General features: G+C 41.0%; 1 protein-coding gene across 1 annotated transcript; it reads left to right on the forward strand.

The window, feature by feature from the left end:
* The first annotated feature begins 9,164 nt into the window (after positions 1-9,164).
* On the forward strand, positions 9,165-39,072 carry ctns (cystinosin, lysosomal cystine transporter). The gene is made up of 11 exons (XM_071903500.2): positions 9,165-9,235; positions 19,171-19,286; positions 20,157-20,235; positions 23,999-24,089; positions 26,996-27,099; positions 28,479-28,616; positions 30,713-30,812; positions 31,686-31,805; positions 35,192-35,362; positions 35,745-35,862; positions 38,777-39,072. The coding sequence occupies exons 2-11, from the start codon at positions 19,223-19,225 to the stop codon at positions 38,920-38,922; spliced, it is 1,131 nt and encodes a 376-aa protein (XP_071759601.1). The 5' UTR covers positions 9,165-9,235; positions 19,171-19,222; the 3' UTR covers positions 38,923-39,072.
* The last annotated feature ends 33,017 nt before the right edge of the window (positions 39,073-72,089 follow it).

The following is a 72,089-nucleotide window of genomic DNA, read 5'->3' on the forward strand; positions in this document are numbered from 1 at the left end:
CATTTCCTTTTTTTTAACTTGCTGTTTGATGTTGTGTATGTCTTTAAAGTCCCTGTAAAGCAAATTCAGAGATTTGTTTCTAAACACATTATACATGTTAGAAAATAATTGCTGAAAACATGTGAAAAGACTGTGAACTATGTAGTACTGAATTGTGGAGTTAGACCGTTAAACTGTTTTGTGTTCAGGATTTTTTGGGCGGGCCTTACTGGTGGCTCGATGACGCACTGGAGCCATACTTAGCATGGCCCCGCCCCTAACACTATATAAAAACTAGAGCGCATTAGCATCAGTGGTTCTCCCGCTCAATCGCGAGTTACTACTTTTACTACAGCCTACTGTTTGCTAGCTAGCTATGCCTTCGTCCCGCAAATGCATCTTCCCTGGATGCCAGAATTTACAAAACAGCTCAGTCTCCTTATTTAAATTTCCGAAGAATGATGAGATGAAGAAGAAGTGGATTGATTTTGTGAAGTGCCACAATGTACTTTGACTTGTATTTCATTGCAGACAGTATGAACACAAGATATTTCATGTTTTGTCTGGTCAACTTCATTTCATTTGTAAATATACATCCATTCCTGACATTCAGGCCTGCAACACATTCCAAAAAAAGTTGGGACGGGGGCAATTTAGGGCTAGTAATGAGGTAAAATAATTAAATAATGATGTGATTTGAAGCAGGTGATGTCAACAGGTGATTGTAATCATGATTTGGTACAAAAGCAGCATCCAGGAAAGGCCTAGTCCTTTAGGAGCAAAGATGGGCCGAGGATCGCCAGTTTGCCAACAAATGCGTGAGAAAATTATTGAAATGTTTAAAAACAATGGGCCTCATGCAGGAAGCGATATACGAACAAATTTTCTCTTATTTTTGTTCGTATCCACGATTTGTTCTTATTTTGTTAGTACCCATTGATTTCTGGGATTCACCAATGTTTTCTTATTTTTGCTCTTCTCTTAGGTAAGAGAACATTTTACGAGTGGTCGAGAGCACTCTTACCAAGATAAGAAAAAAACATCTCATTTTCACAGTCCACAAATTGTTTGTCCAACGCAAGGAAACATAAGTTTTAAATTTGAGGAACATAAAAAAAAACGCATGAATATCATATAATCAAATTTAGATTATTATGTTTTAGAGTAATTATAATGATTGGATTATTAAATTCGTGGGCTAAAGAAATACTATTGGTCCATTGATCCCAATTAAGACTATAAAAACCTTTGGATGATATTGCGTGCATTCAGCTTCTGAATGGCTTACATACTGCTCTTAGATGCTTTGGCCATCAGGCCTTACGCAGAGAACGCGTTTTTAGAAATCGATTTGATGAGACGGATGAATGGCTGCTGAGTCGTTTCAGATTGCCAAGAGCACCTCTCCAATTCTTGGCCATGTGCCAGAGTATTTGCACACGGCACAACACCTGCCCTTATATGGTGTTTAGGGGGCGTTACCTATGCTAATAAACAATCGGCCACGCGCCTCCAATTTATGTTCAAGTGGGATTCATCATTCAGCACACCTGGGTAAGAGCAGATTTGGATAGTTAAGAACGTTTGGTGCATCTGGAGTTGACTTCTCTTATTTTTTCTCTTAACAGAAAATTAAGAGAAAATATAAGAGAAATTTAAGAGAATGTTGCTGCATGAGGCCCAATGTTCCTCAAAGAAATATATTTCACCCTCTACGGTGCATAACATAAGTAAAAAATTCAAGGAATCTGGAGGAATTTCAGTGTGTAAAGGGCAAGGGCGCAGCCTAAGCTGGATAACTGTGCTCTCCGATCCCTCAGACGGCACTGCATCAAGAACCATCATTCATCTATAAGCGATATAACCACATGGGCTCAGGATTACTTTGGCAAACCTTTGTCAAGCACTGCAATACGTAGTTACATCCACAAATGCCAGTTAAAACTTTACTGTGCTAAAAGGAAGCCTTATGTTAACCATGTCCAGAAGCGCCGTCGACTTCTCTGGGCTCGGAGGCATCTGGGATGGACCATCACACAGTGGAAACGTGTATTGTGGTCAGACGAATCAGTATTTCAGGTCTTTTTTTGGAAGAAATGGACTCCGTGTGCTCTGGACCAAAGAAGAAAAGGACCATCCAGACTGTTACCAGCAACAAGTCTAAAAGCCAGGGTCTGTCATGGTATGGGGTTGTGTCAGTGCCCTTGGCAAAGGTAACTTACACTTCTGTGATGGCACCATTAATGCCGAAAAGTACATAGAGATTTTGGAGCAACATATGCTGCCTTCAAGACGACATCTTTTCCAGGGACACCCATGCATATTTCAACAAGACAATGCAAAACCACATTCTGCACACATTACAAAGGCATGGCTGCGGAAGAAGAGGGTGCGGGTGCTGGACTGGCCTGCCTGCAGTCCCGACCTGTCCCCAATAGAGAATGTGTGGCGCATTTTGAAACGCAAAATGCGACAACGAAGACCCCGTACTGTTGCACACCTTAAGACTTGTTTGCAGGAAGAATGGGACAAAATTACACCTGAAACGTTTCATCACTTGGTGTCTTCAGTCCCCAAACGTCTTTTAAGTGTTGTGAAAAGGAATGGCAACATTACAAAGTGGTAAATGCTTTACTGTCCCAACTTTTTTTGAAATAAGTGTTTATTTTGAAAAAACAATAAAATTCATGAGGTAAAACATCAAATAATCTGCTGTTGTATTGTTTTCAATGTAATACAGGTCAAAGATAATTTACAAATCACTGTTTTCAGTTTTAATTTTAATTTAACATACCGTCCCAACTTTTTCTGATTTGGGGTTGTATATGGTGCTTTATTACATTTCAATGAGTGAAATGTAATAAAGCACCATGCAAGTGTATGCCCCTGTCACTAAAAGACTTTTAGGTGTGCTGAAGTTTTTTCTACATGGATGTGTAATAAAGTATAACAACACAGTTATTTTACTCAAATTTATTGTCATGTAAAGTATTATCCAAAGTCACATCTTCAAATCAATTCATGCACAGAATGCATAAAAGAAACTTACTGCTCTATACCTCTAAGCTGTAAGGGCCCATAATCTGCTTTATTAAATGTTCATTGCGTTCTGTAGTGAGAACACATTCAAACATACAGGCTGCAGACCAGGATGATTAACATATATGTAGGTGGATCCTGAAGCTGATTCATTCTTCTGATAACCTAGGGAATGAGAAAGGGTAACTTATTGAATTTTGCTAGCTTCATAAGAACATTACACTGACAATGACGTTTATCTATATTATATGTTATACATTATTTAGCACAGACAATTTAGAGTATATGTGAGTACTGTACAAACTAATGTACAGGACAAACAAAGGTGTCAACTCTAAAAGAGGTAAGATGTTATGTACAGGGGGAATGACCAGCAGGCCTCCATGAGATGCAATTTTTGAATATTTCAGCTATAGTTCTAAAACTGTTGAGCTAGCGTTACAGCTGAATAACACTGGTGTAGAAGTGGCAGGAATGCAGAGACGGACAACTTCTCTCGTTGACTACATCAACTCGTGTGTCATTTATTTTTTAACCCACAGAGCAAGACAATTTACCTCGCGCTCAAAAACACAACATTACGTTGAGCTGACGTCAGACTCAGAAAACCAGACTTGTGGCGGACTCTATAGACATTATTCACCATAATCTGTGGTTTGGGTATGTTTAACACACACAGTTATATTGTGTGCGTTTGTGTGTGTTTCTCCGTCTTCTCGCCGAGTTCCCGGACCTCACGCAGCCCACCTTCTCGTCATCACAGGGCTGCAGCTGGAGGACGTGGTTTTCAGGGATTTCATCCCTAACACCACGGCTCCCTGGTCTGCAGCCCGCCAACGGGCCACACTCGGGACAACGCCAGTGTTTTCGCACCGGTCCCCACTTCGCATCACGGCCTCCCACGGTCTCACGTCCCCGCAAGTCTGCAGTCGGCAGGGTACGAGTTGGAGGTTATGCCTCCAACTCTATTCAGAAAGCCATACAACGTGCCAATACCATCTCTCGCTCTGATCTCCTGTCTAATACGTAAAAAACAAAGAATCCAAGCCGGGCTTGTTTCTCTACTGAATATAATCATTGTGCTTCACAAATAAAAGAGACACTCAAGAGACACTGGCATGTGCTTCAAACAGAAGAATCTTTGAAGGACTTCTGCAAATCCCCACCCCTTTTCTCGTTCAGGAGAGCACCCACAATTAAAAACATTGCCATGTACAAAAATATGACTCAAAACAAGACCACATGGCTGACAACAACAGGCATGTATAGGTGTGGTAACTGTGCCTGCTGCAACAATACAACAAATACGAAATCGTTCAATCATCCTCACACTGGGAGGAAAATTCCTATTCGGGAATTTATAAACTGTAAGTCTACTCATGTGGTTTACATGTTATTATGTCCCTGTGGTCTAGCATACGTTGGACAAACCAAACGGCCCCGTAAACAATGAATATCGGAGCACAAAACTGCAATCCGTACAGGCAATATGGATTATGCAATTGCAAAACATTATGCTGAAGCAAATCATGGTTCACCCTCTTCATTAAAATTCTGTGGGATTGAGAAAGTCATGATGCCTACAAGAGGAGGTGATGTTCTGAAGAAATTGGCCCAGAGAGAAATGTTCTGGATATACACACTCAATACTATGACACCAAATGGACTTAATGAATTATCAGACACTTATAATAACAATCTGAGCCTGTCAGTGGCAAAAACAAGCACTTTTAGTGGACGTACATTGACGGTTCACATTTGCCCCGTTTTGTGGCTGCCGGCTGACGTGATCTCGCTCAATACTGGACCAATTTCAAAAATTGTTGTCCCCATTAGTTACTTAGACACAAAAAGTTGGGAAAATAGGGTCCAGGTTGAAAAATACCGAAGTTACCCTTTAATAGTGATGGCCAGAAACAGTGTTTTGTGAAGCTTCATATTGAGATTGGTCCTTGTATCTAGAACCATGGGATAAGAGAAGTGATTGGTTCCTAAATAATTGGGTCCAACTCCCAGCTGTGTATTAACTCTACCCTTGTGTATATTACCAAATTGAACCTGTATAGCTCAAACGGTCTGAAGAAGGCTCTGTGCTGAAACGCGTAAGCATTTTTCTATTGTGATGTGAACCAAATAAATAAGTGAAATGTTAGTATTTTGTCCTCCTTGACTTGGAAATTTGAGATGTGCTACCTTTTCATATTTTTTAAGAAATTAACATTCTTCACTGCTTGGCTGGAAGCGAATGGGAAGCTGAAAGGGAGACCATGATAATGATGTATCAAGCCATTATTCGATGGCTTATGGATTATGAATGTATATGGGTCAGCAGCTACATCTACCTTAGAGAAACTAGACAAGATTCAGTTAAACCTGCAATAAGCGATATCCAGTGCTGGAAATGGCCAGATTTTACTGGGGGACCCGACCCAGAGGTCCACAGTATCATCATCCACACAACCAATATGAGCAATGTAATATATGCACCTGTGATGTATAGCCTACTAGATTAGTCAACTGCTTTTTCCTCACTCTAATTCTGCCAAGGTGATACAATTTAAAATAAATCATATGATTTCTGCTTGTTGAATATTGTGTTTAGAACACTGGGCCTGTTTTCATAGAGAATCTCTAAGTGAGATATCTGATCTATTCTTAAATCTACTGCTTGGTGATCTTCCTTATTCTGTATCAAAAAGAAAACATTTCACAGACCTATCCTACTACTTTAAGAGGCATTATGAATATTTCCCTTTTTTACTTTTTATGCCACATCACTATGAATTTCACAAGTAGACAGATAAGATGAAGCTCACCCTATTGACCTCTGTTTCTGAAAATTCACTATTTCTCTGAATACTGAATACATTTTGTGCAGTGAATCTGCCAGTTCAATGATACATTAAATCACTAGAACTTTTTGGGCTATGCACTGATGTGCATGGACATGCACACACACACACACACACACACACCCCTACCTGTTCATCTACTTTCTATCTGCTCACTTCCTAATGGAAATACAAGGCTAGCCAGTTATTGGCTTATGCAAGTTATGAGAAAGAGAAGGAGACAGGTCATGTGTGATATTACATTGCAGAGGGAGATTTAGACTTCTATTTCCTTACATTTCCAAGTTGTGTATGTTGGTATCGTCAGGCTGAGGGAAGCTGCTGACTGGCGGCTGCCAGCAGCCAAATTGGGTTACGGCCCTGCTCCACTACAGCCGCCGGGCGTCAGGCATTGCCATTGGCCATCAGCCATCGAAGGAATGATTCCTTTACCAGCACTGAAAGATTATTGTACTTTGATTTTCACCAGCATTTGCGGCCATTGAAAAATAATTTCCTGACTTTTGATGTCTGGTTTGAATTTAGAATTGCTGTATAAATTCAATAATAAGACAAACAAAGTTCGGATTATTCTGAGGTGGAACATCGCCCCTTGCATTTTACTCCTAACCCTTCCGCCCCATTTCCAGCACTGGCGATATCAGACCTTACAACCAAAAACATAACTTAAAACATAACCTCCTTGGCGTAGGTAATAAAGCACAGTAAAGCTACTGCACTACTGGGGGGCCCTCATGACAAACCTAGTAAAGCACCGTGGATATTGGTTTATATCACTATGTCTCAATGAAATCTCCACATAGCACACATTAGTTTCAGGATTTGTTATAAATCTGATACCACTTATTGCAGGTTTAAAAAGATGAGTAAGGTTATGTGGGTATACAAATACATTTTCTGTTAAGAGTGTGATAAATGAAATGTGTGTGTTCTCCGAGAAAGACAGGAGGGGAATTTAGTTATTCAAAGTAAAGGAATGGGCTCCGAAAGTGGGTATCGAAGAATCAAATGTTGTGCCTTATCCACCTTTGCCAGCTATACCATTTTGGGTTATTCCTTATCCAGAAATAGATCTCACATTATTACTTAAATGTAGGGAGGGAGGAATTAGTAATTGGAGTGAGGCAGGTGAAGACCATATAAAACAGACGTCTGGGTCTCATTTACAGATTTTTACGGATGGCTCAAGGAATCCTTAAAGTGGGATGTCAGGATTTGGCATTTATATACCCATGCTTCAAATTGGAAAAGGAATGGATTTCAAACATGATTTCAGTCTTCTCCACTGAATTAATGGCCATAGCCTGGGCTCTGTGGTGGACAGAAGAAGTGAGACCAGAATATGTGGTCATATGTACAGACTCAGCAGCTGCCTTGATGGCTTTGAAGTATGGGTCACCAAATGTACATCCTGATTTACTGAATGAGATACCATTGTGCCTGTATAGGATAGAGACACTTGGGTGTGAGGTGGGACTGCTGTGGGTTCCGGCACATGTGGGGGTAAAGGTCAATGAAATAAAATTGCAAAATCTACACTAAAAAGAGAAAAGGTGGAGCTGAATTTATTATATGGCAGATTAGAGTGCTGTAGTATTATCAGAGAGAAACCTGAGAAGGAATGGCAGCATGAATGGAACAAGGAAAGAGGAAGACAGTATCTTGCAATCCAAAAGTCTGCTTAGAGGGGAAGTATTTATATGAGTGGTGATAGGAAGCACACTGTTAAACTGACTAAATTGCGATTCGGTCATTGTGGTTTGAATAGTGGATTAAAGATAATAGGGATACATCAGGATGGGTTATGTGAATGTGGTAAACTTCAAACTGTCCAACGTGTTAGACTGTACGTAATATAGAAAAGAGAGGGCGATACTGGTTGGGGAAGTGGCTAAATGTTTCTTCTCTTTCTCTTGAAACTCTGCTAAGCTGAAATAAGAACCATCAGTTAATTGAAAAAAGAGTCTTGTCCTTTTATGCTACCAGTATAGATCCGCGGATCTAGAGAGAACCTACAGCTAAATGCTTTATTTTTGACCAGTGGATGGCAGTAATACACCTGGAAGTGTCTAAGCTACTGAAAATCTAGAAGAAGAAGAAGAAGAAGAAGAAGAAGAAGAAGAAGGAAAAAGAAGAGGAACAGGCAGAGCATATCAGCAAGGTTCTGGAGAAGTAATATGAGGTGTCTAAGTGGGGTGGAGTGGGGTGCAAACTTCTCTCTAAAAACTGTAAATATAGCATTAATTCGGTCTGTATTTGACTATGGTAGTGTGCCTTATGGTTCAGCATCAAACACTTTGATTGAAAAGCTCAATAAAAGTTCAGGCTCAAGCTCTTAGACTGTGTTGTGGAGCAGTGAAAACAAACCCTATACCAGCCCTGGAAGTCATAGCAGGAGCGATGCCACTAGTGATTAGAAAGAAACCGCTAATGACTAACTACTGGGGCAATTTTCAGGGACATGGAGAACATCATCCTACAAAAGGAGTTTTACAGGAGTGTTGGGAATGAGCAAGAGGGCAAAAATCAAGTTTTGGGTGGGTTGGAAACCGATATGCTGAGGAGATGGGTGTATTGAATTTGAGATTGACCCCAGCAGTAATCATCCCAGATGTTGAGCATCTCCACTGACCGACATGCACTTGGTAGAATACATAAGAGGACTGAGAGAGGTCAAGTAGACTTGGTATTAGCTTTCGCAAATCATGTTAAAGAACACTACTCTCAGAACAGACAAGCACTGCAAAGAGAAGCAATTGAGTTTGATATAACCCTGAATTCAAAGGAATGATCTGGAGTGCAGTGGATAAATGGCAAGAACAGTGGGACAGTGAGTTAAGGGGAAGATTTTTGTATAATTTTCAAAACAATGAAACATTTAGAAATGCAGGTAGGTGCAGAAGAGAGGAAGTCATAATCAATCAAATAAGGCTGGGTCATTGCAACTTAAATAAAACACTCAAGATAATAGGAAACCATCCAACTGGTCTATGTGAGGCTGAAGAGTCAGTCCATGTGATTATGCAGTGTGGAGAATATGAGGAGGAAAGAGAACATATGAAAGAAGGATCCAGAAAGCCGGGAAATTAGGATTTCACAATGAAGACAATAATGAATTTATCAAGTGGCACATGTTGCAGAATTTTCTTTGATTTTATTAGTCAAACAGAATTAAAAGGTAGAATTTAGTCTCCCACTCCCAAGCAGAAGGTGGCGGTAATGCACTTATGACGCTGGTTGCCAGCGGCCGTTAAAAGACAAGAAGAAGAAGACGAAGAAGAGGAACAGGAACAAGAAGACAGCTGATCTGCAGCTGATTTGATGCAGTTTATCATGCGGAAGCAGTGAAAACAAACCCAACTGCGGTAAGGAGACAGTTTTAATAATTTTCTTACCATTTCATATCAAGGCATTTGTCGACACTGTAATGTATGTTTACAAAGTGATTTTAATGCTTCTGAGCGCGAGTTTAGGATGGTTTGCCAGCTAGTCAGTATAAATTTGGTTGTCATGATATGCTGTCGAGTGAGCCACCTCTTGTGAAGCATATGGGGCACGTTCAAAGTTTGTACCGTTTTGCTACGGTGCAAAATATTTGCACATAAAACCCTAAAACCTCCTCGAGTTCAACTCACTAACGTTACCGTTTCCCTTTAAACTTCCTGACTTTCCACGAATGTACAATAGCCCTCAAATAATTTCACTTAAGCATTTTAGAAAGTTTCATTAGTCCCCGCATGGCTGCATAATACTTGGTAAAATTTCCCAATTTTGCCCGGTTGATGAGAAAAATATTTTCAATAATAGTTCAGAAATCCAATGGAATACTTTTGAATAGGCTACAGCCATTTCTGCGTGCTGCCCACATGACGCATGAAGGATGACGAATGAAGACCTTTTTCTGTGGCTTTTATAAGAAATTGCAAGTTAAAATCACTTCGCATATTCACCGAATCTGAAAAAGAACTGCTATAACAGCCTGCCTTCCAGTAGGTAGTCCAGAAATTCAACTGAGTCTTCTTTGAATAATCTCAAACTATGGCCACAACAAACTTGAAATGATTTCACTGCAGCATTTTGGAGAATTTCACTAGTAAATCCGCTGCATTGCTCTGAATTATTTGGTAAGTTAACATTAATAAACATATTTGATTTAATAAAAAGCATACTTTAAATATTTAGTTGCCAAATCCAATGGAATCATTTTACAATTTCCCATTTGGCAGACGCTTTTATCCAAAGCGACATACATATGAGATTTTAATACAACACAAGCAAGGATCTAGTCAGGAGAGAACAACGAGAGTAAGTGCCATAAAGCTAAATTCTGGTCCAACAGGACATAGGTGCTACGAGGCAGTGCATAGAGGCAATGCATAGAGTACATAGAGGCAGATACAGAGTTTTTTTTTTTTGTTTTTTTTTGATTAGGCTACACAGTCCATCAGGTGAGAAGGTGTTCACTAAAGAGCTGGGTCTTTAGCCTTTTCTTAAAGATTGAGAGGGACTCTGCGGATCGAATGGGGTTTGGTAACTCGTTCCACCACCGAGGAACCACAGAAGAGAAGAGCCTGGCTAGAGACTTAGGGCCTTGTTGTGGTGGCAGCACCAGGCGCCATTCCTTGGCAGAGCGTAGTGAGCGGGAGGGAGCGTAGACCTGAATGAGGGAGTTCAGGTAGGTGGGAGCCGTTTTGGTTGCTGCTTTGTAGGCGAGCATCAAGGACTTAAACTTGATGCGGGCAGCAACTGGGAGCCAGTGGAGGGATATGAACAGCGGAGTGACATGTGCTCTTTTGGGCTGGTTGAAGACCAGACGCGCCGGCGCGTTCTGGATCATCTGCAGAGGTTTGAGCGTACATGCCGGGAGCCCTGCCAGTAAGGAGTTGCAGTAGTCAAGGCGTGATATTACAAGCGCCTGTACTAGGAGTTGTGCTGCATGTTCAGACATGTAGGGTCTGATGTTGTACAGGGCAAATCGGCATGACCGAGCAACAGAAGCCACATGCTCCTTTTCTTTACATCCTACTACTTCCTAATTACTGTGCTCAAATGTCATATGAACAAACCCCGCCAAGTGCAAGCACATTTCGATCAAAAAAAGATCCTCCTTAGGTGAACAGCCAAAAACTGACATTTGTAGAAAAAAAAGCCAGCACTCATAATGTCCTTTTCGTCTTTTTAAAAAAAAATATATATATTTTTATTCACAATTTCTAATAATTACATACATACAGACCACCAACATATACACATAGGAGGAAAGAAAGAAAGAAAAAAAAAAGGGTGAACACCACAGTACAATTAGAATATAATGTAAGAATTAAGCAATTGAATGCAGTTAATTCCAATATGAAATGAAATGGCAACAAAGACAGTCCATGCAAATGCCAATGTCAATTAAGAACAACAAGAATCCCAACAGAAAGGGTACTCAACCATCCACAATACAATACAAAATTTGAATCAAAATTACAGATACAAAAATCCTTTCGTCTTTTTAATAAATGGGCAGGTAGTGAGCACAAACGATGGACGCGTTTCAACTATAAGCCATCATCAGCGTTATGTTGCTCAAGGCAGAAGTGACACTTAAATAAACAGATGCATACAGTTCAATTAATTATTCAATCAATTTGAGAAGTACATGATCAAGAAGTCACTGCCAAAGAGAAATCAAACAAATTCAGAGAAAACACCCTAATAATAATTCTTCATTCAAGCCTTTTGGGTGTTCAGTTTGTAAAGTATGTTCCCAAAACACCTCTCTCTCTGCAGAAGTGTCTTATCTCTATCAACCCCTCTTTTCAAAGGTCTGACTTCTTCTATACCTTGGAACCTCAAGGAACACACGTCATGGCCTGCTGAATTAAAGTAACTCGCTACTGAGGACTTCTCATCCCTATTCCTAATGCTACTTTTATGTTCAGATATCTGGGTTTTTAGTTATTTTTTAGAGTGTGGATGTAGAAAAGACTCTCCTGTAATCATAACATTACACTGAACACAATTAGAACATGGGAAATTACCAGTGGGTAAATGAAAAGAAATGTTGAGGACGTGTGTAACAGTCAGCTCTAACTAGTGTATCCCTTATGTTCCTAGCTCGTTTGTTGGCAAAGATAGGAACATTCTTAAAAACATGACCTATATGGGGATCACTAGATAGGATGTGCCAAACCCAAACCATGTACATAACTCAGCAGCTTGTTCCTCAAATGCGTTGTCAGTACTACAAATTCTCTTAATTCTCAACAACTGACTATAGGGCAATCCCTTAAGAACAGGGGGGTGATAGCTATCTTAATCCAAAAAAACTGTTGCCATCAGTTTTCTTTCTGTATATCCTGGTCTTTAACTGTTCTGCTTTGTTTACAACTACATCTAGAAAAGCCACAGATTCCTGACTATACTCGAATGAAAATTTTATAGAAGGCATTCTAGAGTTAATATACATTCTGAACTCCTCCAGTTGATCAAGTGTACCCGTAAAAATAAAGAACATCATCAATAAAGCGGAACCAGCATCTCAACAAAGAGAAGAAAGGATTATTATGGTACACAAACTCTTCTTCAAATTTGCCCATAAATAAGTTGGCATAGTTAGGAGAACATGGACTTCCCATACTTACACCCTGGCACTGTAAATAATATGAGTCTTCAAACTGAAAATAGTTTCTGTTGAGAATCAATTTAGCCATAGCCACCAAAGATGTGGTAGGGGGAGTAGGGTTTTGTCTCTTATTTAACTAGTAGGTCATAGCCTCTAGACCCTCTGTATGGGGTACATTGGTGTATAAACTGGTGACGTCCATAGTACAAACAGAGTCACTATCCTGAATGTTCTGGAAGAATCTATTTAATACAGGAAGTCAGTAGTATCTTTCAAGTATGATGGGAGCTGAGACACTAATGTTTTGATGTGTAAGTCAATATACTGAGATATAGGCTCAGTCAGAGACTGTGTACCTGCCACTACAGGGCGCCCAGGCACAGGCTCCACACAGCTCTTGTGAATCTTCGGAAGTGTGTAAAAAATAGGGCGTACCGGGTGTTCTTGAATCATAAAAGCATATTCATCTTGGCAGATCAATAGATCATTCACAGCTGTACTCAAAAAAGACTTAACCTCTTGGAGAAACCTCACTGGAGGGTCACAACTTAAAGGGGTTGTAGCAGCCAATAATGTAATACAGTAACTGCCAATAACGTAATAATTTTTCCGCATTTTGCGCATAATGTAATAAGTTATTACATTATTGGCTGGTTATTACATTATTAGCTGGGTTAAAAAAAAAATCATGAAAATGTAATAACTGGAGCCGATAATGTAATATATGCTATAAAGTGTCACACTTCCATGACACTTACCCTTACTGTTGCCTCTTTCAAATAGCTGCTAAAAAACCTGACCCCACACACACACACACACACACACACACACACACACTAGGAATTATGACTATTTATTTGTTTGTGGTACTTGATGGTTAGACTTATCTCCAGCCCTGCCTTCTACTCCTTAACCATTTGAATACCAAATGAAGTGCGAGCACACATGTTTGCAAACACAGACAATTACTCTTATGTTGTATAATATGAAATCTATACCTCTTTGAAGATGCTTTGTCCTCGAATACAAAGACCACCATTTCTTTTCATGAAAAATGTCATCTTTAATTAAACGTATTTAAATCACTTTTTCAAGTAAACTGTTTCAACCACACTATTATAGCTATTCAGCACTCTCTCTCTCTCTCTCTCTGTATATATACCAAACCAGACTCCTGAAAGGTTACATGAAAATGTATTACCAAATCAGAATCCTTGCCCTATTTACATCCCTGGCTATTTGAATACAGTCATGACAAGCTCGACAAAGAGTCTAAAACCGAAGCAAATGATATCTATAGTTCATTCTTGAAGACATTTATTTTATTTGGCAGTCCCCATAATTGACCATTAGATGGCCGTTGATTGACAAGTTATCCAGTCATGTGACTCTGACATTAGGCTTTCTTCCTTTGTCTGCAAACTTATGTCTTCCTTATCACACGTTGAAAGCTAATTAGTGATTTTATTTAATTTAGTAAATACAGTTTATTTAGTTGAGATTCATGCACATAGATTAACATTTCTTATATATTTAGTGCAAGAGGATATACAAATTTGTGAGATCATTCTAATTAACCCTCAGAGACCCGTGGGGGTGTCTGCGCCCTCGGCCGACATTACTGCCCTCTGGCTCACCCTGAACCTGGGCCTCTGGCTAACCCTGAAGTTCAGTCTATGGCTAACCCTTTGGTTGACATGGTAGTGGATCCTGGCAATGAGCCTGGAGCTCAATACCTACCATCAGAAATCTTATCAAAAATGATTGAGTTATCTCTCAATCTAGATATGTCAATGCTGGGGACATTCAATAGTCTCACTCTTATTCCGTGAACTATCTAGACCATATCATCCCAACCTGTACATAAGAGAGGCACTTGTAGAAAGTTTGGAACTGGACAAACAGAATGAGTGTTCCATTAGTGTTATGAAGCTATACAAGGCTGCTGGACGCAGCAGTGGTCTCAGCACACATATAAAAGAGTTATTTAGTAAGGACAAACGATGGATGAAAGCCTGGATTCTGCTCAGTCACATAGCCTTCGGACAGTACAAAGTTATCTACTGGAAGAATTAATGACCATTTTTTTGTTGGTGTTTTGTTTTTGTTTTTTTCGGTCAGCAGATAATTTCATTTTGATTCTCTTGAGTTCTTTTTTATATTTGGAAATGAGTGGAAGTTACTTTTCATTTGAGATTGAACTTTACCTCCAGCACCTTACCTCCATTTTGTCAAATGTACAGTACAGTATCAAGAGAAGGTTTAGTTCTTTAAAAAAGCTACAGCTGCTACAGTTGTATATTTATTTATTTATTTATTTACCAGGGACAGTGCACATTAATCAGCATCTTAATCTTAATTCAATAGGAAGACTATTCCAGTAGTGGGAGGCTATGACTGAGAACACTGTTTGCCCAAACTTGCTACGTCTGTATTGTACGACACAGTCCCCTCTAGTAGTTGCCCTTGTTGCCCTGCCGCTATTATCCTTCTGCATTATAAACGGACTCATCGGGGGAGGTGCAAGCCCATGTAAGACCTTAAAGATGAGGCAAGCATCTGCAAAATGTTTAAAACTATCAAAATTAAATAAATTGTACAAGTGTTTTTAGTGTCTGTTTGTAAAGGGACTCAATTAGAAATTAGAATTATAGAACTCGCTGTTACTCAGTTGTCTTAATATTTCTGTTCTATATGCTTCTTTTTTTGCACAACCACTGAGCCCCCCTTATCTGCATTACGTATCATTATTGTTATATCCTTAGATAATTCAATCATAGCCTTGCTTTCTTGTAAGTCAATATTGGAATGGAGTCTTTTTTTTACTGTTAATATGAACGAGAGAAGCAACCTCTTGCTCAACCAGCCTACAAAATGTTGCAACAGAATAATTCAGAACAGGCGGGACAAAAACACTTTAGCTTTCAGTCTCTTCAAGCTCCCCATATGGAGATACAAGCTCAGGCATCCCGGTGTCAGTTTGTTGTAAATGAGATGGCGGTTAGGAGCCCCCTTATCAAAGAATGCTCTCAGTTTAACCGACCTGAAGAATTTGAATATCTCTAGTCTAGTTTTAAATGAGTCAGTTTTCCTGAAAGGAACAAAGGATATGAACACATTGTATTATTCCATTTTTATGAAATTGCAACTTAAAATCATCAGGAAGCTTGTGTCACCTCATAGGTAGTCCAGAAATCTAACAAGTTTTCTTCAGGAAGTCTTACACTTTGTGCATGTTAAACCTGAAGTGACTTCACTTCGGTATTTTCAAGCATTGCACTACTGAATCCCCTGCATGGCTCTTAAAGCTAGGGTAGGCAATTTATTTTAGAGGCATTTTGGTTATATTTGTTGCAATTCTCAATCCTGACAGCTATCAATAAATCAAATTATCTGAGAAAAAAAAGAAAACATCCAGTCTGTGTGGCCGTCCCACATCCTGTAATCGGTCAAAAAAATCTCAGGGGGGCATTGACAACCAATCAGGACCACTCTTCCACAAGGAAGCCCTGCCTGTCAATCACATGTGCAAAGTCTAGTCATGCCTGTCCTGCAAACTGCAGCGTTTTCCCCACTGCACAAGACCTGTTCATCAGGAAGGAGCCACATTCAGGTCAGTCAACTGGTGTTAGGTAGCTACTGTAGCTATGGCTTTGACACTGTGGTAGCTAATCTATGTGTAAAAAAATATGTTTTTTGCTGGCCAATATTTCAGTAACAACTAGACTGAGCTAGCAGGCCTGTATTTTGTGTAAAAGGTTTGGAATTTATCAAGTTTGCCCAGATGTCGCGCTCTCTCTCAGAGTGAATCTAGTTCGACCTAGGTGTTTCTAACCGTACAGACTAATCTATGCTGACAAAAATGATTTTTTCCGGTGAATGTTTTATTTACAACTAGATTGAGCTGGCGGAACTCTGTTTCGTATAAAAGATGAAACAGTGAAATCACTTCATGTTTATGGTGTACATAGCTTAAAGGAATATGCCACCTACAAAGACTATTAGTTTTTTCTCCTTAAGGGTGTTGCTGTTGGGCAGCAATATCCTCCACCTCTTCACTGCAAGTGTTAGCTAATTTTCCCCTGTTGCCACATACTAACATTTCTAACAATTGAATACTAACAATTGAAATTTGATTTACAATGTCCCTCAGCTAACATTATGAAAAATGATTGCATTAAATACACTCAAGGGAAGTTGCTTGCTTGTATCTCTGTGGTACACATGAGAGGTAGGCTACGTGTAATTTCACAAAGCACAATGCGGCAATTGTTGAAATTAAAACTTTTAGCATTTGTTTTGATATTTAGCTTCACTGTTTCAAAAGTTATGTTACTCCACGCCCCTTTCTAAGAGGTAAACCTGCAAGACGGTTATACCATCCACATCACTGCTCTCCAGTATCGCCACCAACTCTTCTGCTGTTGTTTAGGGGCCGGCCAGCAGCTCTGCTGTCGGTCCCTCTTGTATTTGCCAATTTCTTCTTCTTCTTCCTCAGAGGAAAACTGCCTTCCCATGAAATTGCATGAAAATGCACAAAACTTTGCACGCCAAACTTCCTCAACATTTGGAGTCAATAGTCCTGATAGTGGCACTATATTAACCGTCTAAATTTCAAAACTTTGAAATTCATTAAAAATTAGCTGTACATGCTATGGCTTTGCAACTTCCATCAAAATGTAGGCCCAAGTGAGAAGAAACAGTCACACACTTTAAGCTAGAAAAATTGAGAAAATGGAGCATCTCTAAACATCAGTTTGTCACTCATGGAGTATTCAACCCTTGTAAAAATAAATTACAGACATCTCTTTGTTGTCTAGATAAAGTACACAAAGTCTCAGAATTGTATCTTGAAAACTGAATATTTGACACTTTGAAATCTGCCTTTGTATGGATGGACAGATCTTATCATGCACTCTGGTGGTTGCCTGAGTCATAGTGTGACGCCTTCTCTCTTCAAACCACTTCTCAGATTGCTCAACAAGTTCATGACTTGTTGTTGGTGTGAGAAGAAACAGTCACACACTTCAAGCTAGCAGAAATTATGAAGTCCAACACTGTTTTTCTCAAAAACTGTAAAACCAGTTAAACCTATCTCCTCCCACATTTTTTGCTCTATTAACACCAAACTTGCTACACGACATCTTCAGACTGTCCCTGACAAACGATCCACACAGATTTTTGAAATATCAAAAATTGAGCCCATACTGCATCAAAATGTTTTACTGTAAATAGTACTGTAAACAGCTACTGCAAATTCTCAATAAATAAATCTCCAATGTTCATGAAAATAAATCACAAAATTGTGCAGTCATGGTAGAAGTGTGTAAAATTTCATAATTGTATCTCAAAAATGTAATTTTTTTTTTTTAATTATTGGAATTTTGTCATCTAAACTATTTCAGTCAATGGAAAATGGAGCATCTCTAAACATCAGTTTGTCACTCATGGAGTATTCAACCCTTGTAAAAATAAATTACAGACATCTCTTTGTCTAGATAAAGTACACAAAGTTTGACAATTTGATACTTTGAAATCTGCCTTTGTATGGATGGACAGATCTTATCATGCACTCTGGTGTTTGCCTGAGTCATAGTGTGATGCCTCCTCTCTTCAAACCACTTCTCAGATTGCTCAACAAGTTCATGACTTGCTATGGGTGTCAAATGTCATGAGTTTGAGTCCTGGGTGCTGCAGAATAAACATGCTTTCTTTGTTGTTACTTTCTTTTTCATCTTACGCTACATCTGGCTGGCCTCGTCAATGACTGCTTGCAGTCCTAGTATTTGTTTGAGTTTCCTCAACATTTTACTTGTCTAGAGTAGTGATCATATGAATTTCTTAAAAATGGAACAGTAAAATGTCTTCATATGACAAGCGAGCACAGAAATGGAGGTAAAGAAAAGGATTCCATTGGATTTGTCAACTAATTATTGTAAATATTTTTTATATGAACCGTTTTAAAATTTTACCAAATAATTCAGAGCAATGCAGCTGCTTTTTAGTGAAATTTTCCAAAATGCTGCTGTGAAATCACTTCAGATTTATGACACACATAGTTTAAGACTTCCCTAATAATAATCTGTTGGTACCCAGCTATATAACAGAGCTTTTAAACCCTTATGAGCCTGAAGAGATCAGGCTAGCCAGCTGTGTCCTCTTAAGTCTCTCTTAAAAACTCTCTTTTTAGACTTGCTTTTACTTTGATTTTCTGACTTTTTATCTTCCTCTGTAATGTTACTCCCATACTATGTTCATTATTTATTTGTATATGTTGATTATCTTATTTTATGCGTAATGTGCCTCATTGTTTTGTATTTTATCTTTTTGTTTTACCTCTGTCTTTTATTTCTGTGAAGCACTTTGTAACTATGTTTTGATAAGTGCTATACAAATAAATGTATTATTGTTATTATTATTAGGGGCCGGGTTCTTCTTCTTCTTTTTCTTCTCCTCCTCCTCCTTCTCCTCATGTCCGGCCCCGACTCACTGCTGCGGCAACTATAATTATTATTATTATTACCTATGGATGGACAGGCTCTTTATAGCAGTTCTCTTATTGTAGTTCTGTGTTCAGCTCTCCTCTTTCCAGAAGCAGCTGTGCCATCAATATGGTAATTACACAATGTTAATTTGAATGGAATTGCTCTGTCTATATGTTCAGATGCTATGTGTGCCTATGTCCTCCAGGTCAGCAGTATCCATCATTCTGTTGTCCTCTTTGGAGCTGGCAGGACTGGGCATGGCGGAGAAACGGATACTGGCCAGGCTGCTGCTGCTTCTCTGGATGCTGAGCAACACCTCTGGTGACTGACTGACACTGACACTGGACATTTCAGTTGAACTGAATACCTGACTGTAGAGAGCGGGCTACTAGCAGGCCTTCTGATGCTTCTCTGACCGAGTCTTTACCATCAGAGCTTCTAGACTTTAGATTGACCTGCCCGAGTCTGGTTGAAAATTGAAGTTGTCCCAGTCTTTTCCTCAATTGTCCTTTTGCATATTTTACATTTGGCACTACTTTTCATGCCAATTGATGTCAAATCTGTGTGACTGTGTGATAATACGTGGTGGAGGCATCTTCATCTAACACCTGACTAGTAACGTTCCCACTCCCAGGCAGCATGCACTCACCAATATGTTACGTCCTCCCATCAGTTGTACTGTTGTAAGATACATAAATACGTAAGTCTACATGTAAATAGATAAGTCTACATGTAGGCTTATATTGTTAACCAACCAGATGATCAGGTACAACTTCAGGATAACGCTGAAACGATTTGTAGCCTCTGTCTAAAGTAATCAAGTCCTAAGTTTGAGTTCAAGTCCTCGGTGTGCAAGTGTGAGTCCAAGTTTGAGTCATCAATATACAAGTCCAAGCAGATGAAAATTTTCAGGATCAGGATTCGAGTACTACAAAACTGGCCTGAGGTTGCCAAATCTGTAGCATCTTGAATCACTTCTAGAAGGAAAAATCCACCCTTGCACACATGGAACACTGTTAAAAAAAACAGTTATTGGTGAGGTAGCGGGTGTCAACTATTAGTTACTAATAGTTGCCTGAATAGCTAACATTAAGAGATACGTCCTATGTGTTTGGTCTGAGCGTTGTGTGATGTGAAGGTGAAACTGAACTTCATAGTCTAGTATTTTCTCTTTCTGTCTCTATCCACCAGGGTCCAGAGTGTCTCTGGTCGCTCCTGCTGCAGTCACCCTGGAGGAAAACTCTAAAACCAGCCTCACCATCACTTCCAGGTAACCACCAAATTATTTTCTTTATATTCTCTTATTCTTTGTCATTTGTTGATTTCCACTTAAATTTTTGGCCTATTTTCGTTCATTTTTAGCTTATGTTTTTAGCATATGTTCTACTGCTGTTATTTTTTCACACCTTCATATTTTCATTCATACACTTCTACTTATGTGTCAGTATGTTCCCCCATGCATCTACTGAGCACTGCCTGCTAATGCAGAGGAGCTTAATGGACAGGCCATAACGTCGATTTTCCTCTCAGGCTGAGTGATAATTGGTGATGGTGATAAGATGAAACTTTATTTAACTTTATTTTGTGTGTTTAAATAAGAAAAAAATATCAACTTTGTTGTAGAAGGTGATTGGACAGGTCATCAAGCACTGGTTGATCAACCAATGGACAACAGTAGAAGACTGTGGTTGCACTAGGCAGTAGGGATGCCACGGTGAGGAAATTTTCCCACTAGTTAATAAACTCGTGACAACACCAGTGTTACCGATTACACCGGACATTTTACAAGAAAAGATATTCGTCGGCTCAATATCTGTTTTTTTCCCTTCTGTTTATAAAATACAAAAAAATAATAATAATAATTGCAAAGACATGTAAATATACTGAACATTTTGTGGTTGTACTGATTTATGAATTACTTGCAATAAAATTATGAAAAAAAATATCTGTAGAGCGCTTACTTTGATCTTTAACGTTAGATCTTTAGATCTTCCCCTTACTTTTTGAACAACACGAATGCTGAGAAGGTTGGTTCATTATTATTTTTTAATGAAAAACACAACAACAATAAAACAGTGCAATTACAAACTCTCTTATATTAAACATCGAAATATAACTTTTATTAACAAAACGAATAAGACGGATGACGGCTTGGCCTGCATACCCGTCCCGTGCTACTGTAATATAAAATAAGTAAATAATATAATAATATAAAATAAATTACAGTTTTAAATAATATACATAGTAAAAAAGTGACATTAGCAAAAACTTATAAATAACCAAATAAATAAGAAATGAATAAAAAAAACGAAGCCTTCCACATTGTAGCGTAATGCCTAAGATAAACAGCAAAAGTCAACAGGCTTTTCAAAATGAAAAAAAAAGAAAATTGAAACTAAATTGGCAATTGGCGACAGTGCTTTACATGTTCTTTGCCAGGAAAACCAACATATTCACCTTCTCTGGCTTAAGAAGGGATCTTGTGGGGGTGACTATGTTCCCCGCCGTGCTGAACACCCTCTCGGATGCGCAGCTTGTTGCACACACGCAAAGGTATTTTTTGGCTACCTTTGCCAGCAGGGGAAGCCTCGTTTGATTTGCTTTCCACCAGACGAGAGGATCCTCCTCCGCGTTGATGGCGGACTCTCGAGCATAGGTGGCAATCTCCTCGACTACCTTTTCAGGAAGAGTTGGTGTGGCTGTGGCGGCGCCTGCTTTTCTTTTTAATAAACTTGCTAAAGTTTTTTTTCTTTTGGGCTGCGGCTCGGGCTCAGCGGCGGCTCCCTCCTCCTCTTCATCTCCCTCTTCTCTCACTGGGTGCGCTGCCCGCCCGAGGATTACCGCTTCTTCCTCTATCATCCTCTTGGTCTCCTCAACATTCGCGTCGTAGTCACCCCGGTAGCGCGGGTCCATGAATGTTGCCTTGCTCATAAGGTCCCGGCTTGCTTCTGGCAGAGCTTCATATTTCTTGTCCAAAATGGATATGATGCCGGTTTTCAGGTCGGCTGTCAGTTGCCTGTCTTCATCCGATGGGGCCAATGTGTCCTCTTTAATCAGATGCAGCACGGGGAGTAGAGATGATGCAGTGACGTAATTCTCGCCGGACAGAATGTCTGTGAACTCACTCACTGGTTTCAGCGCTTTGTTCACCGACTGCAACACATCCTCGTCTTGCCATGTGATGCTCACATTGGCTTTACGGTCATCTGTAAGAACTCGATTGATGGCCTGCCTCTGCTCTAGCATCCTCTCGATCATTTTCTGCTTGGAGCCCCAGCGAGTTGCACAGTCCTGTTGGGCGAAAATAAATACACAATTTTACCAACCTTAATTTAAAAAATGCTTAGGGTGTGGTACAATTATAAATACCATATTCATACATCGAAGTGGAAAGGCACCAAACATTTTACTGTTTATCATTATTATTTATTTTATTTTATTCTATTTTATTAACATTTTACTGTTTTGTCCCCAAACTATAGGCTATTACCTAATAATAAACTTACCGCCACCAGCGAGTGCTCTGGGAGGCCGAGCTCGACCTGGGCTTTCTGCAGCTCCCGTCTCCTTCTCCAGCTGTGAGAGAACATGCCGTTGATTGTGCGACAAACTGCCAGGGCACGGTCTGTGCGCACTTTCTCCGTCTTGTCGACGGTGTTGGACACAGCGAGGTTCAGGTTGTGCCCAAAGCAGCTCAACCAGGGCCAGCCTAAGTTACGAACAGCCGCTTTTATGTTGCTTCCACTGTTGGTCGTGAGACAGGACACTTTATCCTTTTCTAATCCCCATTCTTGCAGAGCCTCCTGCAAGGCATCGGCCAAGTTAGCGGCGGTGTGGTCCTCTGGCAAAAAGCTTGTTTGCAGGCATTTGGATACCAGGGTCCATTCTGTGTCAATGAAATGTAAAGTCAGTGACATGTACGGTGTCATTTTTGTGCTGGACCACATGTCTGTTGTGAGGGAAAAGTGCTCGACTGCTGAGATGGCCTGTTGCACCTCACTCCGGACACAGGTGTAGGCGCGCGGGATGGCTGTTGTGGAGAAATATGTCCGCCCTGGTACCTCGTACTGGCGGTCGAGTGTGGTTAAGAGGTCTCTGAACGATTGCTTTTCAACAGTGTTGAAAGACACCATTTCTTTGCAGATATATTTGGTCACCGCATCAGTGCATGCGTTCCACCTCTCACTGTCCTTCTTATATTTAGTGCATCGCGCAAATGCACCACTTATGGATGGCTGTGTGACTGACCTCTCCGGTTGAGATTTCGCTGCGGGGCCCATTTTGGCAGCCTCACTCTTGTGGTGCACTTGAAGGTGTGTGTGTAGATTAGAGGTGTTGCCTCCAGATGCTGCCACCTTCATCAGACAAAGTTTACAGATTGCCTGATTAACGTTATCAGGTTCCCTATTAGCATTGGCTTTAAATCCGAAATATTGCCAAATAGGCGCTTTTGCTTTTGGCTTTGACACCAAATCCTCCGCCATCATCTTGTCGGTCAACACTCCTTACTCTCGTCACGTGATAAGTGAAATCTGACTCCGCTCCTCTGACTGCTGCTGCGGACGGAGCAGACACTTTCAGTTTATAATTGTAGCTTCTGTCGTCTGACTAAGTATTGATAACATGCCACTTAGTATTTTACAAATTAAATGAGTTTTTTTATTTGATGAACGTGGGCGCTGATACGCGAAAATTAACTAAATGGGTTTTATTTCTATTAAAAAAAAAAAAAAAAACGACGGTGTCGGTGGGCAAGTAATGTAATCGGTGTATGCCCGACCACCGTGTAACACCGGTAACACAGACTACCACGGCAAGCCTACTAGGCAGCTCCCAGTGTATATGTGTGTATGAATGTGAAGTAGGGCAGGACTAATAAAGAGTGAATATGCTCAGCAAATTTTCCCTCCATAAATCAAGGATTTGTAGTAAAATAGATCCTGGTGGCTGTGTACATTCCTATAGCTTGCAGCTTATTGGGCTGTCAGGATGTCTCTCTGTTCTGAATGGATCATTTCCGTCTGTTTCTCCAGTTCCTCTGTCAACCAATCAGCTGTAATCCAGTTCAATGTGACCTACAGCTCCAAGTCGAACTACTCATCTATCATCACAGTGCCTCAGCAGGTAACACACTGCTCCATCAGGTCCAATAAGAACAAAACCCCTGAAGCCTGTTGCACCAGTTAAACTTCAGATATAGGTTGCAGTCATTCACAAAGGCAGAGTTGCCTTATTAAAATGTAAAAGGTTGCACCAACTGAAATGGTTCCAACATAGCCATGTTACAACTTAAAACCTACTCCTACCTCTGACTAGCTGTAAAGTCTTGGTGATAGATGGGAGAACTTGTTGGACGACCCAGATGAACAAGTACAGTGTGGTTTACATTGGAAACCTGAAATTAGATCACTGAACTCATGAAGAACCAAACTACAATTTGAGCTAGATATAAAATAAATAAGGTTCTTTTCCTATTAGTGATGGAATAGCCCAACTACACAAACTACTACAATAGCTTTTACCCTGTTGAAATTAAGGGTTATACTATTTGATGTCACTATTGTGTTGTCTGTATTAGTTACATCTAGTTGTATACAGCATATAGATTTATGTCTGTGGCTAAAGTGGCTATGAGAGAAACTACAAATTAATTCTAATACTTTGTACTAGATAACCTACCGATTTGTTAACGTTTAATGTTAAATTGGCAACGTTTATCCTCTTTTCTTTCGCTATCATGTAAGATAGCTAATGTTGACTTAGGCTACCATTAATTGAGGGAGGAGAAATTGATTTTGGCTCACGTTATTGGCCACAGAAGGTAAAAACATTAATGTCTGAGACAATGTTTTGGTTAGTGGTCTACTAGTTACGATGTAGTAGTGCAATCTCCATGGTGCAAGTAAACAAAGACTCGTTTAGACTCGTAAAGTTTAGTGTGGACTTCACACCTTAACTTTGATCCCAGCAACAGTCATGTGTCCTATCAAAGTGCTTCTGAAGCCCTACAGTCGATAAAAGTTGCTCTCAGTAAGAGCATCAGCTTAAAGGAATTCACTGTGTTTTTTGGAGATTATCCCATTGTTCAACTCAGCAGTTAAGTGATGAGACAACAGACACCATTATCATTCATGTGATCAAGGCTAACACAAGTGGAGATAAAATAGTGAAATAGACACCTCTGTAGAGCTTCTGTGTATTATTTAGATATACCACAATAAAAATAACATTGTAAAAGTAAGCCACTGATAAGAAAATCAATTTATTAAAATGCCTTTTACGCTACATTTGCAAACCAGCGTGCCACCATCTTTGTTTTGTTTTGTCAGCACTTGCGTCACGTGAATAATTGATTACTAGGAAGTGTGAGTGCAGTACTGGAATTCAGACTAATTGAGTGTTGGATTTTGAAACTTCTGATGAGATTGAAAGACCCACAGACCAGTCAGAAATCCAATGCCAAATGCTGTTAGAAGAAATGCACTAGTAAGGGATGACTGAACTTTAACATTATAGTCCGTGCATTGGAAATAATAGGTGGTGCCAGTGCGAGGCTTGCCCGATGCCAACCCATGTGGAAAGTATAGGGTGACCAAATCCAAATGACCAAATTGCAGGACAGGCATTTTGATTTTGCAGGACATTGCAGGACAGTTGAATAATATTAAATAAAAGGTAGGAAACATGTTCACACGTTATATTCTTTATCATAGTCTGACGTTAAAGTAAAAAAAAAACTGCCTTGCCTGCGTAGGCAAAGGCAATTTTTTTACTTTAACGTTTGTTCCTTTTAACATTAGTCCTTTACTACTGTGTGTGTCAAACTTGGAAAGCGAATGATAGTAACTGGGGTATTTTCTAGATGGCTAAATAAGGCCAATGTTGGTTTTAATATACGGTATCAGGCTAAAAAGTTGTTTCCAACTCGTAACATCTTATTTTTCTATGTGTAGCAAGATGTTTGTTTTTTTTTCTAAGATAGCAGCTGAAAGTAATGCAGATTTAAGAATTAATATACCTAGTTTCTAACAGGTAGATGCTCATTAATGTAGGAATGGCTGCACTCAGTTACAGACGTTACTAAGCAACACCCCTATTTGAAAAAAAATAGAATGTGATGATGTAAAAGCACCAGGGCTAACAGCTTTGGCCGTGAGGATTTGGAAGGGCCAAATAGTGGGGCTTGAGCTCCTGGACTAGCCCTGTTTTGGCCTAGGCCAACCCAGTGGAAAGGGGTCAGGAACTCTGGAACTAAGTTTAAGCACCAGGTTTGGCCCTCAGTGGAAAGGGGGCTATTGAGTGCTTCATCTCCACTTGAAGCATACACTATGTTGAGTTATAGTAGGTCACTAGCATTATCCTCAATAAGAAGTTGTTAAAAAGTTGCAATTGGTTTTTAGCCCTGCAACAGCAGGGGCTCTATGGATGGTATTGTCGGTCGGCCGGTCGGTCGCTCTGTTCACCACTTTAGGGTCATGCAGGGAGCCTAAAGGGAGTTGGACTGAACTCGGGTCTCCCGCTTGAGAGTCTGCAAAGACGGTTCCACAAAATTCAATTCCATGTGTTCATCTGCTGTGCAGTGAGTTTTAGCTGTACACATCATCCACCACCTGAACTTCCTGTTTAACAAAACAAGTCAAGCTCCAAGAAAGTATTCCTGCAAGTTCAAAACATGGCTGCTATCAGTCAACATAGAGAATGCTAAAGTGTTGGCATGGAGTCTCCTATCATTTCTCAACATAGTGTATGCTAGAATTAGCATAAAGCCTACTATCAGTCATCGTGTATGCTTAAGTGTTAGCATGGAGCACCAGAGCCAATGATATACTGGGGACACATGGATGATTTTAGTGTGTATTTGTGCATTCATTTGCTCGGACAAATCAGAAAAATCAATTTCCTACTTGGGAATTTCACGTCTTCCAAAGTTGGATGATTAAGTCAGAAACGGGAAAGTTTAACAAAAACTTGTTGTGTTCCTTTTTTAATGACTAAAATGTGACTGCAAATCTTGGGTGTGTGTTCTTCAGGTGTTGTTGCCAGCGGAGGCGATCTCTGTCACTTTTGAGGTGGCGGCCCACCATGTCGGTCAGGTGACCACTTACCTGTCTAGCAACAACACGGACATCGACAGGTAGGTTATCAGTATAGAAACGGCACTGATGCCTTTTGTCTGTTGGTATGTCTGGTCACCTGTAGCTCCATTCTCCATTTATCTGTTCAGCACTTTTTCCCATTCATTCATCCATTCCTCTGCCCATCCACCCCTCCCTCCTTCCATCCATCCAGCTTCTGAATAGGAATTACTTTATGAATCATTAAGTAAACTGTCTAATGTTGTAAAATGGCACAACCTACCTTATCAGGAAACCAAGGAACTCGGAATGAATCTTCTACTTGCTAGCCAAACACTTCCACGAGCCTTTTGAATTGTAGAGAAATGTGAAATGGAAAAAGGAATTTGCCAATACAACTGCAGTAAAAACTAGCGTCAGCAGGAGCAGTAACTTACAGTCCATCAGCTGGCCTAAAGGTTACTACCACAACCATTTCAGACATGGTAGTTCAATAAGGACCTAATGAAAATACTAGAGGCTCTTACACACATCAGCACATGGACATGCTGGGTCTTCTGGCAAGCAGAAAAAGTACTATACATATCAGTCTACATATACTTGGGATGTCCCAAGTCAATATCAAAGATCAAATCCGACCCGATCAAGACGTATTTTGACTGATGGGTATCGGCTACATGGCACCCAATCAACTCTCGCTGCGGGAGGTTGCACACACGGACATTAACTTTACCTTGTCTGCTGACTGTCTTTCAAGAAGGAGGAAATTAAAAACGAGGAAGGTTCTAGAGGGGGGATCAGAAACCGTCTGAGGAAGCATGATGTTGTCATTCTCTCCTAGGGCTGGGCGATATGGTTGAAATCAATATCACGATAATCATAAGGATTTTTTACGATATTGATATATATCATGATATGGCTCACTTATACAAAATCACGTTAATTAGTCAAATCAACGTTCATCCCATTGAACTGAATGGTAATGTTAGGTGTGATGTCAAACAAAACTGAAATTTTCAAATAATATTCCTACCATATCTCGAGTTTTTAAATAAAATTTGCTTATCAATTTAGACAGCGTGGTTTGTCACGGTATCCCAAAATCACCATATTGTCACAATATGATTCCATTGCAAGACGATAAACGATCATATTGAATTTATTGCCCAGCCCTACTCTCTCCCAGTGATGTGTGAGTGGTGTCAGCACAACAATAATGAATGAATGCATTGCAAGATATACTTGGATTGTGTTAGAATGGAGCATGATTCTTATGATCTCTTTGTAATGGCAGATGGTGGAGAAATTTTCACCATCATCATATGGCCTGCCCCTACATATGGTGTTGTTGCAGCTACCTGGGGCAGCAATATAGTGCCTATAGTACAAGCAGGATAAACTCTTTCTGTCCATGGTACTTAACCTCTCTCTCCTCCAGTCTGACCACCAGGATCCGCTTCATGGTTATCCATAGCAACGCTCTGTCAGTAATCAATCAAGTGATTGGATGGATTTACTTTGTTGCCTGGTCAATCTCCTTCTATCCACAAGCCTGGGAAAACTGGAGAAGGAAAAGGTAGTTGACCTGTCTGTCTGTCTGTCTGTCTGTCTGACACCCTGCCTTGATGGGAAGTCGTAACTCGGACATTTCCATCTATTGATTTTGGATCTCAGAGCTTTTTAAGGTTCATGATGGTTATTTATCACGTTCTAGATCAGTGGTTCTCAAAGTGGGATTCCATGGGTCCTTGAGGGAGTTCCAGGGGTTCTTGGGGGGTTCTAGGGGTTCTGTAGCAAAATGGGAACTAGTTTAATTTCACTATAATTCACTAGAAATCATCCCAGTTAGAGAATGCATAAGAATGACTATTCTAATAACAGGTTTATCTCTCACCTGATAAAGTGTAGATAGTTCTATACTTTATATAGGAACACACCAATTCAATAATAATAAGAAAATCACATTTTATTAAGTCATTGGCAAATAAACACTCAAATTTATACAACTAAGATTTGTTTTAACTTCTTTCCCCCTGCTGGGAACTGCCGGCAGGCCTTACAGAAGAGGATGGTGCCGTTTTTCCCTCTGTCCCCAACCAGTCCATCTTCCACTCTTCATTGAGTTTTTTACTACATTGGTTGTTTTATTTTTTTTATTGATGCAGTGGTTTGTGTTTTGGTTGGCATTTTCCTCTGCTGCTGGCTGAATGGTGCCAACATTTTCAATTGCTTCAGGCTGCATACTCAGTTGTTTTTTGATCAACAAGCACTTATTTTTTGATAAGCTGCGACCAGCTTGGCGCTTTGAGAAGGTGCGGTGGTCACATCACATGTTTTCGTTTCAGTCTGTGGCTTCAATGAGGATCCTGAACTCCTGGCACAATAAAAATGTTACTTTAGGATATATACCCAGTGGAAAAAAGGCACAGCCTAAAAACCCAGCGAAAAATCACCTGTAATATTCCTGTAGTATTACTATAGTGACTTAGCGTGACTATGGTACTCTATAGTGAGTTTATAGTGAGTGGGTATCATCATTCATTTATTGGATTCAGTCAGGAAACTGATTTTCTGTTTCTTTATTGTGTATAGATACACCCACAAGTAAAACTTTCTGGTGGATTTCTGGTGTGGCAAACTTATGCTTTACGAGTCAAGCTCATGCAGCAGTGAGGCTTATAGAGTCTTTATAGGTGTGTCCCACAATGGCACGTGCAGTAGCCTTAAGGTTTTTTGAAATATTTGGGACTGACCGATGGAGTGACTTATGCTATATGTCATATATCATGGGCATTTTATGAACTTTCAAGGGCATTTTTCCCTGAGCCTCCGTTAATTTCTGACCTTGGTACCAAATCAACTAAACTTAAATCTTTCCTTATGGGTCCCTGGGACTAAATCTGATCAAATAGGGGTCTGTAGTCTAATGTGGGTCTGTGACATGGAAACTTTTGAGAACCACTGCTATAGATATCTATGACAGGTAGCTCTAGCAGTTTGCTGGTCCCTGATCCTCTTGAGGGGGCCACTGCACATTAACAACCTGTACTGGATGTGGAGCAACATTTACTAGCTCCATTTAAGACTGCTGTAAAGATGAAAGGTACTAATGACTGCTGAGCTCAGTTCTTCTGTCATGTCATTCATCAGACCAACACATGATCATTGCATCAGGGGAAAGGGCAAATTCATAACTGAACACATCAAAGAATATTGGACTTAGATACACAGTTACTGTATTTCCTCTAATAGTGGCCTGTAGTCAATTAAAAGCCGGGTCTCCGATAATGGCCGGGGCCGTCGTCGACACGAACAAATAAAGGCCGGTCTCAAATACAGGCCGGGGGAGAAAACAAAGGAAACAAGACTAGGTCAAAACCTAGTATATGGCTGGACCGTGTCCGTCTCCTCTCTCCGCTGCTGCCTCTCCACCGCGCCCACGGCCCGCATTGATCCTCCCGATCCGAGCCCCGGACCTCTTATGTAGGTCACCAGACTTAGAGGGAACATTGGTCCTAATTGCTCCCTGATGGGATTTATCTTTTTAGATATGACTTCAAAATACGTTTCTGGTGATTTCTGCTTGATTTTTGCTCTCCATTATAATGATAAAAATGACAAAATCAGATTTGGATTCACACAAATGATACTAACATGTTGTGTTTTTTGCAGTGTTGTAGGTCTGAACTTTGACTTCCTGGCTCTGAATTTAACTGGCTTCATCGCCTACAGTGTCTTCAATATAGGGCTGTTCTGGGTACCTTATATAAAGGTAACTTGATGCCGTAATCAACTGTATACAGTCACACATAACCATACTAGTTGATGGCTACACAAAAGGGCTTTTCTAGGTGCCTTACATTACAGTCCAGACAAAATTGACATGAATCATTTAGATTTGCATAAAAGCACCAAATTGTTATATAGAGTAGAGTTGGATGCCCTCAACATTTTAATTTGAGCCATTGCAAAAAACGTAAATGGAAATTGCAATTTTAAAAGAGGGGAACATTGAGAACAGATAAGATAACTATTATTGTTATTATTAATAGGTCGTAAGTAGAAGAAGTAATTTTGCGTAATTTTGTATGCCATAGATTAGCCTATCAACCATTTGGTGTGTAGTTCAAAATGCCTATGGAAAATGTGAGAGGGGTTTTTGAAAAATGCCAAACACTTGTGAACGGATACCCACAAGATATACTAGATTTTATTCCAGGGGTTAAAACACATCCACTAGCATTGACTTTGTGCATTTTGATGTTTTAGTTTCTCTTAATATTGACTGTTGTAGTCCCCTTTCCCAAACGATTAGCATTTTGCTAGCAACATTTGCTGTAACAGGTAATTGAATGACAGCCAATTCACAAAGGTGATGTTAGTTTTTGTATTTTATTTCATGGAACAAAACAGTATAGCTAGTAAGCCTCTGTGTAGGACATTTTTGGCATTTTTCTCGTAAATCCTATTCATATTTTAAAAGGGATTTTGGGCTAAACACCAAATGGCAGAATAGCTAATTTTACTTCGCCTCACTATAGTCAGGTTTTTAGTAAAGCATCAGCAGCCTCCAGAAGACAGGAAATTGGTTCTGTTCTCTATGTGGTTCTCTATTAAGGTGTTGTGTTCTGTGTTTGTCCTGTAGGAAGAGTTTCTGAAGAGAAACCCTAATGGAGTTAACCCTGTCAACGCCAATGATGTCTTCTTCAGTCTCCATGCTGTTCTACTCTGTTTGGTCTACATTTGTCAGGCTGCTATATACGAGGTGCGTGCGTGTGTGTGTGTGTGTAACCCCAGAACTACACGGCATGCTTTCCGTTTGCTTATCTGAACTTGTTGCGGACCAGTTGCAGCACGGCATTTTAAGCTGCTACACCAGCTTCGTTATTGTTCCGTCCACGGTCTGCCCGTTCTGTTGCGCGCATCTAGGGTTTTTACCTATGGGTGAGTGAACACAGTTATCTAGTTTTGCTTATTGTTCCATAAACAACTCAAGTTGTACCGTGAGGAACATTAATGTACTGTAGAGGAGTACTTATGTCACTTTTTTTTTTGGAGTGTAGGCGTAGGTTGCCAAATAGAAGCTTCTCAGCTGCTATCCGTGGATAACCTCATCTCCAACATTTATTTAAGCGACATTGGTTCATGTATCCTCTATTTTGTTAACTGACATGATGGTAAAAAATAGATGAAAATATTGGCATTTGTATACATTTATATGGCTAAAATAGCGAACAGACGGATGCGTAGTCCGTCAAAAATAGAAGTCATGCGTATCTCCAGAGTTGTGGCTCAGATCCGGCTCCGTCAGCAGATCCATCAGCGTCCTGCATACGTGGCCAGTGCAGCAGGTTGCATTGAAGTTACTGGCTGCTAGGGTTGGGCGGTATCCAATTTTTGACACCGTTAAACCTTCCCCAAATTTTCCCGCGGTATACGGTATTACCATCTGATTAAAAATCACATTGTATGGCTTGGAGGGAGCTGCCAATTCCAAATGATGAATTTATGTAGTCGCTGCTATACCGTTTCCCGCCACAAGGTGGCTGCAGTGCACTTCAACTGTGATTTTCACACGACAAAAATGTGATACATGTTACAGTTTTATTCTCTGAACAACATCAGAAACGGAATAGCAAACGTTGCATATTTACAACAGAATATTGAAACAATAACAACAAAACATGTACAAAATTAACAACATGTCATCTATCTTTATTTCTAATTCCCTCTGTTTGATAAGTATATTTGCTCCTATTTTAGTACGAAGCCTCCTTGTTTTCTGATCTGCTTCTGTTACGGTACGTTAGGTAGACGTTTTTTTGTTACTGCAATGCATTACGATAATTACGGTAATCGACGACGGCATGCTCCAGAGACTTCCGCCGGCCGAGCCGTCTTGTGGCACTTGTACGTTACTACAAACTACAGTTACAAACAGGCACCAGGAGTTTACCAGTATCCACCGTTGTTTGCATGTAAGCTGAAGCTAACTGAAGCTAACTGAACCTGGGCACCGATGTGTTCCCGGTGATCCGGCCGAGATTTCGGCGGGGGTCCGGGGCTTGGATCGGGAGGATCAATGCGGGCCGTGGGCGCGGTGGAGAGGCAGCGGCGGAGAGAGGAGACGGACACGGTCCAGCCATGTACTAGGTTTTGACCTAGTTTTTTCCCCCGGCCTGTATTTGAGGCCGGCCTTTATTTGTTCGTGTCGACCACGGCCCCGGCCATTATCGGAGACCCGGCTTTTAATTGACTACAGGCCACTATTAGAGGAAATACGGTATTTACTTTTTCCAGCTTGAGCAGGGCACGTAACGGACTTACAACTTTGCCTGCGGTGCTGAACACCCACTCTGATGGTGAGCTTGTGGCACACGCGCACAAGTACTTTCGGGCCACCCTCGACATCAGCGGAAAGCGGCTGGCTCCATTTGACTTCCACCAGAGAAGGGGATCTTCGTCTCCGTGAATCACAGGCTCACGACAATAGGCATTCATCTCTGATTCTGCTCGCTCCTCTATGGTGCCAAGTCCGACGGGACCTGCCGCGCCCGCCGCATCAGCTTTTTTTTGCAAGAGACTGCCCAAAGTTATCTTTTTTTTCGGGGGTGCAGGTTGGGCATCTCTCTCCTCTTCTTCTGCCAGAAATTTTTTTATGACGGTAATGAAACGGACACCGTTGCTATTTTCAAATACCCCGGGATACCGTATTACCGTATTACCGCCCAACCCTACTGGCTGCGTATCTGATCCGACCCTTGCGACCCAAAGAAACGTAACTGGTGTAGCTAAGCTCTAAGTGGTAAATGTGTGCAAGTGTGAAATAGGAGTGTTTTTGAGAGGGTGAATGTTTACACAGCATCTAGTTTGGTGATTCTGGACCTATATATAATTTGCCTCTTACATACCTGTAATACTTGGACCCACAGACAATATTGGTTCCTGAGTCAGCTAACGGTTAAAACAGCAAGCTCCTGTTGCTAATGGGGTATGTCAAAATATAAAAAAAAAAACAGTCTGTGAAAATGGTATGGTGACGACCAACGTATTTATATCCACGGCCCGGAAAGCAGCAGCACTGCACCATTGTCACTCAGTGGAGTGGTCTTCTACCAAACTGTACCTGGCTCCATGTGCAATTGTTTGCAATCTGACCTGACCGTCCGCAAAAAACTAGATCACGCCGCCTCTTACCCCACAGCAGTCAGGCAGTGTGCGCAATGGTGGAACTGTGTCATGATATCAGAGCTAATTTTAATTTATGTATACTTTGCAACTTTTCCATTAACTCTCAACTCCCCTGTGGAGCCTACAAACGGCTTTTTTGGAAATTTTTTGTCATACCCATGTAGGGACAAACATTTCAAATTATATGTGACATCATACTATTTAAAAAAAAAAAAAAAATAAAAATAAAAAGTTCTATGTCTATGGATCTGTCCCTATTCAAATACACATTGAATGCATAGCCTGTTTGGATTGCTTGTTAGCAGCAAGAGGCTAACAACAGGAGCTTGCCATTTCAGCCAACAGCTGACTTGAGAGCCAATATTGTCTGCAGGTCCAAGTGTTGCAGGTATTTAAGAGTCAAATTACATATAGGTCCAAAATGCTAAAAAAAAAAAAAAAAAAGTATAAAAATGTAAAAATCAGGACAGAGATCAGAAGAGGTTCTTTTAATGCATAAAGTAAAAACAGATTATTCTTCTCTGCTCACTGTTCACTTAATGGTTCCACAACATGTGTTCTCTGTAATGGATGCAATTTAAAATGTAGTGAACTGTACTATACTTTAGTCAAAACATGCTTAAGTAGAAAGTGAAACTACTGACTTTAAAAATACAAGTAGAACTGCAACTAGACAAAAAGTTACTCGATTACAGTAATGAGAGTAAATGTAATTTGTTACTTCCATCTTTGCCAATAGGGCATAAATATCATCAACTAATATTTTCCTTTCACAGATATATTGTCATAGGCATATTTTCAACCAACTCTTTTGTGTTGCATATATTTAAAGTTGTACACGTGTGAGTATGTAATCCTGTTGTGTGTTTTTGTATGTGAATGCACATGCCCAGTGCATGTGAGAGGGTATCCGTGAGTGTGTGTGTGAGTGTGTAATGCTCTTTCTCCTTTCTCGTCCAGAGGGGAGGTCAGAAGGTTTCCCGGGTGGCCATGGTCTTGTTGCTGATTGGCTGGACATTTGCGTTGGTCAGCCTATTTGTAGCGGTAGCCAATAAGATCACCTGGTTGGATTACCTCTACTATTTCTCCTACATTAAACTAGCAGTCACTCTGGTCAAATATGTACCACAGGTAGGCAATACACACACATACAGAATACACTGTCACACAGATTAAATATCATAATTATATATTTAATCAGAAATAATGCAATTAGATTGATTCCATATTCATTGTAAAAATTATCAAGACTACACTGGTTCTCTATGGGAAGCCTTTAACCCAAATCTAATGAGACATTTTGATCTGATTACACAAGTATCAATATGTATTATTATCATTATTATTAGTTGTTGTTGTTGTTATTAGTATCATATGGGTTTAACACTAGCAGCTAGTTCACTTCAGAGTTAAATGTTGTATTTTATTATATTTGTGTGTTCTTGACCATATGAATTACCAACGTCAGAAGCTTACAGTATCAGTAATTTAATGGTGTGTATGTGTTTTCTAGGTCTATATGAACTACAGAAGACAGAGCACTGAAGGTTGGAGTATTGGCAACGTGTTGCTGGATTTCACTGGGGGAATCCTCAGCATTCTGCAGATGCTCCTACAGTCTTACAACAACGGTAACAACACATTGACTAATACTGTATTTTACTTGATTTACTCATGGGAAAAAGCCATGAATCTCTGTGCAATTCAAGACCTTTCAGAATTTGAAGGGCATTTTTCATTTGGTAAAATGTCAATAGAGGTTTTGTGTCACAAATCTCTTATCAAGTAGATCTGGCTCCATCATAGAGGTCCATTGGAGTCTTGGCTTTGAGTTAATAATGTCTAAATACATAACAGCCAGGGTAGAAAAAGAGAGATACCTGAAAAAGATTGTTGTGGTGTGGCTGTAGGTCCTTTCAGTAACATTAGTAAAAGTGAATAGTCCGACAAGTTAGATTTGTTTCCAAATGTAGGTTACTATGTCCACATGTAGGTTACCCTAGTCTCTACTCCAAAACACTCTGAGTTGTAGCTTAAGCGTCAGCTCAGTTAACCTGAACAAACTGTTAACTAGCTAATTTAGCAAAGCAACCAATGTTAATGTTAACATGCAACTACTAGCCACTACTAACGCTAGCTTCTACTAGATACTTTAGCTACTGTGTAAATCAGATGTGATAACAAGACAGTGATGGTTAGCTGACCAGATACTGTGGTTAGCTAGCTAATAAGCTGACATTATCCAAAATGCAAAATCAATCAGATGTATCAATGATGAAATGATCAGTTCCAATTTCAGTTTCAATTAAACATCTACTAAATGCTGTTGAGATGGCCAAGTTGTACGTTTAGAAACAGAATCAGCTGTTTAGCCACTGTTGCCCAAGAGCAGAGGACTTCCAATATGCCTGCCAGAGGGTATGTTATGTCACATGAGAGCCCTCTCTTTTGAGGTCTTTCACCAATGGTCTTGAAAAGTGAATAGGAACACATACTTGGTAACAGTCCATCCATACAGTATCATCAAAGATGTCTCACAAATTTGTATGTTCTCAATTTGTTTTCTCCCTCCTGCCCTGAGTTTTGGTGGTGTAGCACATAACATAATGTATACAGTATATTCATGTAAACATTTCCCAAGGAAAATGTGGTATATTTGTGCATTTCCCGGTTAATGTGACTGGAAAACGCAAGTAACAATAGTGCAAGGCTCTTTCATAGTCCTTAAGTCCCCTGCTGACCACTAGGGCTGGGTTTAAAAAATCGATTTTCCGATTCAAATCGATCTTCATTTGAATGATCCGATATCGATTCATAAAATCCCGAGATCGATCTTTTAATATATTCCCAATATATGCCTGTAGAGTCTGTAGAGTTGCACAACTTGCTAGCGCCGGCTGCCGGCTATTTAGCCATCTACTCACATCTGTCTGGCCGGCTGCTTTTATAACTGAATGTCACTAAATGTTCACACTACCAGAATTTGGTAGCTACAACAGAATTTTTGAATGAGAGTGACTGCGCATGTCTGGTAGCCTACATACTGGAGCAGACTGAAGTAACATAACTAGACTCAGACTGTCTGTACGGGTATCAGGAGTCACTCCACTCCTCCGATCTCACGATGGCTGGAAATAATGTCTGTAACCATAGTAACGTTTACTTCAGACCAATATGGCGGCTACCGTCGCCTGTATTTTAAGTTTATTTGACACCAGTAACACCAGTAACCAGAGGAGTCAGTTTATCCATAAGATCTTAATAAACCGCCATTGACAGCGGCGTCATATTCTCTTTTTCCATCACAGGAACTTCATACTTTTAACAGCAACATTTGGGCTGAAGGCCGCAGAACTGGAACAAACGCAATGTTGAGCACTACCTGAATTTTTCAGGTAGTGAGTTTGGTTATAGAATGCGGTTGTCACTCTCCTTAATAACTGAACTGTGCGTGAAATTGCAAGGGGAGTTGTGCGTTTTTTTAGATGTTTCAAAATGATAGCGATCTCTGCCAACCCTCTGCGCAACGCGCAGCGAACGGTTGCCATGGTAACGACGGACTCAACTAAAGTGTTACAGCTGAAACTACTGTATAACGCTAAATACAAGGCCTTAGCTGAGGAGATCATTGTAGGGGCTTCATTACCATGACCATGTAAAATCATTATTTAAACTGATTTATGTTTCCATCATTATTGGATCTCAGTTCTGTGAGTGCAGTAGTACTTAGGAGAGGGATCCAGTCTTGCTCTGAGAAGACTATAATATGCACTTTGGTATTATATTTATTACTATTTGTAATAATATTTTTGTTTTAGACTACTTATTTCTTCTGACTGAAGAAAGTACATTAAACATTCACAATTAAAAAACATAATCAGTTTATTTTTCAATTGAGCATTGATCCTGTAATAAAAAATGTTTGTTATTTTAAGTCATGCTTTCATAAACATATTTAAGTCGGTATTTAATTCGGTAAAAATGCATCACCGGAAAAATGTATCTTGCCATCGCAAACATCCCTTAGCCGGCTACTTTTCCCATCTGGCTGGCTACTCAAAAATTTGGGGAACCCCCTGCTTGCACTATATTGTGTTGACTGCTGTAGTGTGTTGGTCATGTTAAATAAAAAGTACATTAATGTAACTGTTTTGGGGTCAATTCTTAATGTAAACATTAATATTTTTAATAATGCACCAGGTTAGAGGGTTCCTTGTACAATTTACAGCATTAGTTCTCTGAGAATCTCTTTCATATCCAAGCAAAATTGATATTGTAACTGAAATATCCCTAACCGAATCGATATTGAATCGAATCGAATAGGAAATCGAATCGAATCGGGACCTTGTGAATCGGAATCAAATCGATTCAGGAAATCAGTGGCGATACCCAGCCCTACTGACCACATTCTCTCTCTCTCTCTCTCTCTCTCTCTCTCTCTCTCTCTCTCTCTCTCTCTCTCTCTCTCTCTCTCTCTCTCTCTCTCTCTCTCTCTCTCTCTCTCTCTCTCTCTCTCTCTCTCTCTCTCTCTCTCTCTCTGTGCAGATGAATGGAGGTTGATATTTGGTGATCCTACTAAGTTCGGCCTGGGTTTGTTCTCCGTAGTGTTTGACATCCTCTTCATGGTTCAGCACTACTGTCTGTATAGACATTCACCACTGTATGAACCTGTTGGAGACCACGACCAATGACAGACACCTCACTGTCTGGATAGCCACACTACAGCGTATGAAGCTGTAACACACATGCATACGCACTAGGGCTTGCATGACTGCTGATTTTCACCACTCGACAACTCATTCACGTATCTGAATAAAAGTTGACTAATCTTTCATTTGCAACATGGTTGGAAGTATGATTTGTTGCACCAGAAGACTGTAGTATAGATTTAAAACACATGATTAATTTCTTCACTGTTGCCTTCTTTCAGATTTGGAGAAATATCTCAAAACCCACAACTGCTCCTACAGCAACCATTCAATACATTGGCATTTTGGTTGTTGAGATCAATATTAACGCTTTAGGTCATAGGAACGTCTGCTTCTCTTGTCTTCTCTGTTCTTAACTGACTGTTCAGTCCACTTAAAGGTGCTACGTGTATCATTTTAACATCAATAAATCATCATCACATTCATTTTGAGACATTGGTGTAATTACCATAAACAAAGAAGACCATCGCTGAGAAGCCTGTATACTGCATTTTACATCTTGTGCCAACGGGTCAGATTTAGCAGGAAATCTGCTGGATTGCTTTATGGCACAATGGGGGACTCCTTGCAGCACAAACAGGAAGAGGGTGCTGTTCTTCATTTAAGCTGAACTGCGTAGTTTCAGCTTGATGTTAGCTTACCTGGTCAGAATGCATATTGGCTGTTATCAAGGCTGTTATCGCCTCTTATCCTTCTCCTTGCTCTTCATAACAAACTGAACGATGCCAGGGAGGGAGGGAGGGAGACAAGTAGCAACATTCCCTTTGTGACAGGAAGCATTGGGGTTTATGGGAAATGTGTTAATTTTGAGAAATGCAGTTATTTTTTGAATAAAATCTAATGCAAAATATTAGAGATTTCCACATATTTTCTTTGTTACTGTGTAGGCCAGTGGTCCTCAACGTGGGGTCCGGGGGCCACCAGGGGTCCTTGAGGGGGTTCCAGGGGGTCCCCAGCAAATTGATGAGTTGTTAAACTTCACCATTATTTAATTTACAAGAAGATAACACAATTAGAGAATGTAGAAGAATGACTGTTTTGATCGTAGTTTCTCTTTTATCTCTACCTACAATACAGATAGTCATGGAATTCTGGACAAAATCATAATCTGACAATAAAAATATTCTCAGATTTGGGTCCGAGAGACGAAATCTCATCAAATGGGGGTCTTGGCTCTAATGTGGACTAAATTAGGGGTCCTTGATATGAAAAAGGTTGAGAATCACTGGTGTAGGCAATTAGTCAGCAAATCCCAAGACACTGGTCTTACTGGTTGGTTTACAGTGCAACCCCAAACACACACACACTCACACTCACTACTGTCTATACAGACAAACAATACTTCATGAACTGTTGGTGGACAAAGTAATACACAAACAGCAGTCCAGTCCAAGCCTTGTATTTTCAGATGCTACAGTAGGACAATATGGAATGAATGAGTTTAACAGTTTGATTCCTCTGAAGTTGGATTCACCCAGAAACACATCATCTGACTTTTCAAAGGATCAAATCCACCGTCATACTGTACATTTCATCTTCAAACAATCCAGTCTGGATTTGTTAACATGGATAATTCTTTTCCAGAGCAAGATACCAGAGAATTAAAACTGTGATGTTTGATGATGAGAAAACCTGCAGCTGCTCTGACAATGAATTAGACTTAGATTAGATTTAGAATTATTTCCCCCCTCTGCTTCTCATGGTTTCTCAGGGAAATATACATACAAAAAATCAGATGACGTTGCTGTGTAAATGCTACCTATTCAGTTACCTGTCTGACTGGCCAGTGTAGAAATATAAAGTAACTGTACTGTTTTCTGTGTCTGAAATTAAATGTCTGTTTTTGATGTTTTCATAGTTGGGTGACTGTTTTCTGAAAGCCAATAAATCAGTTTCCAGTTAACCTGAGTGCTGCCTGTCATCCTTTAGGCTTCTATTAGCAAGTAGAGCTCTTGGGGCCAGTTACATATCTCAGCTCTGAAATTACAGATTTAGACCAGTCCAATATTATTTTGTCCGTTGCATTTTATATCATATAGCAGTCTAATTTGGTTTCAGCTCAGCTACTAGTAAGTCACAAGTTTGTTTTTTTTGTTTTTTATCATCAGGTGAGATTTTTTTCTCAACAGTATGACTTAGTATCTCATAATTATGGCTTAGTATCTCATAATTATGACTTAGTACCTCATATGTATTAATATGTCATAAATATGAGTTATCTCATAATTGCTAGAGACATGGAAAAGTTACTGTGAGGTTTTCAGTTTGTCCAGCAGAGAACAGTGCAGGTTAAGCCATAGTAGGAACAGAGTCCTATAGGCACATGTGGAAACACTGGTATATAAACAGTGATGTACTGTTAAATAAAATGGACAGTAAACTATGACCTCTATAAGGCATACAGCGACCAATATGAACAAAAATATATTTCCAGAAAAGCATACGTTTTTTCTTTTTACACTTAAAAGACCCTCTCATAACTTCCATCTGATTGATCCGGCTTACTATGATGTACTGTATATATTATTTATTTATATCATAAAGATTTATGTGGTAAAATCTGGAGTTTAGGAGTGTTTCCCCTTGACTACATCTCCATGTATGGCTAATAGTTCAGACTGCTGGACCGGCAGCCAGATGCTTTAGTGTCCTGTATGATAAAATTTAATAAGGAGACTGGTCAGTTGGTCAGTGGCTTTCACTGTTGTTCTGATTGACAAGAGGGATGTATTTTAAATTATTATGTTAATAAAGAAGAAGTCAGATCCTTTCATCCCCTTAAAAAATACAAAACCAACATGTACTGGAAAACCATTTAAAGTACAGAAGGTCCTATACTGTATAGAACATAGGTTGTGGGAGGATGGGGAAATGGGTCCTAACTAGGTCTCCAAATTATTTTGGAGAAACTGGTATCTACTGGCTGTATTATGTTGGCAAAGCCTTCCTAAGTCCCTTAAGTATAGTACTTAAGTATAGGGCTTACTAAAATTAGGTGGCTGAAGAAAGTTATTTCTGTTTGATTGTCCTACACCACAACAGCCTGTAAATCTGTTTTTGGGTTTCACTTTCATGAAGTGGAGATGGAGAAGAGAAGGTTACAGAAGGTTTAAACATTCAGTCATGAAGGAGAGGAAAAGCTGAAAGAAGGATTTTTAAGCTTTGAGACAGTTGAGGAATGGATTGTGCAAAAGGGGGTAAATGCAATGCTATGTCCTAATATTTTGTCCACGTTTTTGTATAGTACTGAAAAAAGGTCCATACACAGTACTCACAGTGCTCACAAGTATGGTATACAAGAGTAATATTAATTTTCAACCGTGTGTGTGGTGTGTGAGCTGTACCTCTTTTTAACCAAAGAATATTTAGGCTAAGTGATTCTTTAAAATGGCACTTCTTAGGTGTTAATGAATGTGCACAGCCTGGGAGCAGAGTCCAGTTGACTGTTCCTCCTCCATTATTTTGGATTCTGTCTGCACTTGGTAAACACCAAGTGCAGTGTTCTTCCCTAGCTACACACATAGATATTAGGGTTCAGCCGGTATGGATTTTTTATCTTATCACATGGGAAATGAATGTGGTTTTTCTGTAATGGTTGGATTGATGCTGCTCAATGTCTTTAAATTTGACCATTTTTATACTGAAAACTTCCCCAAAACAAGTATTGTGTTAACCCTTTTGTCAGGGTGGAAAAGCCTGTGAAACAGCATTTGGACCATCATGAGACATTAATTTATGCCCCCAAACGAGTTCAGTGAGCTCCTTCAAACACCAGCTCAAAGCCTATCTTTTTAACTTAGCATTTAATTAACATTGCCTTTTACCCTTTACAATGGTTTTATTCCTCTGTTTTATTGTTTTAACCTTCAACAACCTTCAAGATCGGAAATCACAGATAAACCCCTATGTAAAGCACTTTGATTTGCTTTTCTTTTATACTGTTTTAGTTTGTGTTCACTTGTGGCCTTTTTCTAAATCATCTGTATGTAGGTGTAACAGCTGTTCTTATTTATTTATATGTTTTAATATTATCCTTACCTATTTTATCTCTTGTTACTGTTTCTATGTTACTTTATAATTGCTGTTGTTTGTGTTTGCGGCCAAAGGCTTGGTCCTCTGAGGACATATTTACAGATGTGTTGGTCCTGTCTTTATGACCCATTAAGGTACATGGAGGTTTGTTCCTATGTTCCAAGGCAATAGATAAGTCGTATAGGCATAGATGGTCATTCCTATGCTGGAATGAGGTATAGAGGTTCACTCCTAAACTGGAGTTTTATTCATACCTATTTTTGTTTCTAGCTTTCTTTTTTAATGTCATTTTACTAGACAAATTTTGTCTTGCTTTTGCTTGTATTTTTGATTTTGTTTGACAATTTTGCTATTGCTTGTAATTGTTTTAATCTATTTATTTTATGTAAAACACTTTGAGTTGCATTCTATGTATGAATGGTGCTATCAAAATAAATTTAAGTTATTAAAACCCCACTCAAACCTGGGGTACTACTATTATAACTACTACTGCTGCTACTACTAGTAATACTTGTGTGATATCTGTCTTATGAGAGTCAATTCAGGTTAAGGGCTTCCCACAGACAACCAGTGCAGTATTGATAAATTCTACAATAAATATGTACTCAATCAAACTCCATCATGTCCATCACATCAGACTGGACCAGATCCCATTCTTAATAAAAGGACAGTAACGGCCCACACATTAGTCTGATCCTCGTAGTAATATTGATAATGAGGCCCATTGACTGACCAGCCTTCTTTTGCTTTAACTAGGCTGACTAGAATAACGTCTACTACAGAAATACTGTTATAATTCCTGATCATCTCTGTCATCCAGTTGCTTTATAGGAGCCAAACAAAAATGACAGGAAAGAAATACAATGGGAGCCTTGTCAATATTTCAGTATGGTAACTTATTTAGGCTGATTAAAACAAAAGATGAACTAAATAGCTTTGTCCTGTCTCATTAGCCATTGAAATATTTCTAGATGACATCCCCTCTGTTAAGGCCAGTGATTAAACACATCCCTCTTTGTTAACACTGATAGATTCTGGGGAACATGTGAGTACAAACAACTGTTTACTGTTATCCATCTTGGTTAAAGGGGACATATTGCCCTTGCAGAAAGAGATAGAAATTACAATATATCATTCATCCTCTTTTGAAGAAGATATTAACGGTCTTCTATAGATCTAGGACCTCAAAACTGAAACATTGTCCCACTAATGGTAATTCCCATTTGAATCTTATGTTGAAACATTGGTTCATGGTCTGATTCTGGATTGAGTTAAAGTGTTTACACTGCATTGATCCAGCTTCTCCTTTATTCTGCCGTCCTCCGATCAACAGCTGGGGGTGGTCTAGAGTGTTAAATATGGTTCAGATTATTGACAAACCAGCGAGAGAACAGAAAAATATGGTTATGATTATTGGTTATGATTATAATTAGAGGAGGACAATTACACTGCTGTTGAAATACTGGGGGAATCTACTCATGGATGTGCGTGTGTGTGTATCTGCATGCTTCTGCCTGACCACACACTAGTAGAAAGACAAACACATTTAACTCTAGACTTTAACCAAGTCAACACCATAATCTGCGTGTCGCTGTGGGAAAATGGTTTATTGCTACATCTTCATCACCAGCTGTCAAAAAGATCTTTCATACAATCTCTCGGATACATATGAGGACTCTGGATTGTTTGACACCCAAATGAGCTGCATCTCTTTATAGCATTAGAATTTCTAAACCAGAAAATGCAAACATACCCCATGTAGTTGGTATTTCAGGTTTCATATATTTGCTCTCTGGTTTCTAGCTTCAGGGAAGCCTTGGCCTATTCTAGAATGAACTGACTGAACTATGTGAAACTGTGTTTTAAGAAGTAATGTAAAGGGGAATTAAGTAATTTATGACTTGACCAAGGAATTGCACCAACATCAACAGGTTTCTGGTACTGCTTACGGTGGGCTATTATTGAGGTCGCATTTTCCCAACAGAGTTAATTGAAAATCATGAGCTAGACTTTCTTTTTCTTACAGAGGCTTGGCTGGACTGTAATGGCACTATTGTGCTAGTTTTTTCAGTGTTTCTAGAGTGAATAGGAAGGGTTGTTGCTTGTCTCTATTGTGACACCTTATACTGTAAGCAAATTTCTCTTGGGGAAGATAAATTACTTAATTCCCCTTTACAAAACACAGAAACAAAGATTCAAAACACTTACTGACCGACCCTCATTCAGGTCTACGCTCCTCGCTCACTACGTTCTGCCAATGAGCTGCGCCTGGTGCTGCCACCACAAAAAGACCCTAAGTCTCTAGCCAGACTCTTCTCTTCTGTGGTTCCTCGGTGGTGGAACGAGTTACCAAACTCCATGCGATCCGCAGAGTCCCTCTCGATCTTTAAGAAAAGGCTAAAGACCCAGCTCTTTCGTGAACACTTCTCACCTGATGGACTGTGTAATTACTAAAAATAAATAAATAAATAAAAATCTTTATCTGCCTCTATGCACTGCCTCTTGGCACCTATGCCCTGTCGGACTAGAACTTAGCTTTATGGCACTTACTCTCCTGACTAGATCCTTGCTTGTGTTGTATTAAAATCTCATGTGTACGTCGTTTTGGATAAAAGCGTCTGCCACATGGGAAATTGTAAATTGTAAGTTTTAAGTTTTTGATACCTTGCACTGCATCTCAAGGGCCATCAGTCTGTTCTCTTAATGGTTATCTACCGCCTACCTACACATGACACAGGTTTTCTTGATGAGTTTGGAGACCTGCTTTCCAGGATTTCAACCGATTTTGACCATATTGTACTAATGTGATTGTAGTATTCATATGGATGAGCCTACAGATCCTAAAACCACAGAATTTACAATGCTCCTCAACTCCTTCAACTTCATGCAATGTGTCGCAACAAAATTTCAAGCTTACATCATTTCTGAGCATATGTTGGGAGCACTTATTTCCTTCATTGATCACAAATTTGGTGCAGGCAAATCAGCACAACTCATTTTGTTGCTTTCCAGATAGCTGTTAGAGACAGCTAGAGATAGCTGACCTCGTATTCCGCCTGCCGACTCCAGTAAAGTCTACTTGATCCCTGTACTTTTGCCTCCTGTGTTATCTTGTTATCGCATTTGGGTTCATTCCCTGGCTTGTGTCATATTCACAGCGCAATTACTCCTGTACTTGTGTGGGATCACAGTCGGAACAGGTTCTCAGACCAAACAAAACTGGTTTGGAAGCACAGTGAGAAACCTCGCTCTTTTAACAAGGTCTCAGTCAGATTGCTGTGTTCTCATATGGACAAACAGAGTGAACTAAGGAAGAAACCAGTCCAGGTTTTGATAATTGCAAGTAAGCTGGTTTTGGGTCAACACATTTAAACATAACTGGGTCAGAGTAAGCCAGTAAGCTCATACTTTGAGAAACCTGGTTAAGATTCCTGGCTTACTCATTAAAAAGGTTACTGTGGCATGGAAACATCTCACAGCTTTCATTTTTGGTTTTCTCAAACAGCATTATGGGTATATTTCAATGTCAACAAAAATATGGGAGCAGTACTTACTATTACTATTGGGATCATCATTTCTTTCCACTGTATAAGAAGTAAGCTACTATTGGTCAGTCTACCACTCTATCCCTTCTCCATCACTCCTCCTATTCTTTCATATGACCTTCATCACTCCTACTCCATCACTCCTCCCACTCCATCATCCCTCCATCCCTCCTGCTACTCCTCCATCACTCCCCCTGCTCCTCCATCACTCCGCCATCACTCTTCCATCACTCTTCCTAAGCCTCATCACTCCTCCATCCCTCCTCCATCCAGCCCTGGCGCCAGAGCAAATCAATAGAGGGCATTTGATTTACATGGAGGGGCCCACAAAAGCACTGCAGTGGATGCACATATAACAAACACAGCAATATGCGCAGCATCACTGTGTGCACATTTCTGCAAGACGTCGCACAAATACACATTTATAAATAGACAACAGCATGAACAACAGCAGTGTGTAAAGGTGTGCAAATACACACAAATAAACAACATCAATAACAGCATTGCTTAGGCCCTACACTTGTCCAACCACACTGACCACGGGCAAACAAATACATACAATATACTGTAGAGCTACAACACCATGAACTACAGCACTGAGCACATGAAAATATTCGTATTCTTTTTTGCGAACATATTCCTGATATCCATTTTGATTTAAAAAATTGGAATTACAGGATCCGGGCTACTAGTTCTCACACACTTTCAAATTTGCCCGGGCAATAGCATAGCTCAATACTGTTTACCTAACTCTACCCACCAACTTAATTGAAACCTCAAAAGTGACAGGTCTAAATTAAAAATCATGCCTATATGACTTGTATTTGATTTACAATATATTTATTTTTTGATTTTTGGATAAATAAATATATTATAGCATTAAAAATCACTCCTTCAAGATTTCAATAAAACACATTTTATTTGGGGGCAGGCCCGCCAACAATGCCAGGCCTGCCTCCATCCCTCCTCCTACTGCTACATCACTCTTACTGCTCCATCACTTGTCCATCACTCCTTCTACTGCTCCATTGATCCCTCCTCCTACTGCTCCATCACTCCTCCATCCCTCCTCCTACAGCTTCATCAGTCCTCCATCCCTCCTCCTACTGCTCCATCACTCCTCTATCCCTCCTCCTACTGCTCCATCACTCATCCATCACTCTTCCTCCATCTTTGCCATCTCTCTTTCCTACTCTGCCAGACTCTTAACAGACTACAACTGTGTATGTTTGTTTAAACAAGAAAACAGAAACCTTACCTAACTCTACACACACACACACACACACACACACACACACACACACACAGTGTGTTTAAGTTGAGAGTGTGTGAGTGTATTGTGTGTGTGTGTGTGTGTCTGCTAGTTCTCACTCTGCTAATGTCAACAGCTGGGTACACACACACACAGGGCCTAACTGCTCTAGTTAATTGCCTGTAGCAGATGGGGTTAGGTTAGGTCGTGTGTGTGTGTACCCAGCTGTTGACATTAGCAGAGTGAGAACTAGCAGATGACAGAATAGATATGAACCCTGCACACAGACTCAACATGCCCTTAGCGCACGCACGCTAAGGGCACACACACACACACACACACACTAACACACACACACACACACGTACAGTCACACACTCTCAACTTAAAACCAACAAATACAGACATACAGTCCTGACTAGTAAAACACTCTACCTGCCCTCCACAGTACCCCTTACGCACACACGCACACACAGTCATCTAGTCATGCAGATTTTGGAATGGAATGACTTGTCTAGTCTAGTTTATTTATATAGCACTTTATCACAGTCAAGTCTCAAAGGGCTTTACATACCATCATATACATGTCATATACCATACTACATCATACATACACATACTACATACTGTATATACAGTACATACTTCATGTATATGACCTAATATGACCCAATATGTATTTATATATATTGTTTACTACATCATATACTAGATCGTATACATCATATACCATACTACACACAAACAAACTCATGTCTATGGACAATTTAGAGACTTCAATTCACCTGACCTGCATGTCTTTGGACTGTGGGAGAAAACCCACGCAAACACAGGGAGAACATGCAAACTCCACACAGAAAGGACCGGGGCGGAGATTCAAACCCCCAGTTTCCCCAGAATTGCATTCTTGTCAGGGTGGAAAAGCCTCTGAAGCAGCATTTAGACCAGGGATACTCAAATAGCTCAACCACATCAGTTACCATATAACTCGCAATTATGCATGCATTGTCTCAGTAGCAATATAAACTTCTTTTAACTGCCACATAGTCATCTGAACTCCATTAGTACACACTGAACCTGTTTCCATTATGTAGGCTACATCAATAGACATGGAACTAAATATATACAAGAGCAGTGAATTGATGTGCATGAGATAAAACAGTATGTACCTTGTTAGTGGGAGGGGTGGCATCTCCGCTCCATAGCAAGCTTATTGAACACAGGCTTGTGAGATGTAAGATTTTTGTTCTTTTTCTGTTCTTTATGGAACTCTAAAGATCGGTCCCCAAAGACTTCAGTTTTTTTGGAGAACACTGCTACGAAGTTGTGCTGGGAAGCTCTGTGATTGTTTTATGGACTAACAAACTTCACCAGAGTTTCGACTGGCATGAGGGTGAGTTGATAATGACTGATAATGATGAATTTTCATTTTTGGGTGAACTATTCCTTTAATTTACTTTCTTCCCCCCGTAAAGGATCATTTATTCAAGTATGCTATGATGTATTCTTGCTTTGATGTTTGCTATGAATTCATGTCAAAGAGACGTGAGAGTGATAAGGTCATTCAATCTTTCTCTCCTCCTCCCTCTCCTCCTCCTGCCCCTCCTCCCCAGCCTCCTCCTCCCTCCCCTCTCCTCTCTTCTCCTCTCCTCTCCTACACTGTTGTGATTCAGGCTCAGGGCATCGAGGCGGCAGCATCCCAGGACAATACAGCTGCTTCCCACTGCTACTTGAGGATACTACTACTTACCAGTACTAGCTGTAGGATTTCTGCTTCTCTTCCATAGCAACTTACTGCTATTATCTACTACTACTTACTACTACAAAGTAGTCCATTCTCTTGTACGGCTACAACTACACATCCAAAGGACACTACAGCAACTTACTTTAACTTGAAATGCTTTGAGACTTGCTCCTAAATGAGAGTGGAATTTCTTCATTTTCTCATTGGTATACAACAGAAACCTAATTTAACCTGGACACTGCAGAGGGCTACTGCTGCTGTAATTATCAGAGGAGAAAACACTATGGGTTCAGGCAGCTTCATGCTACTAATTTTACAACTACAACGGTGTACTATACAGCAGACTATACTGGTATAGCTGCTATTAGAGAATACAACTCTGGCAGAGGACACTGCAGCATCATACTTCGCTGCCACTACAACAGATAACGCAGCACAACTCATGGGACAATACAACTAATGCTTCATCTACGGGATAAGCTTTGGATTCTGCTTCCAGTATATGGACCAGTCTGGGTTGTGGGCTCTGGCTACAATATGTGGTCCGATTCCTGGTAATTCATTGGTTCTGGTTCTAGTTACAGATCGGTCCATGAGGTTTGGGAAGAGTGTGTGTGTCATTTTTAACCAGGATACTGAGAGTATCCATTACTGGAGAGGCAAATGTTCTGTTTTTTATTTTCTCGCTCTCCTTTTTTCACTCTCTCACAGTCTCTCTCTTTCAATCACTCACTCTGTGTCTGTCTCTTTGGATTTATTTGGAGCGTAAAGCAGTGAAAAGCCTGGTGTTGCAATCAGAGAGACCTGAATGATCGTTCTGTCTATCCTTGTGGCTTTGGGACTCTCGTTTTTCCTCTCTTCCTCTGCTATCTGCAGTCCGTTGTAACAAAACCAGATCTCTGCTCTGAAACCAGGCCGGTCCCTAGCGTAGAGGGTGTGTGTATATATGTGGGTGTGTGTGTGTCCATATTACAACAGTGTGTCTTTAAGTGTGTGTGTGTGTGTGTGTGTGTGTGTGTGTGCATAAGCTCTAAGCATGTGTACGGATGTGTCTAAGTGTAAGCATGTTTGATGTGAATGTGTATAAGCTCTGTATTGGAGCGGTGTGTGTGCAGTGTGTATCAGCATGGACAAGTGTTTCCGTAAGACATGCACAGTTACTGGGTTTGCAGGACTGAGAGAATGAGAGATAGAGATAGAGAGACTAGTGGAAATAGTTCTTGATAAAACTACTCCTCTCTTAGTTTAGCTTCATATCGGTCACTGCCCTATGAAACAAAGTACAGGTTTAAATTAATCCATGCTTCATAAAATTACTCTACGACTGTACCTTATGCTGCCCGGCAACCTGAGTCTTTAAGTGTGTGTATGTGAGTGTGTGTGTGTGTCTCGAGAGGTATCTGTGAACTATGGGTCAACTGCTGTTATTATTTGTTAAGCAGCCAGTCTATGGGCCGCGATACCGTTTACAGCAGATGAATAGAACCTGGTTTGGATCCTGATACTGACCTGGTAGAACCTCTTTAGAACCAGAACCACTGGAAAGGACTGGACTGGACTGAACTGGAGTGAATTTCCACTGGATTGGACCTACACAAGGGCTGTTTTCCCAGCAGAACCAGGATATTTGCCACATGATTTTACCAGTTTCTGTGGACTCTCCTGGACAAGGTCTTTCTCTCTCCTGGGTTGCTCTGTCCTGGAATCTGGCTTATGGGCCAGCAGGAGCTCTAACAGTGTTTTTGATTATTTTGCCTCAACTGAACTGAACTGGTCTGGCCTGGACTGGACCTGAAGAACCAGGATATTTTATTGACCCATTAACTCCTGCTTCCCTGGTTCTGTGGATTCAACTGGAACCAGTCACCCTCTCCAAACTCCCAGTCTGAGGCTGAATACAGTTGTACTGGTTGGGAGAGACGTGGTGGGATCAGCTGGGCCAAAGGTAAGAACTTCAACCAACCTGTTGGGTATTGGAGCATCCTGACAAGTAGATAAAGATTAGGGTGGCAGGGAGGGTGGATGGGTGGATAGGTGGATGCATTTACCTTCAACTCTGACAACTCGGGTTCAATTCGCAACTCATGAAGAAGTTTTCTACTGAGTGGCGTTTTCATTTTTCGCTAAACTTTTTTTTATTTAACCATAACCAAAACCTTACCCTAACCTTAACCAAATTGTTTTAGTTGCCTCACCTTAAACAAAGATTTAGTTGCAGAAACCTAACCCTAACTCTAACCTTTACCAAAGTTGTTTTACTTGCCTAAACTTAACCATCAGCTAAGCTTTTCATGTGACGAACTAGAGAAAATGGCGTGTTCAATTAATACTATTGTCACATAATCCTTTCATGGTGGAGGAAGGTAATCTTCACATTATTTGTGTCCACAAGACAAAATTTGCGTTTTAAGAGGTTGTGGCATTTGTTCCATGTTAGTTGACATTTGTTATAATTAAAGGCCAAAATGTAAAACTTTGAGAGGCAACCTGATCTCACACAAATACGTGAAATGAACGCGACTTGTTAATGTGTTGGTGGCACGTGAAGTGTTACAATTCTGCATTCCCAGCCCGAAAGGAGGCACGAATATACACAGGAAGTAGTCCCACATTAAAGTTGCGCAGTGGAAAATAAGGGTGTGGTGGTGGTGGTCATATGCATTTGCCTTCAATGCTGTTGACGGGTTCGATTCCCAGCTTCTACGAAGGAAATTTTTACCATGAGTCAAATTTTAAATTTTAGCGAATGTTTTTCTTATTAAACCAAAACAAAAGCCTTTCCCTAACCTTAACCAAAGTTGTTTTAGTTGCCTAAACTTAACTCTAACCTTAACCCAAACTTGTTTTACTTTGCAACTTTGCAAACGTAATCATTAACCAACCTTTAGCTGAAAATGTGTGTCCAATTCGTGTTATTGTTACAGATTCCAGTCCGTGTCATTGTCACAGTATCCAATTCGTGATGGAGGAATGAGTTTGTATTCATGTCACAACTTTTTATGAGGTCACGTTGTTGAAAGGCCATAGCAAGTCCAATGATACTACATCACACTTGCTACACACATCCAGCTATCCTTACTCTACAACTACAACTTACTCTACAAAGAGTTTTTCTCTAAGGCTTTTTTTGAGAGGGAGGGGGACACAAATACCAAAAATGGCATGGCCTAGCACGTATTTGGCCCTAAATCTATGATTGTCTGTCCAATCATAACAAAACATGGTAGATATATTTAACAAAGGTGTTGAACTATGTCTATAATTTTCTTTACATCGGCCAGTGAATTGCATGGACGCAGCGGTGAGATGCATCATCCCCACAGGTTTAGTCAAAATTGGATCAGTGGTGTCTGAGATATGATGCATAACAGCACACAAATGAATCCACAGACAAAGACCAGACTCTGTACTGTACAAGCGTTGGGTAACATTATCCCAAACAGTGACAACATCCTGTTTACTGTTGCCTTCTTTCACACATAAGCTTACTTTATTTCACTGAACATACAGAAGTTCACTGTTATTCATCTTTGTTTTGTTGCTAACTGCTATCTATTCCTGTTGAAGGGAATGTTGCCCCTCGGCTCAAAATGTTGTCCACATACCATGGCCCTGGCACTGACAGTTACAACTATTTCAACTTCAACATTTTAAAATATTTAAAGTATTTTAATTGAATGTAGCTGTGCACAGGTCCGTTACACTACAGACAGAGCAGGGCTGGGATCAATTTACTTTCAATAAACAATTCAGGAAGTAGATTTTCTTCATGCAAGTACTTTGCGATTTCTGACATGAGAAGGTTTCATATCCAAACTATTGAGAAATATTTGAGAATGAAAGTGCTCTTGCTTGGAAATAGTTTCCACCCACATTTGGATTCATTTTAAAGTAAATTGACCCCAGCTCTACAGCACGGGAGGCAGGATGGCAATCAGCCTGTATGAACACATACTGAACTGAACAGAAAACACACATACTGCACTTTGTGTACACACATGCACAGCTGACAAGGCTGTAGCTGCAGGGTTAATTTAGCGTGGGAATGGAGGGGTTGAACTCACATCATGTACTCTACTAGTCCTGATATCTGAGAGAGCAACAACAGCTCTGGTCCAGCCCCTTACTTTTATTCCATATGCATATGTTCTGCCAGAGAAGATGTTATAATATTTCTATGCCAGTAGTCCATAAGCCAAAGTGCCCTGGAGGGTTTTCTATCCCCATTTCCAGTAGTTTTATCTGATGTAGTAGTGAGCTGTGGTTAGGCAGTATGGAAGACACTATCAGCTTGTTGGACAAGTGGCCAATCACACTGTCACTGTGACAGCTGCCCCACTGCTGACTGGACTACAGCCATACATAGACACTGTCGGGCCATTGCAGTTTTCACTGACAGCCACATTAACTCCAGCAACACTTGCAGTACTGAAAACAAAGAACAAAGAACTGGCTTTACTGCGATACAGTCTACTGAAAACTGTCCAGGATATGTTGGTAAACCTCAGTTGACAGCCTCAGTACTGCAAGTGCTGCTGACAACCTCCCAGTACTGCAAGTGCTACTGGAATCGCCTCTTTCCCAGTGTTACCCACCCAGCCCATTGCACCGTGTTAGTGGGTAAAGCTGTGTGCCAGAATACCATTTCAGTCACATTATCTCCACAATCCTTCTCCACGGCTGTTGCTGCATAGCTGGTGATTCTATGCCAGCTGATCTCTAGCATGTTGGACGTCACACCGTGCTGCTGTTAGGACACTGTTCCATATTTACAGCCAACACTTGTACATTCCAAAGAAGAAGCAGCAACATGGAGATCATAGTGCAACCTAGACTAACTGTCTATCTGTATGGCTCTGTGATAGAATAACTACAATGTAGCCTGGCTAGAAAGAGGACCATCCACTGTGCTTATGGAAACACAAAAAAACTGAATACCTAATGTGTGTGTGTGTGTGTGTGTGTGTGTGTGTATGATTGGAAGTCAGAGGAGGATTTTGGGGCTAAATCCAAACCAAGACAGTCAGGGAATGATTCCCACTATCTATTTTGCATACATAAATATTAAAACAATTAGGCAGGATCTTATGCCAGGATCAGGCCAGATACTCATGCAAGGAGGAGCCAAAACACCTAAGTGAAATAACAGCTTCTGTTCTTCCCACGGCGCAGCCGAGGGCATCACGAGGCAAATTCAGGTCAGTCAGTCAGTCAGTCAGGTAATGCTTAGTGAGATGATGCGCTTCGTCAGATGGCCTCTAGAGGGCATTTTTGACTGTGCGATGCAGTGTTTCCCATACAGAGGCACAAAATCAAAAGTTGCTCACTCAAAAGAAATGGATCTAAATCGATCTCTAATGCGCCTGATGTCGCATCACGTTATGTCTGTAGTTTGGAGATGTACAGACAGCAGACCAGCAGCATTGAACTCAATCCACAGAGTCTCCCGGTGTGAAAACAAAAGTGAAACTTAACATTCCACAGTCAGTAACGGGGATTTGTAGACAGTAACTCGTCTTCACTGCCATACAGGCTTTAACGGTAGGTGCCTTAAACGTTACCTTGTGGTATTTAAGTAACGTTAGTGGAATTAGGTAATTTAACCGTGTCGCAGTGCTTCAGTGCATAGAATTGAACACGCGCCGTGGGTCTGTACAGGATCTGTGCTTGTTTATAAGAACAGAACAGTAACTATTCCACCAGGATCAAGTCAATTATACGTTCTCATAATCTTAATCAGTCTTAATCAATCATTAGTCTTAGCCATACTTAGAGTAAAATGCATACCAAATAGACATTGGTTATTGTTTATTTTAGTATTTTCTAACCTACATTTGAATGTTTATATACATTTGCTACCCTCCTTGATCTCGCTGCATTCAGACTACGGGCTACAAAAGCTACAGAACGGTCTGGCATACCAAGCTACACTGTTGCAAAACGGAGCAGAAAAGTGTTGCCCGGGTGGTCGCTTGCGGTTCATGTCGTCGTCACGCTGGGTGCGCCAACTGACAATGTCAGACTGTCATAGCGTTGCATTTGTCTCATTTTTATTTTATTTGGCAAATACTCGTTCTTCTAATTCATCAAGTAAACAATAATAACGTAAATATAACGACCCTACACTACCTTGATTTGGTCACACTTCACCATGTTGAAAAAGTTGAAGCCAGCTGAACTACATTTTACGCTCTGCCGTTTGTAGCATTGTGTCACTGGCTTCCATTGAAAACGAATGACGTCCTGTCGCTTTCTAGCCCATAGTCTGAACGCACCATTAGTGTCCTCTAACTTTACCACAAAAATATATTTATGTAAAGTATAGGGCTGGGTATACTTAGGATTTTACTGTGATTCCAGTGTCATTTTCAATTCTTCTTATCGATCTGATTCTTTATCGATTCCCTTATCGATTCCTACTGTATACAGGGGTAATTTCTGGGGTAAAAGACTACATACAGCCTTAGTGTAGTCAACTTTGTTTTATTACTCAAGACAGAAGTGGTGTAGAGTTACTTTTGTCTCAGAATTACTTTTCAAAACAACTAAGGCACATTTGGCCTAATGACTTGAGAGAACAAAATACAAGAACAAGTGAAAAAAATTCAAGTAATTGGGGTCAACATCACAGAACAAAAACAAAAAATTTGCCACTGACTATTTACCACGTTATTGGGTCATTCAAGCACACTCTACCCATAATAATAATATTTCTGACAGCATTTGAAGGTAGCATCTGCTTGCTACTGTAGTTACTGTAGCTACTGACGGTTGGCACGGTGCAGAACAAGTACGGCAAATCTTGCAGATAATGAGGTAAATATTGGACTTTTGGCCGCCCAGTGCAATTGTTTGGCTTCAGAACACTAGGATTATGCTGCTGAACTGAATGGAGTAATTTTATGGCGTAAAGAAACACTCTAAAGAAACAGTATCCAGCAACTTCTACTGTTTTGAAGGAGGCTGTCATGGAGCTGCGCTTGCCAACTAGCTGTGTGTTAAATGGACATACAAACTTCACTGGTGTTTCGACCCTGGTTTCGACTGACATGAGGGTGAGTACATACGTGACCCGCCAGCGTCAAATTTCATCGTTTGTGACTGACAAACAATGATGTCATGAAGGTTGTTGCGCAGCTACTGGAAAAGCATCCAGCTGTTCAAAATGCTTAAAGCTGCAATAAGCAACATTTTCTGATCACTAGAGGGCGACAGAAACTGCAACACATTTGTAAACAAGCTCACACCAAAGCCACTCTCCCACTGCACTGCGGAGGCCAACCAAGGACAAACATTGCAAAGCACTGTGCGTAAAGGCTAATAGCTAAGCTAAACGTACCTTTGCCAGGCCTTTCTCCCGCTGAAGGTTATGTGTGCCACAAACAATGACAAGTGAAGAGGTAGGTAGCAAGTTTACTAGTTTACTAAATGTACTCCCTCACTTCATCGATTACGTCATTACGAGAACATTTTCAGGAATGGGAGGGTGAGGGCCGCTTTTTGGCAGCGAGGGAGATGCCAAGCTAGTTAAAAAAAAACTGGAGGGAGTGGGAGAAGCTTTGTTCCAGACCAGAATTTGACAACATGCTTTAGAAAAGCAAAAAGAATGAGTCCCTTAACCAACATGTAAAATCACCACATTTTAGATGTATGACATGCCCTTTTAAAATTGCTGACAGTTCTTCAAAACTATTTTAATACATTCTGACTGCTCATTCAGAAATTGTTCTCAAATTTTAAAAATGTCGTCAAACTGAAGCTAGCACAAACTGTACTGCTAGCATAAAAGCTAGGGATCTCAAAATGGCAATAACAAATGTTTCAGCATACCATTAATATTGCGCTACTCACTCCATGTTCTTTGTGTGTTTCATTCCAAGTAGTCCACGGTAATCCATACCGTCCCAGATGTTAGGGGACTGTAACGTTAGTAATCCAGGGACCCGCCACACTTCACCCACAGACCACAGTACAGCAAAACAAGGAAAACTCTCCTCAAGTGGCTCCATGTCTTCGTACCTCCAAACACAGCAGCTCCTGCACTCTTGCATTATTTTTGCTATTTTTCTTGGCACCAAGTTATGTTTAAATACACTACCTCTTGTATTGTTTATTTTATGGCGTATTTATGTGCTTATGTTCTACTTTTTTCCCCCTACTGAATCCTATTAGATTTTCTGCTGCAACAATCTGTTCTGTGAATGTTGTAATCAGTATATTCTGATCTCTCAAGTAGCAAATGCAGTGGATTTACCTGAAGGAAAACTGATGTGGTCCTCAGTGTGTAGCCAATGGAAGTATTATATTATGTAGCCTCTCTGTCACACACACACATTGCATTTGTATACACATTGTATACATACAATATAAATGCATAAGTTATTTACTGTCATTACGGAAAGTTGGCAGCCCTGGCTAGGTTACTTTCATGTGGCTACTTTAATTCTTTGTATTCCTGTGAAATGTTTGCACGTTTGAAAAGCCAGTGACAGGAAAACAATACGCAAAAAATTTAAAATATTTTATTATTACTGAGGCAAAGACACACTGCCAGGGGCAAAAACATCTTTAGGGGAAACGTTAATTAACAAAGGTTAATTTTGCCATGGCCGATACTGATTGAAACTACCAATATATGATATTTTGTGCTGATATTCAATCTCTTTAAATTTGACAATTTTCATGCCAAAAGTCTAAAAAATGCATTCAGTATTTCTCCCAGATTTTATTCTTGCCAGAACAGCATTTAGACCATGGGACACTACAACTCTCTATTGAAACCCAGGATAATAATAATGATAATAATAATAAACATGCATATTCATGCACAGTTCCCTTCAGATTAATGTTTTTCCATAGACAAGCAGTGCAGTATTGATCAATTCTACAACAAATATGTAATCAATCAAACTGCATCATATCCATCATTTCAGACTGGACCAGATACAATATCGGCCCCATACACTGGTGTAACTCTAATCCCATCTCTCTCCAGTCTTTCCCTTCACTCTCACTGTGTATTGGCTGATGGGGTGATGGAGAGGGAGACAGAGAAGGGAAGGAGGAGAAAGGAGAGGAGGGTTAAAGGATGCTGTAGGACATCCTGGCATAGCTGACACTCAACCATGCATGACCTTAAACCTGCACACACACACTCTCTCTCTCATACACTTACAGCCCAAGTAGTTAAGGACACACACATTCAAAACTCCAGTTTAGCATGTGGATGAATCCATCAGATGCATGGATGTTGATTCTTAAGGTCCTTACACACAGGCATACTTTGAACTGTGTACACCCGATACGTGCCATACTCTCTTGTATGGAGAGAACGTCAAGCCAATTTCCATTAAAAAATATGGCAATTTATATGTGGCTTGTAATTTGTGGCTGTGGTTATTGGCAAAAGTACATACCTGGAAGTACATGAAGTAAGACATTCTATGCATCTTCAGGAGGCACCTTTCAATTCCGCATACATCCAATTCACCCAGCAGCTGCTATTTTGATAAAATTTCAACTTTTAGAATTGGTCCACACTGTTCCCTGCTGCCCTTCACGGGGCATTTTGGTGGAAGAAGATTAAGGGAATAACAGGCGAACTGATTCTAAAAGTGAGAGCTGCTTGCTTGGCTATAGGTCTTGAGACATATTTGACGCGGTATTTACCTTTGCTGATAAAAGTTCAGCGTGATTTTTCACCTGGATGAGAGCAAACGTGTTCCACGTTCACTGTTGCAGAAGTTTTTTTGTTTTGTTTTCACTGAAAACTTGAAAGGAAACCCGTATACCATTACATAAACGTATGATGTTCCTTATGCCAGCTGTTTAAGTTCCAGCAACCTGGATTACGCTACCGCTTTGAATGCACAAATCATGTGGGTATGAAGTTTGCCAAAAAGCATACTTTCCATACACCAGCATGCTCCACAAAAACAGGCCCCCTTTGATGTAATCTGGGCAAAATGGCATGGAAATATGGAGTCCCATTCAGGTTAACTAAGCTGGCTGTTATAGAGTAGATACTAGGGCTAAAGACAGTTTACTGTGTCACAGTAACCTACAGTTGGAAATCAAATCTACCTTATCAGACTATTCATTTTTACTGAATGTTACTGAACTAACCTACTGCTACACAACAATCTTTTTCAGATATCTCTCTCTAGCCTGATTGTTATATATTTAGATATTATTTGCACACAGGTAATTTTCCAATGAACCTCCATGATGGAGCCAGCCATAGTTGATAGGGCATTTGTGACCTAACTGCAAAGTCTCTATAGGAATAAATGTCTCTTGACAAAAGATGTTGTTTCTGTTTCAAATTGTGAATCTCCACTACCTCTGAATGTTCCAGTGCCTTTCTGTAGATGCTACCAGGAAAACAGGACTAGACAGCCATCATAACAAGGAAGTCTGGCGACCGCAAACCCAAGTGGTTTTGGCTGGGACTAAGTCAACTGCTTTTAATCAAAATATCAAAGAGAGACAATAGCGAGAAGGAATGACACAGTTGAATTGATTTAACTATATGTTTTTGGCTGTGTTTCAGCTCATAGAGTTGTTTACTTGTGGAAAACTTGGCTGAGCTTCAGAACTCGGACTAGGAGGGAAGATCTGCTTTCCCAGCTCACCATGGATTTACACTATCACTACTGATTCACACAGAGGACTTAAGGCTGATTTATGCTTCCGTGTGTAAGTGTTGCTGTAGCTACTCCATAGGTCCTTGTGGTGCCGACGTAGCCCACAGAGGCTGTTGCTGTAGTTTATGTGCACCTCCCCAAAAATATAACTGCATGTAGGGTGACGCAAAACTGCAAGAACTGTGATTGGCCCACTTGGCCCTCTTTGGATTTCCTCCTACCTGTAGGCTATCTGTCTGCCAATAGTGAAAACAACATAGAGCAGATCGAAGTGAGACTAGATGTCACTCAATTTGTGGCGAGAAATATCCTAGAACATGGGCTTCAGAGAAGGTAAACACTACTACTTCTGTTGTTATTGCTTCCGTGCTTTAGGCAGTCAGCAAAACGATCCATCCAGTCTTGTCAGGTATATTATGGTCACAGAACAGCAGCCTGTTGTTCTCTTATATGTCTCCCAGCTGTGGAACTACACAAATGCTTTTCCATTTACTCTTCCTCTCCTGTCTTCTTGAGAGGCCAGGAAGTGATTGCACTTCAGGACTAGAGACCACATGGCTGACCTTGGCTTTGCTTCCAAGCATCTAAATATGCACTTACTACATTCAGTCACGAACACTCTAGTCTAGTCAAAATTTTTTATAAAAATGTATAGCAACAAATGGTAATACAGTTATGTTTGCCATTTACGGCTCTGCATTAAGCTGCTCCCTGCTTACTCAGCAAGCATTATTAAACCTTTATTTAGACAGGTAATCTCATTGAGACACGGGGTCTCATTCACAAGAGAGACCTGGTCGGGCAACAGCAGCAGTACAACACAAAGTTACAGACAGACAGGACATTCAATACAGAGACAAGATAGAACACAATCATAAAAGTGATAAGTGCAAAAGTGCCAAAGTGGTAGCCAGATTTTAGGCACTATGTACAAGAGCAAACCCCCACAGACGCTCTCTCCATATTTCTTAGAAGTAGTTTAAAATCCCCTAGGGGAATCAAGCTGGACAGCTTCAGTTCTGCTGTAGTGTTCCAGGTTGAGGTGGCAGAGTACCAAATTCAGTACGGACTGAGGGGATGGAGAGAGTGATGAAGCCCTGGGAGCGTAGGCTATAGCAGCACTGTTTATGTGACATATAAGTGGATAAATAAATGGGCAGCAGTCCAAGAATGGATTTATAAATGAAGTTATACCAATGCAAAGCTCTGCGCATGGATAATGATGACCAGTTGACTAAAGAATACAGAGTACAATGGTGTGTGAGGGGTTTACAATCGGTTATGAATCTCAGAGCTCCGTGATCGACAGCGTCCAACAGATGAAGAGAGTGAGCTGAGGCATTCATATACAAAACATCCCCATAGTCCAGGAAAGGCAAGAAAGTAGCAGCAACAACCCGTTTCCTAGCATTGAAGGAGAAACAGGATTTGTTCCTAACAAAGAAGCCCAATCTTATTTCAATTTCCTTAAAAGATGATCAATATGAGATTTAAAAGAAAGGCTTTCATCAATTGTGAAGCCTAAATATTTATAGGTGGTCACAGTCTCAATAGGGGTGTACAGACATGATACAGGGAAGAACAGCTGGCACCATCTTTTTGTTAGAAAAGAACATGGCCTTGGTTTTGTCTGTATTTAACACCAGTCTGAGGTGGAACAGGTGCGACTGAATAGTGTCAAATGCAGACTGCAGACATTCAAATGCCAGGGCAACAGTGCTTGCACAACAATATACAGTAGTATCATCGGCATAGAGATGTACAGATGCATTAATATTTTGACCCACATCATTTACATAAATAGTGAAAAGGGTGGGTCCTAGAACTGAACCTTGTGGCACACCTTTGGTGACATTAAGAAAGCTGGAAGAAAGACCACTAAACTGCACACATTGCTTACGGTTGGAAAGGTAAGTTGAGAACCAACCAACAGTTTGGTCTGACAGACCTATAGCTGATAATCAGGCATAAGAAGTAAGGGGGGAGATTGTCAGGGCCTGCCGATTTCCTAGGGTCTAGGTCCTTTAAGTCCTTACAGACCTCCCTAACAGAGAAAGGGGTGAAGGAGAAGGTGTGGCTATTGGAGACATGACTGGCAGGGGGGGAGAAAGTGGGTGATTTGCCATCAGATAATGTGCCAAACAAAGAGCTGGAGGCTATAAAATGTTTGTTGAAACAATTAAGCATCTCAGATTTATTTGACACAGGGATGGAATCAACAACAATATTAGGAGGCAATTCTGAAGAGCAAGAGTTGGCAGAGAGAGATTTTATGGTTTGCCAAAATCTCCTAGGATCATTTAGACTGTCTGTAGTCTGTGATAAATAATAATCGCTTTTGACTTTTTTAATGGCAGCAGTGCAGCGATTACGTAGTTGACGGAAATGTAGCCAGTCAGCCTCAGAGCCAGACTTCCTCGCATCGGCCCAAAGCTGATTCCTCTTATGTATGAGGCCTGCCAGCTCAGAAGTGATCACGGCCCTTCACCCTGAACTGGCAAATAGGAGCATGTTTGTTCATAAAATATCTAAAACTGTCATAAAAATATTTCCAAGCAAGGTTAACATCACCAATCAATAAAATACGGTCCCATTTAAAAAGAAATAAATCATGAAGGAAGGCTTGCTCAATAAAGTGCTTAAGATTTATTTTCTGAACAACACAGGGCTTAGTATGGGGAATTTTGGTGTCCCTAATAGCACCAACCACACAGTGATCACTTAGATCATTAGCAAAGACCCCTGTTGCAGAATATTTATGCGGCATATTGGTAATTAAAAGATCGATAAGGGATGATTTGTCTAGACATCTGGGGTTAAGACGTGTGGGGCTTTCAATGACTTGCGTAAAGTTAAAAGACAAATATTGAGCTTTGAAATCATCAGACACTGGTGAAAGCCAATCCCAATTAAAATCACCTACCAGGATGATTTCCTTAAAATGTAATTGAGATAAGAGCTGCATTAAAGAGGGTAATGTATCAGTGGTAGCAGAAGGGGGCCTATAGCAACCAACAACAGTTAAAGACTGACCACCAGACAAATCAATACTTAGAGCTAGGATTTCAAACTGCTTAATAGCAGATTTGGAGAGCATGACCTGTGCAGCAAGATTGGATTTAACATAGATCGCCACGCCACCGCCTTTCCTGGGACGGTCAGAATGATAAATATTGAAGCCATCAATTGCTACATCTTTATCCAATATAAACTTGGAGAGCCAAGTCTCAGAAACAACAATTAAATCAGCACCAGTCGACTCAGCCCAAATTCGCAGCATATCCATTTTAGGAAGCAGACTGCGAGCATTTATATGTATGATACGCAACCCAGACATATTCTTAAAATCTGCCGGTGAGTTACATGAAATTGAAGGACCAGGATTAGGCTGGATACCAGACAGCAGTAAAAGCATAATAATTAAGCATTTCCGCTTAATTTTCATTACAGTCAAGTCACCACAGGAGCTAGTATTCTGGCGTAGGGCACCTATAGAGTTCATCAAAGAAAAGGCATCAGGAAAACAACAGATCTCCAGAACCCAAAGACAGTACTGCCAGTAATGTAAATCCATTCGAGCAATATTCGCGTGTGACAACCAACCATTTTGTTCATGGCCCAGTGAGAATGTCGCACCACTTGTGGTGTAAGGAGTCTGGGTTGCCGATAGCAGAGCCACTAAAACTCCATGCCACGACAAGGCAGAGAAACAAGGGAAAAGACATCATGGAGTAGCCAGAGGGAAAGATCCACTTAGCAGACATGCATACCTGATCCGATCCGTCAGTGGGAACAGCACAGCAGAGCAGTGAGAATAGTTCGGTAACAGACTGCTATACCTTCAGCATGCTGAAGGTATAGCATGGGCGCAATGCAAATCCCCCCATGGGCGTACACAGAGCAGAGCCAGAGCAGCAACACTGTGTCGTGTTATCACTTTAAGAGCCACCATAGGCTTAACTGGACAGACTACAGCAGATGGAGGCTGGGGAGGTGGAGGTAAAGCTTTCCCGAGCAGCACAGTGGGTGCAGCAGTTGGTATAGCAAGAGTCTGTGTAAGAGGTCATGTAAATAGACCGCCGTGTTATGAGAATGGATTGGGATTGGTGTGTGTAGCGATCAGCTAATTAATGCAATATTCCATTTCAGTCAGGAACACTCTAGTCACAAGATAAAACCAATTATAGCAACAAATGGTAAAACAGTTATGTGGGGGGTATTCGATATGGGGGGATATTCACGAAATAGTCGACCCAAGCCTGTTTCAGTGCATTGGTAAAGCCCGATATGACACTTGTATCTTTTATTTTTTAGCATCTAATAATTTGCCGTTTGCATTGTGTGTTTCTCTCGTCTTTTCTCCAAAGCTACCTGCTTCTCTCTCTCTCTGCCTGTCGGTCCTCCTGTGAGTGAAGGCTCACACACAGGTTGCGTGTTCTCCCTGCGGCACACTTTCACCCATGTGACCCATAAAGTAGTGAACAGCTACAAGCTACAACATATCCATCCTCCACCATCTACACACACACATAAACAAACCACACATACACAACACACAGGGAGAGAGATAAAGAGAGAGACAAATGTAGCTAGGTCGCAACTCTCATTCTCTCCACAGCTCCACCAGTTTCTCCTCCAGCTTGACAATCCAACAGAACCGGGACTTGCTCTTCCCCGCCAGCATCGGCATATTTACTTCTCTGTATGTCTGTAGAGCCTTGTCACCTGTCGCTACAGGTGCCGATGTCAGCCAAAGATAGTGCACCTATTGGCTGTTGACAATGTAGCATTATAAATCACGTCGTTGACCATCACACACCTTTTGAGCCAAGACTAAAGACTTAAGATAATATTAAACATGTTTGATTTTGTTGTAACGGTCAAGACGAGAAAAAGGCATTAAGACGCTCCAACTGACTTTTCCACATAATGACTGTTGTGACGGGAGTGTGCAGCAATTGCCATGATTTTATTCTGACTTAAAAAAAATATTTTAAACTGTGAAATCACTTCAAATATCATCGAAGGTCAGCATAAGACGAAGGTCAGACTTATAAAGAAGCATGCATCCTATTAAAGGTCATTCTACAATTACATGAACCTAAGGTTGATCCAGTGCAATTTCCCTTCAATATATAGCTATTTAAAATCATAAGGCAAGATACGCAGCTGCAGTGTCTACAGACAAGGGAAATATATTTAACTAATGAGTCAGTATAAGTGAACCCAGCCAACCACCTCATGCAGCATTCTATTAGCCTATGTTATATGCCAATGCTGGAGAGGGTAATCGGGACAACCGGGAAGATTCCCGGTGGGCCGCTGTTGTTGTTAGGCCGGTGACAGGGTTGCGGTCAGGAAATTCTTTTAAATTAATTATTTGCAGACGGGGTCGGCAAATAATCATCATGTAGGCTGATCTTGTTGCAGCACGGGCTGTTAACGTGACTTCTGCTCTCTGTGATTCACACTCACTCACACACACACACACACACTGCTACTGACACGCCCCCGTTTCAGTAGCAGTAGTTGAAGCTACAGTATATTTATTTGCACTAAAAGAGATTGTTTTCCTTACAAAAGGATACTGTGAAATAAGAGGGTTGCAGAGAATAGTGCCATTCGTGCTATTTTATCCATTACCTGTAGACTTTATTTTTTAACTTTTTTATTATTATTATCATTATTATTGTTATTATTATTATTATTATTATTATTGTTATTATCATACGAGGCTGAGGCCTCTCTGAAAAGAGTCTGGTGATACCTATGATTTTTAGGTACATATTCATGAAAAAGCGTCACACGCGAACCAACAAACGAACACACAGAGCCCGGCTCCTAATGGACTTTATTTGTTTTTCTTTGTTAAAACAGATAAAAAAAAGTGCTCTAACAATAAAATAAAGTAAAAAATAAAACAATAAATTAAATAGAACATGTAAAAACAAGAAGATATCACAAGATGAAAGTAGAAGTATAGAGGGTAAAATATATATTTAAAAAATAGGATAAAAGACAACATAAAAGCAAGTCTATAAAAATAAGTCATTCAACACATTATGTTGAAAAGTATCATGTGTTGTCCCTACAAAGACACACAGAGGTAATGTTTTGTTCTCTAGTTACTGTCAGCATGGTTGGTGTGTTGTCTTCATCAGTCACTTCCATGAATATATAATTAGGCTATTCAGTGTGACAGATGACACAGCCAGCGGCTAGTTGTAACACGAAGATAGGCTAACAATGAAGCTGTACAGCTCTAAATGCCAGATGTCAATTATGGGTTTGAGGAGTGGGTTATCTGTTTATTTGTCTGCTAATGAAACCAAACACAAAGCCTTTCTTGTTTTATTTGTCCTATTGGTTTGTCAGCTAGCTGGTTTCTGTGCTTTTGCAATATTATGGACTGTAAATATACCACTTTAGACTGTATTTATACAGAAAATCTGATTAACTCTTTATGACACATTTCTGATCTTTTATGGCTGTCTAAAAAGGAGAAAATCAAATTCTTCATTGTTTTTTAGTTGCACTTGTAGTGCATTGTGATGAATTACAGCCTCAGCTCATGGTAGAGAGGGTAAGAGTGGTTCTCCAGCATGGAGTTGTTGGGCTTTGATAGGGGCAGGTTTGGTTATTAGCGATTAATAATTAATAATCGTGAAATTATTAATATTCATAAAATTATTGACAAGAGTCAATATTAACGGGGCACCACCCTGGAATCAGGGACCAATAACCGAACCTTCAATACAGTCTCAAAATGGCTGTTCACCCCCAAATGACAGTGTTTAAGTACCACTGTACATTTATGAGTGAACAGTGAAGGGTGAATTCGTACACAGGCCCTCACAACCAGCCGTTACTACAACACATATGCACAAGGAATCACAGACAACTTCTCTTTAAAAGTATAATGGAGTTTATTTAACTTTAGCAATATCAATCAATAATCAATAACACTGCAGTTAATCAACAACTATTATACAACTATAACTATAGGTCTAAACTAGCAAGCATAAAGGCACAAACAGCATATGGCACGTATGGATGCGTGTGTGTGTGTGTGTGTGTGTGTGTGTGTGTGAGAGAGGGAGAGAGAGAGAGAGAGAGAGAGGGCAAGATGGCGGACGTGACCACGTGAGTGGGACGTCTCGCGAGAGTTCAAGATGGCGGCTGTGACCGCGCAGTTTGAACAAAAGGGGCTTTGGAACCAAGATGGAGTTGGAGTTAGGCAGCTAAACCAACACCATCTAATTCTTAGGTAGCAATGAATGTGTAATGAGATGTGGGTGTGTGTATGTGTGTGGGTTAGTAAGAGAGAGAGAGGAAGAATAAAGGAGAAGCACTCAGGGTAAACCTAGAGATTCTACTCGCCGTCTAGAGACACAACAATAGCCTTTTACCACACAGGAACTCGGGGTACGACTTGGAAATAGTACGCCGGGTTACTGGTCTTTGAACTGGTAAAATGCAGTATATTGGCTCTATACGGTGGCTACTAACATGGATGCAAGCTCAGCGGCATGCAATTGAACACAAATCAGCTTTACATTAACACAATCAAATTAAGCAGCAAGCATAATGATTGAGGTATTATTCATACAGCATAATATGGACGCGGCGGTCCAATGCGCTTCCCAATACGCACAATTACAGCTTCTGATCAGTCAAGCTTATTTAACACACCTATTCTAGTCTCTGCCCAGAACCAAAGCCTCTTACTTGGGAATCACTCTTGAGTGATTGGTGTGTGGTTGAGTCCGTCTTATCGATCCGATGGGGTTTCCCAGGCAAATCTGCGGGACCGTTATCTCTCCGTGCACGGAACAACGGCCAGCTGGCTTTCCTCGTAGGCAGCGAAAGATGTCAGCCAGGAGTCGACCTGATTGAAGAAACGTATCCTTACGTTGTCTTCTTGGAGGGAAGGAGTGTCCTTAGCTGTATTCTCTTCCAGTCCACTTCTGCAGGTCTGCTGCACGCACCGGTTACTCGTACAGTGCGTGTAAGGAGTTAGAATGCCAGATGCACAAACAGCTAATCTAATCCTTCTGGATCCAACAGTGTTATGGCTAACACTAAACAGTCTGGTCTCGTCCCGCGAGTTGAAGACTGCGCCTCGGCTAAACAAAAGAACAGTTCGAACGTTTCAGGTACCACCTTGTTTAGCAACGGGGTCGCAATAAGGGGCGATGAGGAAAGGTATCTCTGGAATTTATACTCTTGGTGACGTCGCCCAACCTCTGGTCTCTCCCAATGAGAGACCAGAGGTTGGGTTTCAGCCAGTTCGCACCTAGGTGTGAACTTCAGGACCTGTTGGAATTTTGGCGCTGTTTTCCTTTGTTTAAGGTCCCAGCCCAGCGGGTGGGGTAGAGTTCAGGTTTCTGATTCCCTTGCTAGGCCGGTGTTTTAGGCTTTCAATCTTACATGTAGGCCTTTCCTTTGTTTGACCACATGGCCTGGCCCAACAGAGTTTATCTTTCCCCTCATCCTCCTCTCTGCCTCTGCCTCCAGACCAGTTCGTGTCGCACTACAGAACCAGCCTTCCTCACCAGCCTTCCTTACCAGCTTATTCAGTCTGTTGGTTTCCCCTGCCTTGATGCTGCCTCCCCAGCACACCACAGCAAAGAAGAGCGCACTGGCTACTACAGACTCGTAGACCATCTGCAGCAGCCTGTTGCACACGTTGAAGGACCTGAGTCTCCTCAGGAAGTACAACCTGCTCTGTCCTTTCCTGTAGAAGGCCTCAGTGTTGTCCGACCAGTCCAGTTTATTGTTGAGCTGCACTCCTAGGAACTAGAGGTCTACTACCTGACTGGGTCGGGTCGGGCTCAGCTGTGTTTTTTCATGCATGGAAAATAGCACAATGTTTTACGCTCCTCGCTTTCTCCAGAAGCTCTGTGTCATACACAGGCACACACACAGTCCCCCTCCCTCTGCAGAGTGCTGAGAAAGCGCCAATGAGTAAGTTCTTATCCTAGTCTTATAGCACTCAGGAATAGGAAGGTAAAGTTGTTCCAGACAGGGCGATGGATTAGTAAAATGGTCTTTGAACATATTTTCTATCAGAAATAAAGTTTACTATTATTATTACTGAATTGAACAGTGCCTCTCTCTCGCTCTCCTTTCCGCTCTCTCACTCCTGGTGCTGAAAGACACACAGCAGCGGCTACAGTGCCAAAACTGGCTTTCGTTTGTTTTACTATTTCATTTTCTGTTTTACAAAGGATAAAAGGAAGTCCTTTATAAATGTTGTATCTGCTGTTTCTGACCGGGAAAACGATAAATGCCTTCTATTTCTGTTTTTTATTTGTGGATTTTGAAATGAAAATCAAATCACCATTCCTTTTCATTTTTTAATTTCTGTTTCTGAAAAGAAAATAGAATGACCAAAAACTACACAGACCACTAGGTTATGACTTTTAGTAGGAACATTTTGATTTCAGGTTTCGGGTTGGGTTTGGGCTTGACATGTTGCATTACAGTTGTGGGCTCGGGCTGGGCTTGGGCTGAATTTCCAGGCCCGTGCAGACCTCTACTAGGAACCAATAAGAGTTCACCATCTCTACCTCCTCCCCCATGGTGATAGGGGTTGGGGGCTTCCTGCTCCTTCTAAAGTCCACCACCAGCTCCTTGGTCTTCCTGATGTTGAGCTGGAGGTGGTTGTTGTCGCACCATCCTACAAAGCTCTCTACCAGCTCCCTGTATTCCAACTCATTGTCCTCTGTGATGCAGCCAACAATGGAGTCATCAGAGAACTTCTGTAGGTGGCACGTTCTGGAGTTGAAGCAGAAGTCCGAGGTGTAGAGGGTGAATAGGAAATAAATAAATGATAATAAATAAATGAAGATGTACCAGTGTACAAACCTACGGGTGGCGAGAGCAGGCCAACCTACCTGACTGTATAACTCACAGTGGTGAGTTAAGGCTTTACAATTAGTGATAAATCTTAGGGAGGCATGGTAAGCTGTATCAACCATCTGAAGACACTGAAAAGAGGTATGTGTGGCGGACTCTATAGACATTATTCACCATAATCTGTGGTTTGGGTATGTTTAACACACACAGTTATATTGTGTGCTTCTCAGGGTTAAGGAGACACAGCCCCTTTAAGAAAGTCTGGTTTTCTGAGTCTGACATCTGCTCGACGTATGTTATGTTTTGGAACGCGAAGTAAATTGTCTTGCTGTGTGGTTAAAATAAATGACACACGAGTTGGTGTAGTCAACTAGAGAAGTTGTCTGTCTCAACTTTCCTGCCACTTCTACACTGGTGACCCCGATGTTTGTCTGCTGGACGTTTCCAGTGACAGCTCTTCTTGAACATGGCGACTAATGCAGTTTCCCTCAAACTACCGGAGTTCTGGGAATCGTCGGCCTCGGCCTGGTTCGCCCAGACGGAAGCGCAGTTCGCGCTTCGGGAGATCACCGCGGACGCCACAAGATACTTTTACGTGGTGTCGGCCCTCGGGAGTTCAACTGCATCCCGAGTGGTGAACCTCCTCAAAACTCCCCCGCTGCAGGATAAATATGAGACACTCAAAGCCCACCTGTTGAGAGCTTTTGAACTTTCCGACACCGAGCGGGCTAGCCGGCTCTTCTCTCTGCAAGGCCTCGGCGACAGCAAGCCGTCTGAGCTCATGGACAGGATGCTGAATCTCCTGGGTGGGCACAAACCCGATTTCCTCTTCGTCCACCTGTTCCTGCGACAGCTGCCTTCCCATGTACGGGCTGCCCTGGCCAACACCGCCATCACTGACTGCCGTGCTCTGGCCGAGGAGGCTGATCAATTTTTCCTGGCTGGTCAACAACACTGCGCGGCCGCGCTGCTTCCTGCCCCAGCTCTTTCACCACTGCCTGGAGGCACAACGGTCACCGCCGTAGCAACAGCTCCTCGTCGGCGGCAGGATCCCGGCCTGTGTTTTTACCATGCAAAGTTTGGGCCCAAAGCCAAGCAGTGCCGATCGCCATGCAACTTCGGCGTGGCGGGAAACGCCGGGGCCGGCGCTCAGTAGTGGCCCTGAGCGTCGGCCGAGCAGGCAGGCTGCTGTTCATCCAGGACATCATCTCCGGACGGCGTTTCCTGTGCGACACGGGCGTGCAGAGGAGTGTCCTGCGGGAGTGGACATCCTGGCCAGCGGACACGGCCCCCCCATGGTAGCCGCTAACGGCAGCCCCATCCGCAACTACGGCACGAGGTACGTGGCGCTGTGTTTCGGCGGACAGCGGTTTGGCTGGGACTTTGTCACGGCAAAAGTGTCCATCTCCCTCCTCGGCGTGGATTTCCTATGCGCCTATGGACTGCTGGTGGATGTCAAACACCGCCGCTTGATTGACGCTGTCACCTTCAGTTCATACGCGTGTACACTCAGCAGAGCAGACTCCATCAGACTGTCTAGCATGCTCTCTACCGCGGACGAGTTTCTCCGTCTTCTCGCCGAGTTCCCGGACCTCACGCAGCCCACCTTCTCATCATCCACCGCCAAGCACGGGGTGGAACACCACATCGCCACCACCGGCCCCCCGGTCTACGCCCGGGCCCGGCACCTCGACCCGGCCAAGCTCGCCATCGCCAGGACGGAGTTTGAGACTATGGAGCGCCTCGGCATCATTCGCCGCTCCAACAGCCCGTGGGCTTCACCCCTCCACATCGCCCCGAAGCCCAACGGCGGGTGGCGCCCGTGCGGCGATTAGCGCCGCTACCCGGTTCCGCACATCCAGGACTTTTCCGCCCACCTGGCAGGGAAAGTCATCTTTTCCAAAGTGGACCTCGTTCGTGGATACCACCAGGTGCCTGTCCACCCGCTGGACGTCCCCAAAACGGCGGTGATCACCCCACTCGGACTGTTCGAGTTCCTGCGCATGCCATTCGGCCTTAAGAACGCCGCACAGACCTTCCAGCGCCTCATGGACTCGGTGCTACGGGAC

The sequence above is a fragment of the Centroberyx gerrardi genome, chromosome 9 (assembly GCF_048128805.1).
Source record: "Centroberyx gerrardi isolate f3 chromosome 9, fCenGer3.hap1.cur.20231027, whole genome shotgun sequence".
Classification (NCBI taxonomy): Eukaryota; Metazoa; Chordata; class Actinopteri; order Beryciformes; family Berycidae; genus Centroberyx; species Centroberyx gerrardi.

Bases quoted from the DNA above. Each gene is read 5' to 3' on its own strand.
- ctns (XM_071903500.2), top strand. From the start codon at position 19,223: ATGGCGGAGAAACGGATACTGGCCAGGCTGCTGCTGCTTCTCTGGATG. The intron at 19,287-20,156 runs GTGACTGACTGA...TCTATCCACCAG, and splicing joins GATGCTGAGCAACACCTCTG to GGTCCAGAGTGTCTCTGGTC. The intron at 28,617-30,712 runs GTAGTTGACCTG...TGTTTTTTGCAG, and splicing joins GAAAACTGGAGAAGGAAAAG to TGTTGTAGGTCTGAACTTTG.